Here is a 53,947-nt window from a genome sequence, read left to right on the forward strand (position 1 = left end):
CAACCTCCTGCCAGGACTTAAGAACAGCTAGCAGAGAAAGCATCCAAAGTCAGAGCCATATACATCCTTGAACTTTCCTACTCCTTCAAATGAAGCAAAACTTCATTCTACCATTAACTGGATATTCAGGTAAAAACAAAACTTTATGCACAGAAGCACAGCATTTGATCCATTATTTTCTCCCTTTTCCTCCTTTGGCGCTACTACTAACATGAAGCCAAAAATTCTCCAGTGCACAGTTTTAGGAAAATATTCATTAATGAACCATTTCTTTTTTTTTTCTTAACCTTCATCTGTCATTTTGATAAATTCTATACAAAGCAATATATTACACATAATCACAAACTAAATTAACAGAAAGCCAACACAATGTAAAATGCATGTTTACAAGCATGCTAATTAAACATTGACAACTAATATTGATCTTGATGTAAAAGAAGTAAACAACAGCAAGGCTGAAAACAGTCTACGTTCCTCAATGGTGGCACAGCTACAGAGCTCAAGATAATCCATCAATTTTTATTTTTTTATTTTTTAAATAAGTGCATACATGTGTCTACAGTTCCCTCCTTGTAGTCTAACATATTTTTAGCAAGGAGGAAGCAGAGTTTTAAGCAGATGTCACATTTATAACCTACAGATCTTCATATTTTTTGTTGTTAATAGCTTTACTACAGGGAGAAAGCAAACTATTCCTCAGAATGAATGATGCCTTCCCTGGCATACTGAGCCTGGCTGGGATGGAGTTAATCCTGTACAGCCTGTATGGTGCAGTATTTTGGACTTGTGATTAAACCAGTGTTGTTAACACACCATGATGTTTGCACAGCATCATGGTTTCCTTTTTGTCACTCTCCCCACCTCAGTGAGTAGGCCAGAGATGCGCCATAAGTTGGGAGGCAACATGGTTGGGACAGTAGACCCAAACTGACTAAAGGGACATTCCCTAACATATGATATTGTGCTCAGCAATAAAAGCTCAGGGAAAGGAGGAGGAACAGGTTTGTGGTTATGGCTTTCATCTTCCCAAGTAACCACTATGTGTGCTGAGGCCCTGCTTTCCAGAAAGTGGCTGGACATCTGCCTGCTAATGACAAATAGTGAATAAATTCCTTATTTTACTCTGCTTGCAACACAGCTTTGCTTCTTCATCTCAACCCAGGAGTTCTCAGTTTTTGCTTTTCTGATTCTCTCCCCCATCCCACTGTGGGTGGAGTAAGCTAGTGGCTGGGTGGGTGCTTAGCTGCTGGCTAGGATCAACCCATTACACCTGGGCACACTCAAATACACCATTTTCACAATTACACTCCCTGTGTCTCTTTTTACATTTCAGAATTTCAAATAAAGATGACAGATTGTGACATTTCTATTCCTTTCTATTTAACATACTCATTGCAGCTTAAAGGGCATGGATGAAGATACAATTTTGAATCTGAAAAAAAATAAATATCTCAAGACCGTGAAACATTCATACCACCTACTCTCAGCTACTTAAGAAACAGTCAACACTGTAAAGTCATCATACCCAACAGCCATTTAAGATAGCTGATGAAAATTGTCTAATGCAGATAGTATGAATACTATATACACTATGAAACCTTCAGAATTTAACAGAATTATTAATAAACAACTGACAGACAATATAGATATGTTAAAAGTTATAAAACTGGGCCTAAGACTATGAAGCTGTGATCTAAAGCTTCCCTCTTGTGTTTGATTAATATTGTAGAAAACACTAAAAGTAATTACTAATATATGATCTATACTTAACTGAAAATTACTTAATTTCTTTATTCTCCTTTCACATAAATTATTCTTTAAAGCCAAATTCTTCTCTAGTATATATGTATTTGCCCAAATTGTAGTACAACAACATAAATTTGGTTCATACTGTTCTACAACGTTATGAAATAAACATAGGCATACTTTGAACAATTTTATATTTCCAAATGTATCAATATAGAAGGGGCATAATCTGGCAAAAAGGGCTCTTTTTTGCCGATTTTCTTTGCAACAAGAGAGACTTAAGTTCTGGGAAAAAATATTTTATAATATGCAAGTGAATGAAAATGTTACAGATTTCTGACAGTTTAGAAACAAGGACACTGAGAATTTTAAGAGTATTTCAGTCCAAGATACAAACTGTTTGCCTTCCCTTGTTAAAGCAGGAGTTATCAGTTAGCTACACAGATAGATAATCAGGCACAGAGGCAGCAACCTGTATCATGTACAAAATAGGCTATTAGTGAAAACACACAAGGAAACAAATAGAACGGGGCAGGTGGAATCACCAGATGGACACACACTTCATGTATAACAACTCTACTGCTCTCTGAGAAGCTCAAGTTGAAAAGTTCCTCCTTAACTACAATAGCTTTTCTTTTCCTGTCAACACAAACAAGAATAAAAGGAATATAGTATTAGTATTCATCCTGGTTACAAGACAAATTGTTCATTACATCTGATGACACTGTGATAACCTGTTAACTTACATAGGTTTAATTACTTTGCTATGGTAAGTTAATTAATTTTGTCCCTTTTCTCATTTAGTTTTCCCCATCTTTATTAGATCTCCCATCACAAGTACAAATGATGTGGACATAACTGCCATCTCTATGATGAATACCACTATCTTCAACTCTCTTCAGAAAATTATGTGACCAAATAATTGGGGAAAAAAAAAAATTGTCTTTCTTTTAGCTATTCCGAGCCCTGATTTTAACTAGTATGAAAAAATAGTAACGGAAAGATTTAGTAACTAAGATGTGCATATGAATGGTGAATAAACAATTCAGAGGATTTAACCTCTGTAGCTGTAAACAAATTTAATAATCCTGCTATTGTCAAAATGTACTATTATTATTCAGATGAACATTAGAAGGTATTAAGTTGACTTTGCATGCAAGACATTTATCACTTCATAACATAGGAATCTATTAACTTTTTCCACTGAGACTGGAGTCTTCACCAAGAAAGGTACCAGCACAGTTCTCCTTTCCTGTGAGAAGAGACAGAGAACACAGGGGGAGAAACTTCTGATGGGGTGAAGCACAGTAGCAAGTTACATAAGAGTTTTCACCATCAGCCTACTTATGTTACGCATTTCTCAGTCCACTGTTGAATAAAATACAAGAAGTGTCATTTACTTCTGTCCCTGCCAGTCCGAAAAGGACAAATAACCCATGTATCCTAATTCAAAGCTCACATTTTAATCCACAAAATAGAGAAAAGTTTAAAGAACTCTATGAATTTCCTAAGTGCTATTAATACCTTATTACCTCAAAAAAACTGCTAACAAGACATCTTGTTTGATAAAAGAGACTATTGCAAATTTTAATGCAAAACATAGTAATAAACTCCGATTGGTCTGTTGCGTTACCAGAAAATAGGACTTGAACAGTACAAATATATGGCCTCAGTTTGGGGGCAAAAAACCTCTAGTTTCTTATACAGCTACATTTTATACAGTTCAAGGGAGTCACTGCTAGTGAGAACAACTATGTTAACCAAATCATAGCCAGGGCCTCACAACAGAGAACTGATATTCCCTTATTCCAAAGAAGGGCAAGACTTCCAGTGTGCATGCTACACTAACATGAAAATCACATTTTTGTGTGTGCCAGAACACATAATGTTTTAATTGGAGATCACATATATGAAATACAAAACTCATACCACATATATGAAATGTCAGTGCACACATAACCTGAATGCTATAAAAGTAGACAATAGAGAAACGCCTCAAAAATATAAGTGTACTGTTTCCAATTCATCTGGAAACTGCATATATATTTGTCATCTCAAAGGTAGTATCAGAAGGGCAAGTGAACTCACTTTCTGGTGGAAGCTGAAGAAGTTTGAAGGGATGTACTGAGATATGCAGCAGTCTTCCTGAATATATCCAATGTTAGAAAGTATTTTTCACTCTCATAGCTATCTGAAGAGAAACTGAGCTGTTAGCTGGAACACTGACTGAACATTTTTTCATTCTAGCATGCTCTGGTAAATAAAGGCTACCTGTAACTGAGGTAGGAATAAGCTTCCACAATGAGTACCTCAGGTCACTTTGAAATGTCTCTTCAAGACACACCTCTTGCAAAATAGCATTTGAGTGTCATGGTTTGAGCCCAGAGGGCAACTGAGCACCACGCAGCTGCTCACTCACCCCCTCCCCCTCAGGAATGGGAAGGAGAAAATAAAGCAAAAGGCTTAGGAATAGAGATAAGGATAGGAAGAGATGACTCACCCATTATGGTCACAAGCAAAAGACAGACTCATTAGGGGAAGAAAAAGAACATCAATTTAACTCAAACAGTAACAACAACACTACTTAACAGAGTAAGACAGTGAGAAGTATTATCACAATTTTAAAACATCTTTCCCCCACCCCTGCCTTCTTCCCAGGCTCAGCTTTGCTCCCGATCTCTCCACCTCTTCTCCTCCCAGAGCAGCACAGGGTGGGCAGGGGATGGGAGGGATGCAGACAGTCCCTCACACTCCAACATTCCTCCTCAGGGGAAGGACTCCTTGCATTCTTCCCCTTCTCCAGTGTAGGGTCCCTCTCACAGGAGACAGTCCTCCATGAACTTTCTCCAACATGAGTCCTTCTCATGGGCCGCAGTGGTTCCCATGCTGCTCCGGTGTGGGTCCCTTCTGCATGTTGCAATCCTCCCAGCACCGAACTACAACAGTGGGGGCTTCTTCCCACAGAGTCCTGGCCTTCTTCAGGTGCAGCCACCTGCTCCGGCATGGGGTCGTCCACAGGATGCAGGTCGACATCTGCTCCACCATGGACCTCCATGGGTGGTGGGGGGATGGCCTGTCATCTCTCCATGGGCTGCAGGGGAGTGTCCGCTCTGGCACACCTCCCTCCCTTCCTCCTCATTTCTTCCACTAACCTTGGTGCTTGCATAGGTGTCTCCTTCACAACTTCTCCTCACAACTCCCACTCCTCCTCCCAGATTCCCCTTCTTAAATATGTTATCACAGAGGTGTAGCCACCATCGCTAATTGGCTCAGCCTTGGCACAGAGACAGGTTTGACTTGGAGTCAGAGGAGCTTCAAGAAGCTTCTTACAGGGAGCCACCACTGTAGCCCCCTCCCACACTACCAAAAACCCCACCACACACACAAACCCAACACACTGAGTAAAATTTTCTACCACTTCTGGCAGACTACAAAATTAGAATCATAGATTAATACAGATTGAAAAGCTCTTAGATCATTGAGTTTAAGCCATGTATGATTAGCTGAGGTTCTCTGCTCAAGTTCTGAATATCTTCAAAGATGGAGATTATACAACCTTTCTGGGTAACCAGTTCTAATGTCTGACAACCCTCAATGTAAAATAGTTTTCCTACTATTTAATTGTATTTACCTCATTGCAACTTCTCTCTGATGCCTCTTGTTTTATCACTGTCCACCTACCAGAAGAGTCTGGCTTCATCTTCTCTGTAACTACCCATCAGATAGTTTAGGACAGCAATATCATCTTCCCTTGGCCTTCTGTTCTTCGGGCTAAATAAATCCAGCTCTCAGCCTCTCTTTGTATATAATATATTCTAGCATCCCGATGGCCCTTCTCTGGACTCACCTGTACTGGGAAGCTCAAAACCAAACACAGTATTTCAGATGCAGTTTCACAAGTGCGAAATAGAGGGAATTAATCACTTCCCTCAACCTGCTCTCTATGTCCTTGCTATTACAGCCTAGTATATATGTGGCCTTCTTTACTGAGAGGCTACACCACTTTCACATGCTCAGCTTGTCTATGGGGACACCCAGATCATTTTCTGCAAAGTTTCAGGTCTCCAGACTGCCCTGTTTGTAGTTTGATTGTTGTAGATAACAAACTCATCTTCATTGCATATGTTTTTAAGAGTATCTGGGCTACAACAATATCTCATACTTGAGCACTTCACACTGTCATACCTCTTCACAGCAAACTAGGCTAGTTCTGTTTATTGCTCTGCTCTAGGATAAAATGGAAGCACAAAAGGCCAACTGAACCTTTTAATTAGCCAAGGAAGAACCTGGATTTTCAACCAAGGCCAAGACAGTGCTGGCAGAAAGCAAGGTTACTGTGTATCACCTCATAAATCCTGGATTCTGTTCACACTGTTAGGAAGCTAGGAGAAGACTGCTATGTGTCAACTCCTAAATGCTGAGAAGTTACACCAACCTGAGAAACCTTGTACCACCACCTTACAGCCATAAAACAAGCATTTGTGGCTTTTTTTGAACATACCTATCATTTACCTCCTCTTTTCATTCTTCTGTCCCTTTGACACATGATGTACAGAAAGTAATATTTCTTACTCCTCATTTGGCTCAGAAAAATAATTTCTTTCATGCTATTAAGTGTCTGACCACTAAATTAAGTCACATTGTTTTGTGCAGGAAAAGGTTAGAAGTAGTACTTCATTATGATCAGACACCAAATCTCTGTTTCATTTGCTTTGTACTGCTTACCTCAATACAAACATCATTGTATCTGTAGGCAGAAGTTGGAAGATACATAATATAATATACCGGAAATTTTGTTTTAGAAAATAAATATAAGCTGCAAAGTACTTGATACTGTAATTTCCTGATGTAGCTAAACTGGAGTAAAATGATCATACCAGCCTGGTACCAAAACTGAATGTCTAATTCTCTACTCCTTTGCAGCTTGTGTGTTCCCACACATCTGTAAACAACAGAAGTGAAACACTACCATTTTAGTAGCATATGTTTCCTACTCTTAGCAAAGACAGAAATCTGCCAAATATCCCAAGGAGAGTTTCCCGAGATCTTAATCTCTATTAATTCCAGACATTAGACTTGAAACTGATTTTTAGTGCTAAAACACAACTTTCTGTGACCATAATTGAGCCTCCATGAAGACGTAGTAAAATGATCCTTAAGACAGCACTAGGGAATTATCTCAAGAATAAGCTATGGGCACATCAGCTACTGAAAGACAGCAGAATGGTCACATGGTACTTCTTACCTCTTCTTCTACTAATGGGTTTAAAAAGGAAAAACACATCACTCTTTCTTAATTGCCATTTTATACATAAGTGTATAAGATAATATAAATTCTGCATTAACTATGATATGTTACAGAATCACAGATAGGACAGCAGAAAACCCCTGCATTGAATACTCTGAAATGTATTACAGACTGCTGATATACACACAAGGATTTGAGAAGACAGAGTTCCAGGAGAAAATTCAAGAGTATGCACATATAGAATCATAGACTATCCTGAGTTGGAAGGGACCCAACAAGGATCATTGAGTCCAATTCCTGAAACCACACAGGGCAACCTAAAAGTTAAACCATATACCTAAAAGCATTGTCCAAACTTCTCTAACACCAACAGGCTTGGGGCCATGACCACTGCCCTAGGGATCTTGTTCCAGTGCTTGACCACCCTCTCAGTGAGGAGCTTTTTCCTAAAAGCGAATCTGAACTTCCCCTGATGCAGCTTTAAGCCATTTTCTCACCTATCATTTGTACAAACTGATATGCTACATCTATTTTATGTATTATAAAGCACCTACTTAATGCCAGTTGTTTCTGTTTCAATATCTGCTTTAACTAACAGGGTTCTAGAGATAATCACCCTTCAAGGAAATGAAATACTAATAATATCTATGGCTTTCTTGTTACTTTCACCTTCTGTTAACTTCCTTATCTATTTTAGAACACTGTAAATATATATTTCTATTCCAATGGCAAGAAAAGTTAATAAGATTACAGCAGTGGTTAAGGCACTCATTTCTATGGTGTTGATTTAATAAAAATAATCCATTTTAAGAACTGCACCACTGAAAAGATAATGCAAAACATTTATTTGTGCAGACACTCCAGTACTGCCAGACTGACTCAGACAGTTGCCCTTATGGAGAGAGGTATAGACTTAGGAACCCTATTCACAGCTTCATTAGAATAACAGCAGAACATGACCAAGTGAAACAGAGGAATGTAGAAAGTGATAACAGGGCAGCATCTGAGATGTGATACTCCAGACTGTTGAGTCAGGAGAGTCTTCTGTGTCCCTAACCCACACAGAATTCTGTGGGTCAGTCAGCAGGTGACACGGGGAATAACAAAAGTAGAAGTCACAGCTGACAGCTCTTGGGACATGGCACACTGAGATAAATCTTAACACAGATAAACCTTTCCAATAATCATACTTACCTGTAAGACTGAGGATGTGCAACTGGAAATAGTGCCTTCTGTCAGCTCTTAGTCTGTACATATTTGTAGGGGCATCAGTCTCTTTGAAACCTATTCCCACTTCACAGGGAGGAAACTGAAGATAAAAGTTTGAGGTGCCACTCTAAACTTAAAACTTTTCTTCTTGAAATAGTTACAATATAGACCTAGGATAGGAAAGAACAAGTCAATTTTAGTTAAATCTAAAATTCAGATATTAAGCTTGACACAATATAAGAAACACTGTCACAAAATTCCTTGCTGATCACAGAAACTGGGTAAAATCAACTTTTGTAGGACTTGAGGAGAGGGGAACCCCACAAGATCAGAATCAAAAATAAAAAGCCTTGTAGGTTTAGTTTGGTTGTTGGGCTGTGGGTTGGTTTTTGGGTTTGTTTTTTTTTTTTCCTGGTTGATCAAGCAAGGCTTTTAAAACAGAAATTTACAAAAAAGTAAATTTTTGCTCCACAGACATAGAGTACTGAAAAGTAATCAAAACAAAGTTGCTGTCAGTGCAAGCATTTTTTGATCTTTTCTGTAAAATTCCTATAACCAAAGTACAAGCCATATCAGCCAGAAAGGGTTAACAATTTGATTCTTAGTGTTGCTTGAACAGCCAGAGTACAAGAAGTCCTCCACTAAACAGGTGTCTTCAGTATTCAGTTATTGCTAGCCTGAAAATGCATTCTAGTTTGAACATGAAGGTAAGAGTTAAATGTGGAAAAAGTATTATGTAACACACAAGCACTCTGCCACTGTAGCTCTCCAGTTCAGTAACTGTTTTCAGGAAAGCTACCATGTAACAGCACAAGAATAATAAAACTTTTCTGTTGACATTTCCACAACTACCTGTTGGAACCTCCCTCTAAACTGCTTCATTCTTACATGGTGCAGCAGATTATAGTTGAAGAAAAAGTACTGGAAAATAAGATTAAGATACCATACCATTATTCCCTGATATTTAGTTATATTTGAATGCAATTGATTCACTGGCAGAACAGTTACACAGAAATCTATTTAATGAGCACCTCTATCCTACATATGGTATTCTGCAACAGTAGAATACCATTTTTATTCCTGCTACTACATGAGTGGGGCATATGCATCATACTAGAGTTTAAGAATGTAATATGGTATAAGATTAAGGTTTAAATTAACCCTTGAAAATTTAAGGACAAATACATGCCACTGTTGTGCAGTTTATTCGGCTCAATACCTTCTATTGATGTATTTTGTGTCCAACTTCCTGTTGTGTACAAAGGGCCTGCTTGGCTCTTGCTGTGAAATATACTTAAATATAGTTTCCAGACAAGCAGATCTTAAAAGACCTCTACACCCATTAATTTTGGTGAAGTTAACTGTAATTTCATATTCTAGCTACAGATTTTTACAGTAAAATTTTTGCTCACACTTAGCATATTGCTCGACTATGCTGCACTGAGAGATTTCTAAGCATTCACTATCCTCACCACAGACCTACAGGGTTTGACAGATTAAAATGTGATGCAAGAAAAAGCCACGCACCCTCATAAACACTTTTACATTGAGTAGTTCTTCTGGTATTAAAATAGTGGGTACTGAGGAAAGATGCAGTATATCCCCCTTTATCTTGGTAACTGCAACCTGGAAAATGTAGGTATCCTAGGCTGCACAACCGTATCCTGGGCTGCATCCAGAAAAGTGTGGCCAACAGGTCGAGGGAGGTAGTTCTCCCCCTCTACTCCTCTCTCCTGAGACCCCACCTGCAGTGCTGTGTCCAGCTCTGAGGCCCCCAACATAAGAAGGACATGGACCTGCCCAAGCAGGTCCAGAGGAGGTCACGAAGATGATCAGGGGGCTGGAGCACCTCCCCTGTGAGGACAGGCTGAGATAGTTGGAGTTGTTCAGCCTGGAGAAGCGAAGGCTCCAGGGAGACCTTATAGTGGCCTTCCAGTACTTAAAGGGGGCCTACAGGGAAGATGGGGAGGGACTTTTTATCAGGGAGTGTAGGGATAGGATGAGGGGTTATGGTTTTAAACTGAAAGAGGGTAGATTTAGATTAGATATAAGGAAGAAATTATTTGCTATGAGGGTGCTGAGACACTGGAACAGGTTGCCCAGAGAAGCTGTGGCTGCCCCCTCCCTGGAAGTGTTCAAGGCCAGGTTGGACGGGGCTTTGAGCAACCTGGTCTAGTGGAAGGTGTCCCTGCCCATGGCAGGGGGGCTGGAACTAGATGATCTTTAAGGTCCCTTCCAAGCCAAACCATTCCATGATTCTATGATTCCCCCTAACGACCACCACCCAAAATCTCTTAGGAAAAAAATTAAACCTGTCAAAATATACTCCGAGTAAACTTTAACTAAAATATTTTCTCTCACAAATAACTGGGAAGCAATTTGTAAAATATTGCTTAAAAACGTTTTAATTGCTGTATTTCAATCCTATAAAATGCCTTTTTATAATATGCATTTCAGATTATGTTACTGTAATTCAAGTTTATAACTTTAGGCAATTACAGTAATGTATATAAAGTAGGTATATATTCTATAACCAAAAATTATCATTTGTGTTTAAGACTGTGCTGTGTTAATTACATACACATATGCCACTCCTGTATCTTCAAGCTTTTTTCATTCAAAACATGCATTTCTTCTATGACTATAAAATAGTAGAATAATCAATAAAATAGGAAGTCCTCTATCATTAGTTTATTTTTTAGATTGGTAAAGGAATGTCATGGGGTCAGTATGAGCTGGCATGGATCTGACAGAAGCAAGAGTATCCCTGAGGAATGACAGCATCTCTGCACTGCCCTCTCCTGTGCTGCCAGCTTTCCTGGAGGACTCCTCTCCTTGCTCACAGCAGGAATACACCTGGACGTCTCCATAACACCCAAGATACTATGCTATTAGCTGGGGCACCTCAGTCCTCCTTTAGCTACTGGTTAATGAGAATTAGCTGACAGCTGATGAAATTATATACTGTTCAAGTCCTCTTGTAAGAACTTTACTTTTGCTCTTTCTTCGTTGATAGTTCCATTAATCTATAGTAAATTAATTCCATAGTAAACCATTTGTGTTTAGAAAAGATGCAAAAGTCCTCAAGACTAGAAATTGGTGATAAGAGAGAGAGGCTTTCCACAGGCTTTAAATCATGATTTCCAAAAGTGCCAAAGAGCTATGTATAGAGACTCTTTAAGGTCAAATTTTGTTATTCAGTCCCCGCTCTAATGTCCTACTCAAATGATCCTCCATGAACAAGATTTTGTGAATTTCTCCTGTAAATTAACTCTTCAACACAATGAAGCTATTATAATGCTTTATATCCTTCCATGGGATTTCAGCACACCATATGACTATTGCTAAGTACCTGCAGAGCAGAAATGTAAAACTGCTCACGCTACTTTCAAAGGTGGTAACTGAATTATTATAAATAGTTCATTAAATAGCTTTTAATCAGATTAAAACTATTCAAAAGAATGTCTTTTGTCCATAACTCACTGACTCATATATATTAATTGTTCTCCTTCCTAAAATAATATCAGGTAAAAGTTGCACTTAATTCTTGGACAAAACCCTGAAAGAGTGAGGTGAAGATAAATCACTTAGAAACATCATTTATAAAACCACTCCCAGTGAGGCTTCTTTGTTTATTGAAGGGTTGTTAGAAAATGTATTACTAACTTTAGTTTGATAGACTGTACTTACCACAAATAAATCTAAGCCATTTCTGGACCACCACAATCCATCAAGTTAAATTATTACACGGGAAGAATTTCTTAATTGCCACCACAGTAATTTATTTAAAATGAAAGTGTAAAGAAATCACAAATTCATCATCCTTTTTAATTATTTCTTTTCCGACTTAGTCAAACTGCTTATCTTCAAGGTTTTGTTCCTACTAGTACAACATAAGACTGCTCAGTGAAGTCCACTAAGCATCCAATTTAGTCCCACGCTTTGGTTAGCGATACAGCTGCTGCCCTGACAATTTCAGTCTTCAGAATGTTTACAAGAATCAAATTGAACTGGCAAGGACTAAGTTGTGAAGTCAGAATTTGAGTCATCTCTGATGAGTAATCAGTATTCAAGTGCTAAGCTTGTATTCAAACCACTTTATCTTTCTTCTTTGCAATTACTGAAAACTACTTCAACAATCTGTAGTTTGATGCTTCAGTGAACCAAATGCATTTGTAGGGATATTTCACTTGGCAAGCAATGGAGACATTTTTAGATTTTTATCATCTTGTTAAACTCTCTTCCTAGTCCCCAGAGGTGGTAATTCAATAACTGCAGGATTAATCCAGAAAAAAAAAGCAGTCAGAGGCTAGGACCCACTTGAGAGGTTTTTAATGAATTTAACAAGGGCTAACCAGGCAAGCCAGAGGGGTGTGCAACTTATCAATGACTTATCAAGTTTTCATGGTGCAGTGGTTCTTGCTACTCTAGTTAGACACTATATACACACTTTAGGAAAGAGCTACTCTTGGATTTATAGTAAACAGACCAGATGCTGGTCTTTGTCTTCATATTTTGATTTGCAACAGAAGTTGGAAAAAAAACAAAAACAACCTTCCCTTTTCAAGATGATTAGAAAGGTGATCAAAACACTATAGACTGATGGGATATTCTTCAAATTAGTAAGGAAAACAGTGCACTGCATACTTGGCTTTCAAGTGAGATGGCACTAAGCTTAAGCAAAATTAACACAAGCCTATACAGATTCAAAATCAAGGATCCCTGAATAAAGTTCTCCCACAGCTATAAGACCAACCTTGAAGAAACGTGCACTCCCAGCCTTTGCTTTGCTGAAAAGCATACTATTTCTGCTTCACAGCCTGCCTACCACATGGCAAAGAGGAGTTCAAAGGTTGTAGCTAGGGCAATGTGGTTGCGGGCTCCAACCTAATATACCCCTCTTTATAAAGAAAAAGTCCTCTGGTAATTCAGCACTAAACCCTACCCCACACTCTTTAAGGCAGACTACCTGTATAATTAGCAAGGGCAGAGTGTAATCTGGCAGGCCTGCTGGGGAAAATATGTTCCTGAATGCTCTTGAAGCTGGGTTTAGGTAAGCACCTCTTGCCACAGCAGTTAGTTTCCCATTTTAATTGCATACATTTCACCATAACATTGGTTCCAAACAAATTGTTAAGGCAAGTAACATTCCAGGTATTTAATTGCTAGGGCCAGCCAGTCTGCACTTTAAATATGCACCATGTTTCAGGTAATGCTTATTCTTCCCAATACTGGTCCACAAAGGTACATAATAACAAACTCCTAAGTACTCATTAGTGCTCATTTCCTTCTGCAGTCTACAAACATGAAATCTAATTCAGTAGCACTTTATACTCTCTTTGCATTCATTTTGGCTGGGAATAAATGGTAGTGTTAACTGAAAAAAATCCTCTCATCATCAAAATGAAGTACATTGCCTTAAGAAACATACTCCAAACACATCCGCAATTCTCATCAGCTGAAATTATACATCATTTAATTTCACTAAGTTTTCAGTCATCTCAAAAATACTTAAGCATGAATAACTCAATGAGACAAACTATCTGTGTTCTGAGCACAGAAAATATTAAAACTGTTGTTGTATGTTCATGGTCAACCAAATGAAGCAGCATGTCTGGTGTTGGCTCTAGCCTGGTAGCAAGGTTACTACAACTTCTTTAACCACCCCAAAGAGAAGTTCTGATCAAGTTAAAAGGAAAGATAAGCATCTCAACCTCAAAATCAAAACACTATGTATCTGTACATAATAACCTGTCAATAAAGAGCAGTGCTCTACTCCAGAGCAAATGGCAGCACACCATGAACAACTAGCAGAACTAGTTGCTTCTCTTAGAGAAGCCAGAACATGTACCAATCTCAGTCACACATTCATGTCTGTCCATGAATATCATGCCTATATTCCCCAGAAATAACCACACAAAGACAAAAAACATAGTTAAGATGCTACATTTCACCAGCAGTATTATAACTCAATGACACATTGGTAACTTAACATGGGCATCTAGATGAGGCTGAGAGGCTCAAAGTATAAAAAGCTATGATATAGCTTTCACACAGTTTTAGCTTGAACATCTCGACATAGATTTTTTTCTTCAGACAATATTTAACTATTTAACAAAAGTTGTTTAAAAAATATTACAGTAATGTTCATTTTAACTGAGACTTACATGTAGACATTAAATTAGATGTTAAATCCTTTACATCTAATATTAAGTAAGGATTACTTTCCCTCAAATTCTACCACATTGTGTTTTTACACTCTTTGGATACTCAGCTATGGCAACAAATGCACTATGGCTAGCCTGGTAATTAAAATGCATTATAAAAAATATGAGAAAAATTAAAATGTCAAATGCTTTTTGAACAAGCAGAATGTACTTCTTGAATGCTTTTTAAAGAATGACCTTTTCAGTGATCTCTAAGATGAAGGGCTTCAAATTGAATAAACTCTTAACCTCCCAAGGAAAAGCTGAGATACAAGCAAGTTCTCCTCTTTAGAAGGTAACATGTAACACTTGCCATGATCAGGATTTTCAAAAGAAATTGCCTCTCCAGTTCTCCTTTGGCTCAGCTACATATGAGAAACTATGAGGTATAGAACGGGGAATGCTAACCACATCATTAAGAAACTGCTTTATAAAAATATGCCCTATAAAGTTTCTACTTCCTGGGAAAATTAGAAGAGCAGTACAGCATCCTCATGAACCAAAACAAGCCAGACCTTAAGACTCAAAGACTTGGCAGTATCCTTTTAAAACTAGGATTAAGTTTTGCTAACAGAAAAGGGGTGAAGTAAGCTGTCATTATGTTTTAAATTGCCAATACAATAAATATTTGAGTAATTTATGGAACTTTGGGTTTTTGTGCAACAGTTCCTGACATCATCTAAATTTTTCAAAACAATGTAATTTAATCGTCTGGGAAACTCTACTTGCAATGCCATGTACAGTCTTACACAGGAGGCTGACAGTACTGGTTTGTAAGAAAACTGGAAGCTGTAATAGGATTTCTCCCTTCCCCCTGACAAGCTGTAGACACAAGTTCAAGGTCCATAACTAAGATAAATATACAAGGCTCAGTTGTGCTCACCATGGCATTAATTTTGCAACAGTATAATTCCACATTCACTTAAACGGAGTTCCTCCTGGTTTACACCATCTAAAACCACCACTAGGACCACAGAATAATAGCAGAACTATACTTTTGTTTACAGTCTTAAAAAAAAAAAAAAAAATCAGCTTAATCACAGTCAACATTTGAAATTCTGTTAAAATAACATTCTAAGTCCAAAAATCACATGAAGTGTAAACAACTATAAGCTTAGCATTGACTTCCTTGACTGATGCTTGATTTACATATGTATAATTTATTTTCCTATGATCCTTTAATTTCCAAATATGTTCAGATTCCGATTCATAAAATGATTACATTATTTTCAGTGAAAGGAAACCTTTACAAACCCCGAAGCATTTTGCCTTTCTGCATAATAAAAGCATTTTTGCCTTTTCTTTGGCTCCAGATTTTTAATCAGCATAGTAACTGTATATGACGAATTCCTACTCCACCTTTTTCTTTCGAAGTAGCAAAATCAGTTCTTACAACTGACCAGCAAACAGCCCAGAATAAGGAAGAGATCCCAGTGGAAAAACAACCATTGAGTCACAGAAAGAAAAGCCAAAGGTCCTTATCCGTCATCCAGTTAATTTCCTTGCCCTTCAGCAAGTGAACCTTTTCCAACATATCATTTATAAATATCTAGTGGGTATCTTCTTTGTTAGCAGCCCCATGCTTTTAAGTGCATTCTAAATTTAAAATTTTAAGTGCATTCTAAACTTAAAATATTTGTAAGGTCTTCAATATTGATTAATATTTACTGTCTGATCTGAACATGCTCATATATACAAATACACATACACATCCTAACCAAAGCCTGTAGAAGGCTTCATAATCAAAAAAAAAAAAAAGCCAACAAGTAAGCAGATATTAGAATACACAGCAAAGGTTAAAATGGACAGAAGTAAAATGGATCAAAAAAGTAATAACTCAAGCATTGCTCTTCTAGTTAGACACTGCATACATAGGCAAACTGGAATGAGACAAAGATGGAAATTCCCTAGAAGGAAACCAAGGGCACAATGCTATTTCGCACTTTTTCTCTAAATCTGTTTTCCTGCCTACTAATCCTCCCATTCACAACAGACAGCTGGGTCCTACCCTCCTAGTTTTTAAGAGCTGCAAGACTTCAGAAAAGCTCCACACCTTTAGCAGCACGCATGGAAACGGTGACAACGCGGGGGTGAATTTCACACAAGTAGCAGTAGGGAAGACAGGATCGTCACTCCTCTTACATAAAAGCCTGCTGTTAGAACAAAGCCTAAAGCAACAAAAAGTTAACTTTCCACCAAAACTTTACACAATAAAAATAGTATGCCTTCTTGCAAGAGTTTTACTTTATGCCAGGCCTTAACAGTATGTGGCAATAAACAACAAAACCTGAGCAAGATTAAAGTCAGCCACTGATGTAAAACAGACCCTCTGCTTCTGTGCACACATTAGTCATGGACACAGACCTCATGCTTGAGGTGCAAATTTGACATTGGTTTTGACATTGCTGACCTCCCCACAGAGAGCACTGGAAATCTATGGATATAAAGCACTATAGGGACAAGGTATAATTTCAACAGTATTAGAATCATAGCAGTAAGAGTCAGAAATGATACACATCAATGTGACTGGAAAATCAGTCCTTTTAAGTTCCACTGTAAAACAGAAGTGGAAGGCATCGTATATGGAACAGAAAGAATATGGGGTTGGGATGATTCAACAACATTTTTGAGTTATAATCAGCAATGAAGAAAGTCAGTAACCAGATCCTCCAAAAATGAGGGCAAAAATCTATGTAAGATAGAAATACCTGGATGCCTGAATGGTATTTTTTCCTTTAATTTTGTTTCTCATTTTATTTGAATTTGGCAGGTCCTCCCACTCTCTTGCTAGATTCCTCTACCATCAAAGTCACTCATGAATCCATGAAGGATGTAAAAACAAATTAACTGGAGGATTTACAGAAATTTGCAAAGTAAATTCTGCAAAACGGCATTACTTCTACTTATGAGCACTTTCTCCACCTTCCATAATCAAACAGCTTGCTGGAAGAAATAAGAACAATTAAAGTGAATAAATGTTTATCAATGCTTGTGCCCTTAAACCAGGCTGCACCCAATATAGCCCGAATTTCTTCCTGAAAAGCTGACCACCTACCTGCATTCTGGGGTTAATTAAATATTAAAAAGAAAAAAATCCAACAGGAAAATAAGATTTAAAAGACCTGGATCTGAGAAGTTTTCTCAGCTGAGAATAGTTACTGTCAAGCTATTATACACACTGGCAAGTGGGACTGGCAATGGCAACAGAGAAAAATCAGAAATGGCACAGTCACCATCTTAAGAGGCAATTCTCTGCTCTCTAACACTGTCAAGATTTCTTACTTAAGTCTCACTCAGAATAGCTGTTGCTCCTAACCACATCTTTCTGCATTTTCAAATTTTGATTCACCATTTGATTTGAATTATTAGCTCCACTGCCAGCCTTCTTCATTCATAATTCACACCCTACTGACAAGACTGAAAAAAATTTTAAAAAGAGCTAGAGATTTACCGGTGTTCAGGATATTCAGCTGAGATACAGAAGAGTCAGGTTTGAGAAGCAGGTCCTACAGTTACTTTATTATTTGCAAAGGAAGACAGCTCTGCCAGGAGAGACTTTATGGTCAACACAGATATTTATCACAACCTAGCTAAGGCAACTCCTTGCACAGCTTGGTTATTCCTGCAAAACCAACAACTACCATGTGTAATTTTCTCTGCTTCTCACAAACTTCAAAGTCTACCTTGAGGCTCAGGAAAGACAACTTCTGAATGTTAGCTACAGCAAAGCTGCTTACTTGCCCTTGCATCGGTTTAAACGGGACCAGATTTCACCCCAAGATTGCAATTCTCACTTGCTTTGCTTACATTTAGTAATTGTTAGCAGTGCAACTATATTAACAAACAACACCTCTGCAAGGTTTTAAAATAAACAGATCTGTAGACTTATCCTGAAATAATTTTTCCCAACAAGTCTTTTTAAGAGAAGGCACTCAGCTCCATCTGCTGCCAGATTTAGATCATTTCTCTCTGAGGCTGAGGACTGCACAATACAAAGGGATTTATTTTCCATTTGTTAAACATCTTATATGCATGCAAAAGGCAAAAGTCCGAAGTGCTGCTATGTAAATACCTATCAAAGTGAAAGGCATCCCTCCTCCCCAAAGGTCCATTAACACATCTCATTACTGCCCTTAGCAGCAGCAATACCCATCCTTGGAAGACCTGTCTTCAACTCAGAAGTAATTTATTGTATTTTGACCTTGTTTGCTATGATAATTATAAACATAGAGGCCAAAGGGCACTGAAGCTAGGCTATCTAACAAGATTCAATTAACTATTTCAAACAGCTATGCAAAAATCACTGTGGAAAAAAAAAAAAAAGCCAGTCTACTAAATATTAACATGCTCCCTCACTCTGACCCAGTAATATGATGAAAATCCACCCACTAATTACACTGTTATGAGTTACGAGTAATTTTAGAAATTAGTGCTCTGCACCTGATGAGAAACAAATCCTCTTAATAGAAGAATACCTTCATTTAAAGATAATATCTTTCAATGAATTTAGAAGTTCCCAAATACATATGCATTGTTTGGGCTCATGAAATACTCCTAATGAATAGCCAGAACAGTAAAGATATATGCAAAATGCCATTAAAATAGATTTTTAAATAAGCATTTACAATTATAAAATTCTAAATCAGAGTTTCTGAAAAAAATCTTGCAACATAAGCAAAGCACCCATACTTGCATAAAGAGATTTTAATCACCTGTCTGGGGTGATTAATATCTGTGTAACTAATATATTGCTTACCTCTGTCAATGAAGCAATAAGAACTGGTATCAATAAAACCTTTTTAAAACAAAAGAAAAAAACAAACAAACAAAACCCACCACACCACAAACTTTATACCCTATTACTTTTTACAGGCCTGATTCTGATATTAGTTTTACAATTGTATATTTTTTTATCTTAATGAAGCAAAGCTAGATTTATACTGGAGTAATTCAAAACAGAGCAGGGAATGCCTGCCTATAGACAGAGCTCTATGTACTTTAGTGGGGTTTTGTTCATCTAAGCACAAGTACAAAATGCTTTAGTAGCACGGTAGTTTAGTGGAAAAATAAAGCATTCTGAAACACTTTGGCTATCAGTGGCCTACCTTTTGCTATTTGTTACACTTCTGTTCTCCCTGATCCAGTCACCAGAGGAGACACTGACTTTTCTAACACTCTCTCCTCTTGAACAAGATAAATTGACACATCTGCTTAGTACACAGGACAAATACAGGAGAAACACACTTTTTCCTTTTGCTATGCTGTACAGAATTTTTAATGCAAATCAGTCTGAGATGTATCTATTTTCCCAAAATAGGAGGGGATTTTGTTTGTTTGTTTGGGGTTTGTTTATTTATTTATTTTAATTAAAATAAAAATTAAAACTGCATGGTTTGCATCTACCTTTCCAAAAGTCCTTTGCTGCCCTCATGTGTTTCACATGAAAAGTAACTCTTGAAGTCTACGTAAAATAGCTTCTCCAAGAAAGACAACAGCTTCTCCTGTAATGAAAAAGACATAGCCCATGGAAATAATAACTGAAAGTTTATCTCTTTCTTCTGGTAAAGCTGACTGGTTTAAAATTTAATGATTATATATTAAAAAAATAAAATTTATTCAGTTTGAGATAATCATAATTTCCAAGCAATAGATTTCAAAGCTAGCAGGCCAGCTTATTGAAAGTTGATGATGTTAGCCTGGTGGAAAATCTGAAACGTTTTATTTCGAAACTTACTTTACATTAAAGCTGATTTCACCATCTTTCTGCTGCTTACGCAGCAGAAATCCTTCTCCAGTCACTAGATATCAGCCAAGCACTCAAACTGCTGGTTACCTTCCCCCCCCCGCCCCCCCCCCCAGCCCCATCAGTTACCATCCCAGAGAGGAACTCTACAAAAAAAGCCAGTTCTCAGTAGTCAGTGAGCCCAGGCATTTGAACCAGGGTGACAGGACAGAGAGAGGCACAGCCTCAGCATGTCAAAGTCCACCAGTGGGGCCACCCTGACCCATCCACCTCAGCTGTTAGTTTAATCCTTTGTATTTTACTTGCCAGCTCTATATATACTTACTGATCTAGAAATTAAGATACATGTATCTCTTTTGTTTCATACAGTATAATTTCTCTTTCGAACTCATATTAGCAGGTAAAATGCTGCATGCCACAAAAAAAAAAAAAAAAAAAAAAAATCCACGTACTGGCACAATTTTGTACCTCACCCTTTTGGAAGTGCACACACTGACACAAAGCTTGCTGTTACACAAGTCAGTGATGGCAGCAAAGTTTCACACCCCGTAACTTAAAAATTTCAGCGTGAGGAAAGCCTCATGTTTCCCAAACACAGCACTGCAAGGTTTCCTACTGGTGCCATCAGACAGGACAGCTGTATTTTCACATTGTGGTAACAAGCTGGTGGGGGGAAAGCAACACAGGCAACTAAAACATACAGTAAGTTTTAACATACAAATATTCTATTTACAAACACTGAGTGTGTAAAAACACCTGACTATGGATATTAACAAAAAGGACTGTTAACACACCTGCATAATGGAACGTTTTAGATGCCAAACACTAACCTGCTTGCTTGAGTACCAGCACGACTAGTCTCTAAGGAAACAGATGAGCTATGATAAGCACATGAAGGTTTCTTTCAAATATTTTCTTCCAGCATAACTTAACTGCACAGGACACCAGAGGCTGCAGTGGCCCTGCTCTTCCCTCCCCACCAATGCCTTCCCGTGCTAAACCCCACAAACTGTATTTTTGCTGCCCCAAGGAAGCAACTGCGCCTTCTCTTTCCTACTCACAGTCCCGCTTGCGGGTACTAACTAACTTTCCTCTCAGCCAGGGCCCAGCCTTAACTATTCAATCCCGCAGTTAACTGAACGCTCGGCACCGCTTCTCCCCTCGTCCGCAGCCCTGCGCGCCCCGCAGCGCATCTCCCACACCGAAAAACACTGCCTGAAACATGAGCTGTTTCCAGGTCTGCCGGGTACCGCAAAACCGGCGGCGGGACAGCCCGAGGCGACAGCAGCTGCACACCGCTGAGGGCGGCCACCCTTTCACGCCCCGCCTCGCCTGGCCCCGCCCGGCCCGGCGGGACAGCCCCGCGGGGTGCGGCCCCCCGCGCCGGCCCTGCCTGCCCCCAGGCCCGCAGCAGCAGCAGGAGGCGGGGGGCTGCCGCCGGGCAGAGGCTGGAGGCAAAGGGGGTTTGAGCCCCCTCTCCCCCACGAAAGCGGCCCGGGCCGCCAGCGCCGCGGCGTGGGGGTGCGCCCCCCAGGCCCCACCCCGCCATGACATAGCGGCCAGGGGAGGGGCGGCGGCCGGGGACCCGGCAGAGAGCGGGCCCCGCTGCCCGGGGCGGCATGGCGCGGCCGGCCGCGCGGCCGGTGGGAGTGGTGGTGCTTCTCTGCTGGCTGCTGCAGGCCGGCAGCGCCGCCCTGCTGGGGCCTGTGGGCACCCGGCTTGGGGAGGAGGGCGGCGGCAGCGATCCGGGCCGCCCTCCGTGGGACGGAAGCGGCTGGGAGAAAGAAGCGGCGGCGGCCCTCCGGGTAGGTGTCCCTGCCCACACTGACACAGCGGCCCCGCTGCTGCCGCGCTGGCTGCGGGCTCCGCCGGAGGAGGAGAGGTGGCGGGGCGCCGCTCGGCCGCGGTTCACCGGGTGGCTGGCGGGTGAGAGGTAGAGAAAGGTAGCACGGCAGAGCTCTTCAGCCCGCGGTACCGAAACCCGCTCCGGCACCCTTTGCTGTTCTGTCTTCCTCGGCCTTGCCTGCTCGGCTTCCTCTCAAATTGCTGGGGTTTGGGGCCCGCTGCTTTTGTCCCCTTCCCCGTTTCTGACGCCAGGTGTCAGCCTCGGACCGAGGCGGCGACGGGAGGGGGGTTACGTCCGTTCCCCCGCCTCACGTCCACGGCTGCACGGGCTTGCTGCTGGAGCCCTTTTCCAGGGAAACGGGGCGACCGGGAGAAGTTGGGCGAGGGGTGCCCGAGGGGTCCGGGCGGGTGTCAGTGTACCGGGCGGTTACCGGGGCTGAGGGCCGGCGCCGGCAGTGCGGTGCCAGCCCGGCTCGCTGCTGTCCCGGTGGCGTTGGTGGCTGCCTGTGGCGGTGGGACCGCGGGTGGTGGTGCCCAGCAGACATCCTCTGCTGAGGGGGTGCCCTGAAGTCTTCACAGAAAACGCAGACGTTGGCGTTAAGTTTTTTATATTTCATGTTGAACTTTGTCGGCAGAAGAAGTTGGGGAGTGCCAGATTGTCTTGCTTTTGTAGGTCGAAAACATGTTTTTCAGAGATCTAGGATTCCTGATAATTTAGTTTTTTAAATGTCTTTAGACCATTATACTGTTCTCTCGCTTTATAAGGACATAAAACAAGATAAGATTAACACTTATCTGAAGACATTTTTATGTATCTTTGTACCACAAGGTTTGTTGTGCTCTCAAAGAAGGGCATCAGATGAGTTTGACACAATGTGTTCTCAGATTGCCTATTTTGCCTGTCTCATATCAATTTTTTACCCTCTATGCATTTAACAATTGCTTTTTTGGTATCTTTCTTAGAACTGAAATTAGTCTAATGAGTTTCATATTGGTTTGCTGGGGATCCACAATGAATCTGAGGTGAACTCCTGTCTTGTTATCTTAAGTTCATGCTTACTGTTGCTAACCTTTTCTTTTTCTGCTCTTACAGTTTTGTCACTACTGCTAACTTAATAACGTACACAAATTATTTATTTATTTTCCCTTCAGGAAAGTGCTAAAAGAATTAGATTACTGAATTCACCATCAAAAGATAATACAACTGCTTTCTATGGAATAAATCAGTTCTCTCACCTGTTTCCTGAAGAGTTCAAAGGTACATTTTCTGGCTGCTGCTAATGCCTTTTCTGTTATTTTTCTTATTCTTTCCCAGAATCTTGTGTTTTTCACATTTACAGATTCTTTCAGTTCTGATAGTCAGCTAGTTTACAATGTCTGGTACCAAACTGTAAGTACTTCTGAAGGATACAAAATCCTCTTCGTGTTTCTCTAGTCTTGCAAGGTTGAATTGCCTAGAGCCTGAATATGATTTAGTATATATATTTCCTCCATTCCTCCCTTCCTCCCTTCTTTCTTCTCACTGGGCCTTAAAGCCTTCTTCAGTTGCAACAGTTTTAAAATTGGAAAATACACAAGGTTCTTGAGTACTCTTAAGTTCCTGTTCCCTACCCCAAGACAAAATTGACTGCAATCCGAACAATGCTTGGAGGTCTGTGGCTGTACGATGATAGCTATGACTTTCAGGACCAATATGACATGCTTAATTTTTTTTTCCTAAGAAAATTTGTCTGATACCTAACCTAATTTTCCCTTCTTGCTGTTCAAGTCTGCTGTTATATGTTCTATTCGTTGGGGGATTTCACACCCTTTTTATTTGTAAATAATTAACAGCTTTTTTTAGTAAAAAAACTAGCAATTTGCATGTGTTTCAGAATCTTTACGTTATTCTCCTCTTACCTGACTAAAAGTAATATTTTTCCAGTAAGTAAAATGTCATGAAAATTTTCAAACAAAGCTTGTTTTATGGAATGGTTATTGATCAGCTTTAGTAAATCTTCATGCTTTATACCCACGTTCCTACATGGAATATTTCTGGGTTTTTCTTCTAGAACGGTAGGAATATTTACATTCATTCTGGAGTATAATGATTATTTTTAAATACGTGAATTTCCTATGGATTTGAGAGTGAGATGTAATCTCATGATTGTAACTACAGATCAATGTTACCTCTATGGCTTCTAGTGAAACAGTTGTTTGTGAGGTTTTTTTAGTTAGTAGATTTATAGATATTTGTATTCTGTGTTTAGCTATTTACTTAAGAAGCATACCTCACAAACTTCCCAGATACAGAAAAGTGCCAAAGGGAAGGGAAAAACCTTTGCCAAAGAAGTTTGACTGGAGGGACAAGAAAGTCATTGCAGAAGTGAGAAATCAGCAGACAGTAAGTCCTGGTGTTTTCCTTTCCTGGTTCTCAAGCACTGCTCACAGACAGTTCCAGCAGGTATGTCACAGTGAAGGTTTTGAAAGGGCCCAGCACTGCCTCAAGACTCCTTGGAGCACAGCACAAGTATGGCCAGCTGAACATACACAGTCACGTAGCATTTTATGCAAAGTGGATTAGACTTAAAAACATGGGATGTAAAAGTTGTGCATTTAGAAATTGTGCAATTATAAGCTGCGTTATTATAAGATCTAGTTAACTAAATCTGCAAATATTTTGCACCATGTGTTTTTTGTATTTTTCTGAAGAGACTGAGGTAAGTTCAGTGCCTGATCTCATACCTTATTTCACCTGGATGGGTATAGAGCCTTTGCTGTGGTTTTCCCTCATGATTGAATGCCCTTGGCTGGTCAACACCCATATCTTTACCATTGAACGTCTCAGAGGATGCATTTGTGATAGGAAGATAACCAGACCCCACATGATTACAGTTTATCTCAAAGCAGTTATGGTCACTGGTAAGAAACAAACAAACTGTTAAATCCTCAATGTCTTTCCTTTCTGTGCTTCACATAGTGTAACCTGGACCTTGCCTAGGAATAAATTCTGCTTCCTATTTAAAATGCCTCAGTTTAAAGGGACTAGAACTGCAGTATAGATTCTGTTACTGTCTAAGAATTTTTTTGTTATGTTTACTTTCAGTTTACAGTTTCTTAAACTGTAATCTAATTTATTTCTATAAAATTGTTCAGACTATAGAAAGTCATAGACTTTCTCCTAAAGTGTGTCCTTTTCAAAAACTTACTAACTAATGTAGTTAAAAAATAATTTCATCCTGAGCCTCAATACTTGTTTAAGAAAATAGGTACCTCACAGTAAAAAGCATCCTCAGACCTATCTTAAAAGGCAAAATTAATAAGGAAGGAATCCTTAAAATAAGACAACCACAATGCAGGAATCCTTAAAATAAGACACCCATAATGCATTTCTGGCTTTCAGAGAGCAGTACAGGGGAAAAAAACAGTTCAAAATTTTAAATGGCTGATTACATTTCTGTATTATTGCCTTAAAAATGAAGTTTAAGGGTGATGTAGTAAAGGAAGAGCATTAGAAGACCATTTTGACTTTTTTTTAGTTTTTATATCAGGCTTCAAAAACAAAGCTGACTTTGTCTTTCTCCCGTGTTTCCCTTCTCTTTGTACCAGTGTGGAGGCTGCTGGGCTTTCAGTGTTGTGGGTGGTATAGAGTCTGCCTATGCAATTAAAGGAAATAACCTGGAAGAACTCAGCGTACAGCAGGTTATTGACTGTTCGTACAATAATTATGGCTGCAGCGGAGGATCCACTGTTAGTGCTTTGAGCTGGCTGAACCAGGTTTGAAACTTTTCATGAATCTCAAACCCTTCCTTAGCTTTCATATTAACATTGTATTTTACTGAGAAAAAGTGGTGGGGAAGGTGGAGTATACAGCTCATCTGATTTTTTTTTTTTTTTTAATGTATGTGTGTATATATGCATATACATGTGTGTGTATATATGTACATATGTACGCATATTTATTTAGCCTGGAATCAAGAGAGAGTTTGTTCAAGCGAAATTGAAACTTGATTGGAATTTTATGGTCTATATATGTTCTTGTGAATGTAACAAATCAACCCACAGGTGTTGAAAATAATGTTCCTTGAAAGCTGCAGTATTTCCACTAAATTCAATTGGAACAGCAGACATACAGTACCAGTGTAGGAGGAGCCATTTATCCATGTGTCATTTTGTGGATTTGAGTGTCCAGCTTAGGCACCAGCATCTGGGAAAAAGGAACAACGTTGAGATTTTCTGCTTTCAAATTTCTATGGTTTCAGTTGCAAACACTGTAAAATCATGCATGAGCGTGGAGAAGCTCGAAATAAAATTGACTGGGTTTACCTTTGTTTCACTTGCAACCCAAAACAATGAAAATGCAGATACTTTAGTGTAGCTAACACACTTCATTCATGAAAAATGAGAATGTGTGTTAATAATATATGGAAGCAGAAAAAATATATTTGAAATAAAAAGTACTCCCTAGGACGACAGTTTGAGTTACAAGAAAATAAGAAGAATCCCTTAATTTTTTGAAGTTTAAAAAAAACCCCTGATTGTCCTTTTTAATAAAGTCTGTAATTCTACCCCTGAAGATTCATATAATCCCAGCTCGTAACAGTCTAGATAACTTAAGTTTGCATTTCAAGAAAGAGGGTATTCATCTGGATTCCTCTGAAGCAAGATTTTCTCTTGCTTGGCAACAGAGGGAGTACAAATAAATTAGGCTGGAGAAGGCACTGTCATAAACATACTGTACTGCAGAAGATAAGAAAAGTATAAAAGGTTGATGCAGTAGCTTTGTAACTGAACTTTGAACTGTGGCAGCCATTATAATACATTGTATACTAGCATGAGGATTTGATGGTAATAGCAGAATTGGACTTAATTTCAGTATTTTATGTAATTGTTCTTGGGATGTTTGTGGTTCTTCAACTGTCCCAAGGAGAGGATAATTCTGTGTGTGGATGTCATTTGAAGAGAATGAATAGTCATTCGTTAAGTGAATGCATAGTATCTGTGTCTTGAAATTGATGAGGTTGCTCATAAGGCTAGTTTAAGCCAGAGATACCTTTTAAATCTCATTCATTATTTAAAGACTTCTGAATCCCTTCTGAAGCTTTCTCCACAAACAAGAAACTAGAGATAGTAAATATCTTATTCCCAACATGACATACTTATTTCCAAATCTCACCAAGAACTCTGAATTTTGAGTGAGTTCTGCGGTCATTTTCAATGTGTTTTGAGCTGCATAGTGTTAAAGTCAAATGCATTAAATTTTCATTCATTTATCTTCTTGCAGACTAAAGTAAAACTCGTGAGAGATTCAGAATATGCTTTTAAAGCTCAGACAGGACTGTGCCATTATTTTGGTCACTCAGATTTTGGAGTTTCAATAACAGGATTTTCTGCATATGACTTCAGGTAGCTACTATTGATTCTTTTTATTTGCTGTACTTTTCCTTCTGTGTTCAGTAACTGTGGAGTAAGCTAGAGCCAATCGTGCATTGACCAGCCAAAGGTTATAAGGTTGATTGCATCAGTTCTGTAGCTTTGTACTGGATAAGAATTAATACATAACATTTTTGAGAGTTTAGGCTTGCCACAATGAATCCATTCAACCCTGCCATCACGAAGCCTGTTCATATTAGAAAGCTTAAGTCTGTGTCTTGAAATTAGGTCTTTTAAATTGGCTATGTTTAAACTGGAACATTGAGTCAATTTTTAATATATGCTAAGTGAACATTACACTGCTTAAGTATCAGAAATGGTAAATCCTACCAATAGGAACTGGAATTTGTTGAAAAAATTAGGAAGTATTCAGTTACTTCAGTATTCATCCATTTACATACCCACCTACATCCTCCTCTGGTCCATGACTTTACAAACAGTGTCGCCAACTGAATTTTGTAAAGACAATTGGTAGCTTTTTAGGTTTCTGTACCAAGAAAGTTTCTTTCTAATTTTTATCAGTACAACACAGCTGCATACTGAAGTTAAAGACAAGAAGTATGATTTTGATTAGGGATTGAATTACTGCCAGATATAAGTAACTAAATCAGTTATAGCTTTGCTAGTCTGTATTTGCCAAATTTAGTTATTGTACATATCATGCAGTGATAAAGATTTCCTGTTCCAGTATATTACATAAGTAAAACTGTATGAGAATACTAATGGTAAATGTCTGATAATGGAAATGTCCTGTGTTTTGTTATGTTTGAGATACATATTTTAGTGTATTATTGTATGTGTTATAAGAGGTACTTCTGTATGTTTGAAAAACTAATGGGAAATAATAATATAGACTAATGGTTTGTCCAAAGCTGTTTTTAATTGAGAAGAGTGGTGTATAAATGGTACATAGTGCTCACCATTGCCCCCTGACTCGACCCAGAAACATGCTTCTTTCTAATAGCATCATATCTTTGGATCTGTACATTTCCCATAGTCGGTGTGCCCTATATTTGTATTACTGTCTTGTAGCATATGAAATATATAATCGTTGATGTATGTTATGTGGTGTGTAGAATGCAGAGGAAACAGTTTAGTTATTTGATTTTTAAATTGTACTTAAGTAGATTACCACCTCAAATTGCTTTAGTGTCCTAACTTAAGTCACTTGGCCTTATCACTCACTTCCTTCACAGCGGTCAAGAAGAAGAAATGATGAGGATGCTTGTTAACTGGGGCCCTTTGGCAGTAACAGTAGATGCAGTTAGCTGGCAGGATTATCTTGGTGGGATCATACAATATCACTGCTCCAGTGGAAGAGCAAATCATGCTGTTCTTATCACTGGTTTTGACAGAACAGGTGCGTTTTCATCAACTGAGCTTCAACCCAGTAGGTTTTGTCTTTCTTCTCTTATTTGCAACTTGCCCCCTGTGGGGCAAGTGATTAAAATCCAGGACTGGGTGGTTTTTTGAGAGCTGTTTGGTTTGGTGTCTCATCAGTTCTGGGAGTGCAGCCTGATCCCAGGAGAAGAACTCTTCTTGTCTGTGCTCCTTCAGTTCTGTGGGACTTCACCTCCTTGTAAAGTCAAGAACATGGCTATATGTGTCTTTATGCTAGCAGAGGATATATCCAGTCTGTTCAACGCTGGAATATTAGCTCTCTCCTCTATGTGAACAACAGTAGGTTTCACTATACCATATCACCAAACCATCAGAAACTATGAGATATTAAAATGGTAATTAACTCTGTAGACTGTTCAAAGGTTTTTTTATGCTTCCCAAATCTCATGTTGTCATCTGTTTATGAAAATGTCTTTTCCAGGTAGTATCCCGTACTGGATTGTACAGAACTCTTGGGGGCCTGCTTGGGGAATAGACGGCTATGTTCGTATTAAGATAGGCGGCAATGTCTGTGGTAAGTCTGACAAAAAATAACTAAAGTGGTAAAGGCCATGTACTGGGATATGTTTCTGCATGTAAGTAAAGCGATATAATGGGATCCTCAGCAAGGAAATACAAATCATTGCTATGTTTTAAAAGAGGTTAGATGAGTCCAGGTGGAAGAATAAATAAAGCGGTTGCTAGTTCAACCAAGCCATATAGTTGAATGATTGAAAAACACCATGCAAAGGTAAAGCTATATAAGGCATAACAAATAAAAGTACTATTGTACCTTACCATGTAGAGGTAATGGTATTGTAAAGTACACAGTCATGTGTCATGTTTTTAGGTTAGTGCCATCGCTGTACTTAGTGTAGGTAAAACAGCTGCTGTCCTTGTCTAGTGGATGCAATTATCTCTGGGCTGTTTAGCAAACAAATATGGAAAGTGGATCTGCTTGTGCTTGGGAATTGTGTAACCTGCTTGTAGGACAGAGGCATATACTTCTAGTGCCGGTTCCATCTCCCACCCTTTTACCATTTGCATGTGATTTTTCTTGATATTTGAGGGAGTTTTGTAGTGTTAAATATCCAGTTTCTTCTGAGTTGCTGGATGTGGAGGTAAGGCAGGTGAAGCTCCCGTTTACCAACAAAGATTGCTGAGCCAAATTGCTGGGATTCAACTACTAGATAGTAAATGTTGTGTGTCCATTGAATTTCAGTCTGTTAGATTAACACTGGAGGTCTTCTGTTGGCTTTCCCTTCAGTGTATGTTTCACAGTAGCTCTCGGTCATTGTAAAAGGTGTTAGATGATATAAATCATCTGCAAATAAGAATAGATAACATTCAGTTTGCCTGCACTCAGTAAAGATCAGGACAATGTATCCAGTCATAGCTTTTCCATGTTGCTGAAACTTTTGTTCTTGTTGTATAAAAAAACTATTTGGAAAAAGAAATTTAGAAGTAGCGATAATTAAAGCAAGTCAATTGTAGAGGTGGTCAGGAAGAACAGATGTGTTATTTTCAAAATCTTTTCTCTCAAAAAGCAGGGTCTTTTGCATTTTCTGTACTGTGCTACACAAGAACAATCCAGTAAAGGCCAGTAGTTGCTCTCTTCCCCCCACAGATGTTGTCTTCTGATTTAGAGGGGCTCTGGTACCACTTTTGAGGGTGTAAGAGCCATCACCCTTTGATATCTTTACAGGCTGTAGTCAGACTTTGCTTTTAGTGCTGGAAGGAGTACAACAATACAAAATAGAGCATAAATAAAAGCCTAGTTGGTTCTGTGTTTGTACGTGTATGAGTGTTCAGAAATGAGTCTTGTAATGGAATTTGCGCTCTCTAGTCTCTCGGTGAGCTTTCAGAGCTGCATAGTTTCCTATTGTCTGTACGTTGCCAATGCATATTATTAAAAGGAAAGAGGATATCAAGGTTTAGATTGCTTTTCAGCACCCAGATGGGACCAATGCTGAATCCTCAGATAGGGTATAAAGTTTTGAACATGAAAGTAGAGGAAGGAGAAGACTAGATCTCAACTGTAAACAGTGTCAGTCAAGGAAGACATAAAAGGGTTGCAGCTGATTCCCTGCCTCCTCCCTGGCCCCCAGCAGTTCATCGGCTGTCATGGCATGGAGGGGAGAGGGCAATATATGAATATGAGTTCTGGGAACTTATTTTGGCAAGTCTCCACTTCCAGTATTTATTAAAAAAAATTTCGTTTCATTTGTAGGTATAGCAGATACAGTTTCATCAGTATTTGTTTGACACTTACTGGCCGAAGACCACAAGTATCATTTGGACACACACTGTATATGAAGATTTACTTCAAAACAACATTTTCTAAAATAAGAAATTGCTGCAAGGGCAATTCCTACTTTTAGACAGTACGAGAATGGGTTGGCTGGAGTTTTTAAAAATATTTTTATTTGGAATGTGTGTTGCACATCAAATCTCTCATGCAATAAGAAGACTCAGAATCTCTTACAGAATAAGAAGACGTAGAATCAACTGCAGAACCCAAAAAGAAGTTTCAAAGATGGATTGAAACTGCAAAGTGTGAAGTCTATCCAGGTGTTGAATACTGCTCTGTAAAAAGATCTTACAAGGAAAGAAGTGATGACAAATGACAAGGAATTTGGATCAAATAATCAATAGTATGACAGAGTAAAATTGAAACACTTTGAAGATAAGAAGAACCATGATTAGGTCTGCTTTTATTGGGTAGGGAAGAAGGGCATTTGGATGAAAATATTCTGTTACTCTTTGGTACTTGTCTTGGCTTTTCTAGCACCTCTGACAGACACACACGTTTTGTCTTCCTCCTTTTTGTGAAATCCTACTTTTTCTCTAAAGTTAGAAGAATAAAGGAGGGAAATGGATAGTCAAAGTTGTTTCCCGAGCACCCTGTGTCTCTGAAGTGCTGCAGTCCTTCAGTTTCAGTCTTCAGACCTTTATTGGGTAAATATAAATTCGAAGCTCTTCAGAGCAGGGACCGTGTTTTGGAAAGTGCCTGGAATATCACAGTCTTCTGCCTTCATTTGTTAGGTGGATAGAAAAGTAAGAAATAACTGTATTTAGACAAACGGAGGCAGTTCTGGAGGTTTAACATCCTGTGTCCTGGCAGGATATATGTGTTAGCAAATCAGACTTTCTGTGCTTTTAGAACTGTATCAGTTCCATGCCTTCTCTCTTCTCTACTTCACGACTAACAGTGAAGCCAGTTGCAAAGCATAAATTAAAACCTTATTTGTTATAGAAAAAGTTGTGAGGGTGGCTTTTGATAATACATATTTGCTAGCTTCAGAAAATCAGCAGTCACAGAATATTCCAAATAGAGTGGGTATTAAATTTCCCTAAGTTAATTGAATTCATAGGTGGGACTTGCTGGGAATCAAAAAGGGGCTCCAGCTTTTCTGACCTGTAAAACCGCAGTTGCAGGCAAATGTGACTAGAATTCACAACCAAACATGTAGTTCTAAAATGCTCTGAATCTTCATCTGGAATGCTTTACCTGTGTCTTTTATGAAGCACTACTATGAAGCAATTATGTAATTTTCACACTTAATTACTGTACCATGTTAATAGATCAGTGTGTTATAACCTTTTTATGACAAATGCAATGAGTGTTCATAATCGTCTATTGCAAGTATTGCCATTTTAGTCCTTCTACTTACGCATTAATATTTTAAATGAAAGGAAGACTGAGTGCGATGTCTCGCTACTTCCTGAATTTACTGGCTGAAAACTTTAGATCACCAAAAGGGGAAGCCTTCTGTAGGCTTATAGTCTTCTGTGGTATGGCCTTTCCTTAGCAGTTTACAAACAACAAATAGCACACCGTAACTGGAAAACAATAGCCAAAGTTCCTAATTGATGTTCCACCAGTGTTTTTGAGGTGGTACTACCAGGCATGAGTACCCAAAGCGCTAAGATACAGAGCAACTCACCAGAAATTAAGGCCGACAGCATATGTGTATTTCCAAGGGAAGCGTTTAAAAAGACAAGGAGAGTCCATCTAATGAGAAGATGACACAGCTTTATCAGTATTCTATGGCCAAATTTGCCTCGCTTTTATTATGTATCAATTTATCCTTATTTCAATGATATTTCAAATAAAGAACACTTTAAATGCATGTCATACTGTTGTTTGAACTTTATGCTTGCTTTAGAGGACTTAACAAAAGATGAGCTTTAATACTGCTTTATTGAAAGTGCAAAGTAAGTATTTATTATATCTGCTATTTAACAGTAAGTTAAGGGATTTACATTCACATGTAACACATAGATAGCAACATGATTCTTGATATATGTAAAAGTTCAAGACGCTTGGGTTTCTGTAGATTCAGGACTTATGTTTTTTAATTCTGTCTTAACCCAAAATTCCTTTGAAATTCCACTAGAGCTCAGAAACTAATATTCTTCTGAAGGTGATGAGACTATTAATTTGCTTCTTGAGGACATTATTAATGACCATTAGGCAAACAAATACAAAAATATGTACAAATAAGATATGATCATGATAATTCTGTATAAATTGCTCCCTCTCTCTAGGTGTAGGTTTTAAGAAGCCAGCTAAGAGTTAAATTGGTCATTGAGTTGAACTGGGGTATCATTTTAGTCTTAGTATAGGCTAGCTCAATAAGATTATTTTTTCTACAAACAATTAAGTTGCTTCCACAAGTTGATCATACTATTCACATAGCTGTCATATATAAATACATATTTACACACCCACACTCCGTGAGAATAGCTGTTATATCAGAGGGATAGCACCACTTGAGGTGAAAGTCCTGCAGTTCTTTACAGCAACTGGTCTAGAAAGGCAGGCTAGTCAGAGTCATCGCTGCTAAAATAGGAGCTGTCGCAGTATTCCGCTGTGTAAAGGAATTTATGAATGGTTGGGTTCATCTTTGGTATCCAGTGTCTTGGCACTAGAAACGTTGAAAGATTGAACAGATCCACAAACACCTTGTACCTGTCACTGAAAAAGACAATCAGAACAATTAATACTGCGGTATTGGCATAGAAGGCCATAATTTCAAAATCCGCAGGAATTGTTTCATCTCTCTTATTCATTTAATAAGGTTTCTGCACTAACCCTCCTCCTGAATATTCCAGAGTAAAAATCCAATCCTAACTGTTTCTAGGGCATAGCAGATTAGACTTAAAAAGGAAATATGGTTGCTATAGTCCCATCTTTCTTCTGAAAATGCAGAGCATGTGGGCTATAATCTCCAGACCTCCACTCTTGTAGATAGCAAGTAGAATTTATCTAGGAAGAATGTTAACCTGAAATTAAAGAAGAGTGAGAAGGCTTGCTGAAAAAGACAGTGAACCTTTAATCTTTTAATTCAATCTGTGTGGCTTTTTGTTCCCCCCTCTGTTACAATGGTTGTGATGGGAATCGTTGCCCACAGCCACACATGGCATTCACCAGCTACGTATGGTTTCTCTTTGAAAACAAACCTCAAAGAAGGTCCTCTTAGAGGAAGATGTTCTAAATATCCTTGTGCTTTTTGACATAATGTTGTTCAGGACTGTCAGGACACAGTTACAGCTAAAAGGCTTGAATTATCTAACTAGCTGAATCCTCAAATTTTGTGTAAAAAAAGTTCCCCATTCAGAGAGTTCTGTGCTCAGGCCCCAAACATCCCTTTTAAGTTCCTTTTCTGCTTCATCCAACAGAAAGAAACATGTTTCTGATCGTTGCCTGCACAGCTTGAGAGTATTAGTTACTATCAGCTTTAAGAATATATTCAATCCTAAATTGAAGTAGCTTAGGTTGTATGATTAGAGGTCATGTTAAGCAATAAAGAAACTGTCATCAGCTGCACAGTAGCTGGGAGTCACCTCCAGCCTCTATCACCTCATTAACTCGGGCTAGCTTGCACACAAACTAAACAATGCAGGATTAATATTATTGCTAGATCCTTTGACTGACAATCTATGTGGCACTTTACATGACAGGTCAAGAGTTCTTTTTGCCCCAAAAGGCTTGGAATTTATATATGTCAACCCAATTGTTAAGTAAATGTACAACAGCCAAGAGGAAATGCCAGAGTCCCAAGAGAGAAACAGCAGCCCTCTGGCTTCTGATGAGCTGTCTGAAATCCGTCTCCTGGCATTAGAGTATCTATGAACTGCATTATTGCAGGTAGTGGGGGAAACGCATTATTCTTGCCTCACTGTTGAGCGCAGATACTGGTAGCCTGATGAGCCTCCGGTGCCAGCCTTGCTGCCAATCATTCTGTGCACCATGCAGACATGGTTATCTAAGGAATACAAAAGGACAGGGCATATGTTCAGTGTTAAGATATAACCAAAGGGTCACATCAAGGTGCTTTGCTGAAACATGAAAGATCACACAGAGATCCCTGCAGAGATGCAGAGCTACTAGGTCTTCAGCAATGCAGGAGTTAATTATGCCACTCTTCAGTCAACTAATATAAAATTATTGTTAATACAGAACAAATGCACTAATTATACATTATTATGCTCTGTCAATACAGCATTAATACATTCACTCAGGGAAAGAGCAGAAGGAATGTTTGCGTATGAAGACGTCATGATGGCATTTTGGGAGACATTGGAAAAGATATACCTGTCCCTTAAATAAAATTGTTCACCTAACTTAAAGCATGTCATAGAAGTGATAGCTATACCTATATATCTAATGATCACAGAAAAAGCTGTTCATCTTGGTCAAACTACAAACAAAAAAAGGCATGCCTAAAGGATGAACTCAGAAGCTCAGTTCTAAAACTCTGGGTATAGCTTGGCTAAAAGAGGGTGAAATAACAATTTACTTGCATCTCAAACAGGGAGTGTAACAGTCAAAAAGTGAAACTTACACCTCCATTTGGTCATGAGGACATCAATATCCATAAGGGAGGTAAGAAGCTGGAAGGGAACCTGAAAACGAGGCTCCTCCCTTGGAAAATGAAAGAGAAGACAATGAGACCTCTTACGATATTTTGTATTTTTCAAAGCAGCGCTTCACCAATGCATAATAGTGACTTAGCTTATATTTTTCCTAAATTACTACTGAAATGTCAGTAGATATTCTGACAAACGCTTCTGCCGTGTAAGTCTCAACCTGTGCCTTTTCCCTCATACTTGGAAAAATACTCTAAATCTTTCTAGGACACTTCGTTGAACAGTTCGAACAAGGCATTTGCTATTTTCAATCTGATGACCAGCATCTGGTCAGACACGAACCAGCTGCCTAGATAGGCCATGTAACCTCCATCCTTGAAAATGTTCAAAACTCAACTGGACATAGCCCTGAGCAGCCCAATCTGACCTTCAGTTGGATCTAACTAATCTGGGTTTTTGTGGAGGATTGGACTACTTTACATTCCAAGGCCTATTCCAGCCTAAATAAACTGTGCTGCTGTCCCTAACCTTCACCTTTCCTCCTGCCAGTAATCTTTAAAGATATATTTTCTAACAACATTACCTGTAGAAGTAGATCATTAAGGCACCTTTCAGTGCTTTATAAGACAGTCGTCTTTCTCCTGCAAAATACAAGTGTCCTTAGTTTGTTACTGATTCTTCTGCAAATTTAATGCTATTATGTGATTATATATATCATGTATAAAAAATTAAAAGTGCATATTGACATATATTAATACAATGTACCTTTACTAAGCAGGTGTTCATGGCGTTTTTCATCAAATAACGAAAGTAATACATCTTTCTGTTTTTGGAATTCAGATAAGTCGTCATCTTTTTCTTCTGATTCTGGCTTGGCCTTTGGTATTTAAAACAAAAACAGGTTTAGAATTCAATAGGGAAAATGGAGCACTTGAATGACCAACGATGTAACTTCTATTTTCATCATAAATACTCTGTAAATTTACATCGTAAATAGAAGAACTGTTTTTTCACACAAGATAGACGAGTCACTGAGTCACTGTCCTTTAAAAAAACACAATTACCACAAAATGTACATTTAAATAGATGTCAACACAATTCAGATAAATGAACGTTCAAACAAACTGTCAGCTTATCACTTTTCTTTTGGTCTAGAGGCCTTAAAACCACTTAGACTTTATTTGTTTGAAGCCTGATTATTTTATTATTTCTTTTCAAGGCAAAAAGAAGACATCCTTGCACAGCTATGGGTAAGAAAATTATAAATAAAAAGGTTTAGATAAGTTAAAAAGTTGTAAACAGATATCTCAGGAAATTGATTAATTCTTATGGTGTTTTTTCTATTAAAAATGTGCTTAAAGCTACAGGTCTTACAATATTCAGGGATTTCCTTGTGTTTATTTGCCAGTGTAATTCAAATGATCACATAGCAGCAAATTACCACATACTGTTAAATTGAAATGGGCTGTTTGCAGTGACACTCCATATTCACAGCTCAGGGGCCTAAACTGTGTTTTCTCTGAACTGTACATGCAAGTACTAACTAAAGGGGAAGTTGCAGTTTCAGTAAAATCCATTTCAACCCTTCCATTGATACTATCCCTTTCCTTTCACAATCAAAATCATCCATGTATCACATGTTTTAAACCATCTTAGATGTCAAATTACAAATTTATCCAGGTTTCCTGAAAAATTTGCAATTTTTTCTGCTTCTTGCAGACAGAGGATGCTGAAGATTAAGTGAAGTGAGACAGAAACTGCGAGTGGGCCAAAAGTCAAATTCATGTCAGGATGTCGTTTTGCCAGCTGTCTTTGCTTATAGCTAGATCACTATGTACCTGCACGAAGGCAAATTCCTCTTCTAGACCTTTTAAAACATTCACTTCAAATTGTCCCCAGAAATCAAATCCTTCTGCGTCAAGTCCCGGAGTTCTTTCCAGCCATGCCTTTAATAATAATAACAATAATGTGTTCAAACATTAACAATGCAAGTGCATTACTCTAGAAATACAAGTTATAGCAACATAAATTATACTGCTACAGTTGTTCTGGTTTAATATCCTGTAGAGGTGCTTATTGCTGGAGTAAGCATGTCCATGTAGATGATTTATACCTGCATAATGATGCTGTGCAAACACACCCACAGGTTCCAGGTTAAATGACCAGTGTTGGAAGACAAAAGCTTTCTCATTCTAAGAGTATCTTTAAAACCAGCTCCCTTGCAGATACAGGAAAGAAATCTTATTCCATATATATAGGATAATTGGAAAGATAAATCCCAGAAGGAAGATATAGGACGAGTTTTTGTCATGTCAGACAAGCTGAATACCTGAATACTTATCAAGCAGTCTGTCATTAAATTACACCACAATATGTGATGATACAAGACAGAAATTTCCTTGGCAGTTAGCAAAGCTTTCTCTCTGATTTCCTTTTAATAACAGGAATGAAATTAGAAGGGGGAAAAAAATTACGAATCTTTATGGTCAAACTCCCTTTAGAGATCACTTAATTTAGCTCCTTCTCATCTGAAAGATACAAGAGCTTTAAGTCTTAACAAATGAAGAAAAGCTAGAGAAAATTCTTTTACACTGTATCAGGTGTCATTCGACAAATGGATAGGGCTAATTACAATGGATGCTTTTATTGAGGTTTATACTGCATTATTCTTTAGAAAGTTATGTTAATTTTGTGTATGAAAACGACAAGGGAGTTAAAGAAATTATCATGAGTCATTCATAACTCTGAGACAAAGTCATTAAATCAAGGAAAGTGATAATGAAACCTTTGTTAAACATCTTTTCTCCTTTCCATTTTGGGTTGTCATTTTTCCTTTTATTTTTTAACTTCTCTAATAGCCATCACTAACAGTGGAAATATTTTTTAAGTTTTCTTCTAAAAAGGGTTTATAATCATGAAAAACAATGTGAATGAAACAGTACGTTTATATTCTAGACTCATACTTCCACAATGCAATTCACTAGTTTAACAGTCAGACTTTTCAGACAGGGCAATGCTGTGAAAAATCAGTTGATTTACTAATGACTAACTCTTTCATACAAAATTTGGGAAGAATCCAAAGCACAACTGACTGGAAAATTGTCAGCATGCTTGCTTCTCTCAAAGAAGAAAAGTTTGTCACTGACACCAATGAAGGACATTCCTGGGATATGGGGGAAAGTGAAGCATTATTACCTCCACGAGTTGCAGTAGCGTTGGTTCTTGCTCTGATTTAAGCAGTAGTTCATAATCCTGTCCCTTGAAGTTATCACGATAATGCCTTCTGTTATAGGGGACTCTCAGACTTTGGGGAACACCAATTTTGTTCTCTAGCAAGCGAAACTGAAGGCTCTGAAAACCTGAGGCTGGGCTTAGGTAGTATCTTTGGGAACACAAGAAAAGAAGATATAAAAATGCAGGATATTATTTTACAGTGATGGGGTTCTCAATAAAATAAAAAAATACATATTTCACAGTTGAAGAATATCAAATAGATATCTGAGCATTTTTATATGATTGCAATTAAGAAAACCAAGCTATTTTAATGCAACTACTATGTATGTATAACATATTCTAATTTTCCAGCTATATATTGTTTGTGTATACACAGATATAGACACACACTTATGTTTGTACTGTGTTTAAAATTGCAGCTTTGTGTGTGTGATGTACAGGAGGAAACATCAGTGAATATCCTTTCCAGACAGAATAAGCAGCTTCACCCCAAATAGCTATTACAAAAATTTCCACGTTATTAAACTGCCAATTAATGCATTTTAAAGAGCCTTGTTATACAGAATAATTGCTATGTATACAATAGAATAATATTCAGAAAACCATTCAGTGGGTTTCATTTGAGGGATTCAATAATGGGATTCTTTCAGAGTTAAAAAAACGTGACCATGCTGAAAAAAATTATTAATACAAGTAATCTGAAATCCCAGATTGCTAGATAATTGTAATGCACTTTGAATTGCAAATATAAGATTTGGCAGAAATAGACCATTGATTTGATCTTATGTTTGCTTATCAAATGACAGTACATTGTTAAAAAGCAGAATCAAGAATGCATCAAAACAGATGGATTTCCTCTGCTTTAGTATAACGCTAGATGATACAGATGTTTCAGACTTCCAAGAGAAGCAAACCTGTAGTTTCATGTGCTTTTTAATTAGGGAACATTAAAGGATAGAAAAGAAAGGGTACTAAAAGAATGCAGAAGTGGATGGGATGCTAGACGGCACTGAGGTCACAAGCCAGACAGGTCAGTGACACAACCAGAACAAGAAGAGGAAGGCAGACAGTGGATAAAGCTTTCACACATGGCAGTGTAGTGAAAGGACCTACCTGAAGTCAGGGAAGAAACAGAAATGCCATGGGAGAAGTGAGGCAAGCCAAGGGATCCCAAAGAAAGCCTGGGCAAAAGGCAGAAGAGCTACCAACCACCCAGCCCAGCAATACATTGGGCAGCTAGTGGAGAACAGAAGTTATTGGGGAAAAAGAAGAGACAGTAATGCTTCCTTCAGCCACTTGAAGCCCCCAGCACTGCAGACCCGCTGAAAACACAAAGCAAGGAAACACAAGACAAACCAAGACAGCTGAAATATCTGTTTGATCATCTGCGGAGAGTGCATTTCTCTCACCCAAGCACTTCTATCATTTGCCACAGAACACAGCTGCAACTGTGCAGTGATAAGCTTCAAGTAAATTGTTAACGGAACCGTGAGCTATTTCTATTGTTTTAACCTTTTACTCTGAAACCATTCAGCAGCACCACACATAAACACCAACAATTAAGTTGTACTTCTTTGCAGAACATGCTGGACTCATACTCACGCCCAACTTCTTAATTGACCCTTGCACTCTAATATCAGGGTTGCCTCTCTAAGGTATGCTCTCACCTTGCTGAATGATGCATGTACTACAAGATGCCAGGGCACCTGCAAAATTCACCATCAGTTCTAAGGATGGGAATTACCAGCTCATGGATTACTGTGGAGGAACAGTAAGTATTTACCTGAAATCAAAGAAGTCCAATGCAGTCATAGTTTCCAAAACTGAGAACTGTTCCACAAGTAATTTCAGAATCATTGAAATTCTGTTCATTCGAGTAATAACCTTCAGCATGTTCCTCTCATCTCTTACCTGTAGGAAAAATAAATATCATAACCAGACAGAATGGTGTTCTCTTTATATCCTACCTATTTTTTTCAGGTCTTTTCACTGTTGAACATCACTATAGTTCCCAAGTCCTTTCCACGTGAAATCCATAGCAGCAGAATCTCATACTGAATAGAGCGCCCTGTTTTTAACTGAAACTATAATTTTCAAAGATTGAAACTGTTTTTCTCTGATTGATTATACAACTAGGGTAAATATATAGGGGGTTTTTTTTCTATATCTTTGACTGAAATAGAAGTCATCACCAGAAATTAAACTCTAGACCAAAATCATTTATATCATGATCATTTCCAGTGATTACAATTATAACTTTAATGATATATGATATAATATGATAATTATATTATGATTTCTATTATAATCACTTCTATAATCATTTCTATTATTATGAAGGAAAAAGGCAGATGTGGAAAGTATTTCAAAGCTGAGAAGCAGAATAATTTGAGAGATCATCAGGAGAGCACATCTAAAAAGTTGTTCAGCAGAGATGTGCATTAGCAAGCAGAGGAAAACAGAGAAGACTGCATCTGATGGGAAACAGAAAATATTAAATGGAAAACACAGAAACTCTCTTCTGGCTGATTTGAACACTTTGCCTGCAGAGGAGTCTGCTAAAATTCCTGTTAGTTTCAATGAGATTAAACTTCTCTCTAAGACCTGGGCATGCAACCAGGAAATAATCAAACTACAAAAATGAAAGATGATAACCATTTCCTTAATTACCTGGCTGTGTACGTAACCATAACATTGACATTTCAAATTCTGATTATAAGCAATGTTTCATTTTTCACAAAAATAAATAATGAAAAATTATTCTGCTTAAGAACCGATTTTGATCAGTTATAATTTGATATAATGTTCAACGAAAAAGCCAACAAAATTACAAATGTGGAGGACAACAGAGAACATTTTCACTGGGCATTATGATAAAAAGGTTCCTTCTTTCAGTCTGGTCTAGTTTCAAATTTTCTTTGTATACACATGTTCATGATGTTATTCAAGGTATTTCAAATTACATGCATTCAGCCTTTTTCTGTGGATGTAGTATCAGGTCAGGAGCTTTCCTTTGTTGTCTATTATTACGAAGTGTGTGTAGCTTTGGGCAAATGTTTAGAGATGTTCATATTTCTGTTATATATGTAATTTTCAGAAATTCTCGTACAATTGTACACTGTGATTTTGATTATTGCTTTCATGTTGCATTTAATAATACACAACTACCAAAAAGAGCTTTCCTTTCATATAGCAGATATTGGATGGAAGGATATAGTATGTAAACTTCAAAAAACTGAACAAAGGCAGAAGTGACTTTTCAACATAAAAGAACCTGTGAGGCCTCTGGTTTTCAGTTTTGCTTCTGAGCATGCTTTTTCTGCAGTAGAATACTCCCAAGTTAAGTTTCTGCAGTTATCCAGTACTAGTAGGAGAGTATGAGAATATTTTGGCCAATGAAACTGGTCTTGGAGAATGATCTATGCAAAAGGCGTTTTCAGGAGGAAATATGATTTTGCTGACCAAATGTTTGTACTATCAAGATATAAGAGTCACTCAGCCAAATTTCATTGGGGTTTTTTGGATGCTGTTTTTAAAAAAAGAGCACATGTTGCCTTAGTAAACCCAAACATACCAGGCTGGAAGGCAGGAGGCAAAAGGAAAAGAGTGCTGCATTTTCCCAAAATTAATATTTGCTTTAAACTTACGTGGCCATTTTGAAAGATCACCCGCACAGAGTCCATTTCCCACAGAATCTGCTTAAACCAAAGTTCATAAGCTGCAACAAGGCAGGCATCATTAGAATTTCAACATCATTAGAACTTCAACATTACTTTGCTTTTTCTTCATAGGATTGAAGAAGAAAAATTCTTACATTTTGATTTAAAATGAATGGCCTACATTTACACTGCTGGTGTGCAAAAAGATGCTTATACACAAATGTATTACCTGTTACAATATGCTGTCCGTTACCTAAACTATTACACTAAATAATCTAGTGTCAAGAATGTTGACAGAATTTTTTTAAGCATGTTTTACACATCAAATATTTGATGTGCAGAATGTTCATTACAAAAGGAGGAAAGAGAAAATCTAGATCTGATACTCCAATAAAAGCTAACTTCAGAGCTGCTTACAGTCTTTATGTCATCTACATTTTTCCTGTCAATAACAGGAAAATATCATTAGGCCAGTGCCTGCAAAACATATGGATACTACCAGTTAGGAAGCACCTAAACAGAATGCTTGCTTCTAGTCAGCCTCTGAATGGTTAAAACTGAATTGAAGCTTCAGAGAAGGCACAGGCCAACATACAAAATTTGCCTACAATAAACTGCATAGCAGCCTATTACTCAGACAGGGAAAGAATTTAACCACCTTAATTTCTCCAGAAACAGAACCATCCAAATCTTGGTTTACCAAATGCAAAGGTTATACTTATGGCTTCATAAGGATAGAGTTGATTACAGCCTTACAAATGATATAGGGATATATAGAAATATAAATAAATAAAAGACAGAGCAATTGTAGTGGTTGTGTCTAAAATGAAAACAAATTGTGTATTGACTCTTTCAGTACTGAATAACTCCCTGTGGCAAAAATGCCAGTCAAACACCACTGAACTCCTCCCAAACACTTACCTTGATGCGTCACAATAAAAAGATGTTCGTCATGGATTTTCTTTCCTTTCTTCTCACTCTGAAGTTCTTGAGCATTCAATATTTTGTTCAGCTTAAAAATAAAGATGAGACTGTTCTGTAAGCTCTCAATTCTGCTGTTAGAAATGGTAATCCTACTGTGTAGAACTAATATTTAAGGATAATATTTAAAATATATATATAAAGGCCTCATATTCCAGGTGGCATGAAAATTTACTCTAAATGGTCTCAGCTGTCACTTTTACTTTTTAATTTTAATAAAATCTTGCCTAAAATGAACCATTTAGGCACCCCAAGTAATAAAGTTTGGAAAATAATTTTAAAGATCTTTTTAATTATAAAAAAAAAAGAGAAAACAAAATATCCAGCATGTTTTCCAGATTTTACAACTATACTGTTGTGTTCCATGAAAACAGAGTTCCTATAGTAGAATTCTGTGTAATCATGCAACAACATTTGCACAAGGGTTCTCATTTGAGGCTGTACTAGTTATTTCAGTTCTGACATTACTAATTTTTTTACTGAGTCAAATTTACAATCTAATCATAGCTGTTTTAAAAGAAATCTTTGCAAGATTCTATATTGTATATCAACAAATCAGTCTTCTGTTCACAAGCACAGACTAATTCCACTCACTTCAGTTCATGCTGTCACCAAAAAAAAAAAGTCAGGATTCTTATATTACTTGTGGCATTTTATTTTTACTTATTTCTTAACTACTTCTAGTTGTTGCAGCTTTTTGTTTGGGGTTTTTTTTGTGTTGCCCTTAGTCATCAGCCCACTCCTTAGATTTCTGCAATATATTTTTCCAGCCAAATATTCTGCGCTTTCACGCAATAATTCAGGGAAGTTGCACATGGCCTGCTGACGTGGAAAAATTGCCAAGTGGTAATTGTCAGACCAAAGAAAGCCTTTTGTGGTGCACCACTTCAGAGTTTAAGTTTACCAATATAAATAATTCCCCACCAAAACCCCCCAAATATCTAGCTTCCCTGAACTTTGGGAAGCCATCCCACACTCCACCGGCACCATCCCAGCTGAGGCGGGCACCTGTGCCCATGACTACACGTGGAGAGCTCAGGTAGATAAAGGGCACTTGGAGACCTGTCTTAGTGACTGGCTGACTGCTGTGAGAATCATCCATCACAGGTCCTGGCTCAAGCCTTAAGAATGACCAGGGCAGTAAACATGAAATCCTTAAACTTACTTGTAGGTAGTCTCCATAGACAAGTCCACCTTTGCTGGCTTTATTTATCCCTTCTTGTGATTTGTCATCTTTTTCATCTTCCAAAGATAGCTTGTTAAAATTAAATCTAAGAAGAATATATAAACTATTTAATTGAAGAACTGTGAATGTATCTGTCTTTTTTCTAACAGATGCATCTACAATTCAAACAATGCTTTGTTTTGAGAAACTGAACCACTAAAGCAGGCTTTTGAGAAAAACAGTACACCTGAAATAACCTTTTGTCACAGTAACAGCTGGTAGCATTGCATCTAGTTCATTAAATAACAAGTGCTCGGACAAGTCCTTATACAGTCTCTTTTCCTTTAGTGATAGCTACAGTTGTCTATTTGTTGATAATCATTAATTCCTCTCTGAGCTTTCATATTTTACATTAACATTATATCATTTAACCGACATTATGAAGCAAAACCCAAGGATGAGGGACTTACAGGTAATTGTTCCCCGCGAAGGGGCACCCGCTCATGCTTCCAGGATCCAAACTCGCTGAGCTGCACACCAGGGGATATACTCCGTTAGTGTTTCCAAATCTGCTGCAGCTGCCTTATATGTAACCTTACCTCACCGCCGAGGCCAACCCCCAAATTCTCCTCCTTAGTCCTCAGCCCATCCCCACTATTCAATAAGTACAGAAACTATCGTGGCACAAAGGTCAATAAGTTCATGTGTTGTTGGCTCTCCAGGTTGGTTTTTTTTTCAGTCAGTCAAAACAGGAATGGCTGTCACGCTTGCATTGTCCTGTGGCACACACTTTTTGTGCTTTTTAATGCAAGGTTTCTGCCAGCTGCTTCTTTGGAGGTAAAGGCTGGTGTAAGGGGTAAGTCAATGAGAGTTCTCTGTGTGAGAAAAAGTCAATATTTAGTTCAGGAATTGTTAAAGTAGGTTTTTAACTTGCAGCCCCTTGTATCAAGATATCAAAATACTTTCAAGTTCAAAAAAATGAAACATGGAAAGGGAAGGGGAAGGGAAGGAGAACATATTTCTATGTCAGCCTGAATAATGCTTTTAAGAGATTTTAAGTAATACACATACTTTCAAAAAAGGCACACAGATTAAGGAAATTAACTAAAAATAATTATGTACATCTCATGCTATTTTTCCAGTGGTTTAATTCATGACAATTTTGTAATTTTATTTCCTCGCACAAAAGTTTCACTCTCGTTTATTGACAAATGTTACTCAATTCTGTTTAATCATCAGCTTAACACACAATGAAGTAACATGTAGTGTGCACTTTTTTCCTGCCTGCCAGCCTCTTCTGAAAAAAAAGTTAATGCTCAGTTTTACTGCAAACAAAGCTACAAGGCCCCTGTGACCCTAGACCATTTGCTCTCTGCAAGACTTACTCTGCTTAGGGGTGTCTGAGTTGTGGTTTCAGCTGTTCTAGTCACTTGAGTAGTTGGCTCACAAAAAATGTCATACACAGTACGTGGCGATGGGATGTACACGCTGTTCAGCCGGATGCCGTTATGTCAGTGTATACAAATATTAACTTAAAACTAAGCTGAGCCACAACAAAAGTAGGACTCCACTGAAGCAACCCATCAAGCAAGGTCAAGGTGTTCTTCCTTCATGATGTAAAACCTGACAGAAGAAAATAATCCTCTCACCACACACATCTATACCTCTGCTCAGGGTGCAGGCAAGTAGAGATGAAAGTGAAGACTGTGCATGGGTACATACATCAGAAATTAAATGTTGAAAACTCTGCCTTTCACCATCCCATTTGCACTCAAACAGCTTGATATACAAATGTAATAATCTCTCACATTCACAGATCTTAAATTCATGGACAAGGAAGGTTTATCTCGTCATTTCTATAAATCTTCACCTGAAACATCCAGACTGAGCCTCCACAGTGAAATCAAACTTTCTATTACCTTTTCTCATGGCACAAGGAAAGAAAGAGCGTGAACCTCGTAAAAATAAGGACAGTTGAAAAATATTGAACTCAACCTCACCAAAGGAATTGGTGTCTGTTTTCTTGTGCAGTTTTAGTTTCTTCTGTGGGACACAGAGAATTATAAACCTCTAGAGCAATGGTCTCCAATTTGCAACCTTTACATTGCCTACCCAGTAGGCAAAGGACTTTGAAGTATCAGAGCCCTTTTAAACTCTGTGCTTAAAAAAACATTAACTCCCTATTTGGGAAGTAATACTACCCTTAATCAGTCCAGGGTTACCAAACTCACTCAAAATCTAGCTGAGGATACTATCTGAACCAAGCACTATACGAACTCCTCTTCTGATTCAGCAACATACAAGCTTCAGTCAATCAAATAAATCAGCCAGACTACAGCGATTTAGAAAGTTATTTCCAGTATTTCCAACATGTTCAAACTCTCTGTTTAGGGACTTCATAGCTGATTGGTCCCAAAGCACCTCCACCCTAAAACCCACCAGCCTAGTAAGACTTCTGAAACCTGCCAATCCAAATGAAACATATGCACTACTCATCGCTCTTGCTTGATGAGTGTGTTCGCTTTCTCCTGTTAAACCCTCTTGCACTGGTGTATTCTGAAAGCTTGGCTATCCCCAGGACCCTCCTGCTGAGAGAACATTCCCAAGTGTCCCCGAGTCCTTTATCACCAATATCTGCCTTTTCATCAGTTCCTCTTGTATTTCACTAGCAACTAAGAACCTTATGATATACATGAGAGGATTCAAAAATATGATTCTCAAAATCATCAGAAAACTGCAAAGACATAGGAAAAAAGAAACACAAGCAGTTTGTTTCAAGCCCACACTTGGGCAACAAATACATTGCTCTAACCATGTCTGTACAACATCTTGCTTTAATTTAAAATAAGAAACAAAAATATTTTTTGCAGTGCTGTCAATACATGAAACACTGTTATCAAAATATTCACTCAGATCCTAGAAAACCCCCAACAATTTAACAATTCCTTTCCATGACAGAGATAATGAAAAGTAAACTGTTACTTTCATACACAATGCAGAATGAAGATGGTAAGCTCAAGTTCTGTATTTTTATGAGAAGCAAAAACCAAATATGTTTAAGAAAAAAAGACTACCTAGTAAGTTTGTTTAAAAATGTTTTTAGTATCTAAAATATAAACTCTATACTTTGTATATACTCTATATATACTTTGTAGAGTGAAGACTGTATTCTTGCAAATCCATGTTTACCCGGCAAAGTATATGAACTCTCTGATTTTACACACAAACCAGAAATTATTTGCTCTCTCTTTTCTATCTCTCATAGGCAACCCCAAGTGAAATAAATGTTCAATCTAAAATATGTGTAAATTCAATCATTCTGATCTGATGTTGCAGTAATTTAACAGTCCATGTTTCACTTCGAAAATTAGAAATGTTGGAAGTGGCTTCATGTTAATTTCTTGAGCAAAAGCCTTACCTCTCCCCTGCCCTGCCTCAAAAGCAAGCAAACAAAATGAAACCACTGTATTCATGGTTTATAGAGAGAAGCAAAAACAAGTATGGGACTTAAAGTTGGTAACTCCGACCTGCATCATGTATATAGCCAGGGCAAGCTCTGTAGACTGACCATTTCCTGAAGAGCTGGGTAATATTATGGATAATATTATCCTTGCAACTATTCATTTAAGGAAATTTAATCTTGTGCTAGCTGAATTCTGTGCTTCAGTCATTCCAACAGACATAAAACTATCCAAGATCAGTGGAAAAAAAGGTCTTAATGAGGACTTGAAAACCCCTGAAATAAAACCATAGACAATGCAGAACTATCATTCATTCATCTTACTAGCTGTCTTCATCTGATCTCAGTAAGGCTTCACAAGTGTGTAATGAACTTGGTACTAAAAAAATTTTTTAAAAAGTTATTTGTACTACCCGATTATGAAATTGTTAGCAGCATAGATGATAGCACAGATTAAAAGAGCCCTCAGGTATGGATCAACTCAAGAGCCCTAAACTCTGGTGTGGCTGCAGACACCCTTAGAAATAAATGTGCTTCTGCAATGCTGCTCAAATTTGGGCTCACTGTAAGGACCTGATTTTACTTTGAACGGTTTGAGTGGCCTTTATGCCCTGACACAGATTTTACAGCTGCTTTGACATCTCTTTATATTAGTATAATCACAAATGAGTCTTGATGAAAAAAAAGCTCTTCCATGTGAATATATCTGAAAGCAAAATATAACATTAGTTTTAATTGACAGTAGTACCTTTTTCTCAGAAAGCACCATCATTTTCCTTTTTCATGCTGAACACTCAGAACCACATAGAAGCAGATGTAACCACCACACAACTTGCTGTTCATGCTGTGGATGACTAAGCAAGGCTATGAAAACCAAGAGTGTGTGTGTGTCCTTGAGCTTTTATTTAGTTATTTGTTTACTTACTTTTAAAGCATGAAAGTCAGACAGAAAGACTTCTGTTCATCCCAGAAAGATATCAGAGAACTCTAACCTTCAGCAGTCAGTGAAAATATTCTGTTTTGTGACTGGGCTAAATACAAGACAAACAGTTAAACACAGCAGAAAAAACCCTCCACAGCTTCCCAGAACTGTACTTTGTGGCCTTCAAATGAACTGTCATGGCATTTATGACCAAGCATGGGAATCGTTAAGCACCCTTTTTAATCGACCCTCGTCCCCTTTCTGTTTACCTCCCCTTCCTCAAGTAGACATGGCATGGCTGGGCTAGCTTTGCTTATCTCAGCTGCAACAGGGTTGCAGAGCAGAGACAAACTGAACGTACTTAGACTGAGAGAAGTGATTCATATGAACAAAAAGGGAACCACTCTCTAGCCTGGCTAAGAGGAGATTTGATGTAAGGCAGAGGTGGCCTGTAGCGTATTTTCTAGATACAGCTGGAGCCAAAAGACTGTATGTTCTCACTGTGTGGGGCTCTATGTCTAAAACATTAGTATGATGAGGACAGGAAAAGAAGAATTACCTCCTATGTATTGTCATGAATCCAAGAACACTCTTCTCTCCTACAAAATTAGAAGCGAACTGTTCACCTAAGCCAAATCTCAAGTTATCCTACACGAAATCACTTATGGAGAAGAAAAAGTGCACACACAAATCATTTGGGCAGTGCCACCCATTCTTCTGCTCAGACCCTCATTCTGATTACAAAATCATCACAGATCAATTTGTTTTTCCGATGTTCATTAACTTGAACAAAGAGCTTGGAGACCTGCTACAAACAAGTGACGTATGAAGCTTCCCAACACTGTTGTCCCAGAATTACCTGGGACTTGTCTACCTGAACCTGTGCAAAGCATTTGACACTGTCCCGCACAACATCCTTGTCTCCAATTTAGAGACATGGATTTGATGGATGCACTACTTGGTGGATAAGGAATTGGCTGGATGGTTGCACTCAAAGAGTTGCTGTCAAAAGTTCGATGTCAGAGTGGAGAGCTGTAATGAGTGGTGTTCCTCAGGGGTCGGTATTGGGACTGGCGCTGTTTAACATCTTTGTTGGCAACATGAACAGTGGGATTGAGTGCACCCTCAGCAAGTTTACCAACAACACCAAGCTGTGTGGTGCAGTCTTGATACTGGAGGGAAGGGATGTGCCATCCAGAGGCACCTGGACAGGCTTGAGAGGTGGGCCTGTGCAAACCTCATGAAGTTCAACAAGGCCAAGTGCAAAGTCCTGCACATGGGTCAGGGCAATCCCAAGCACAAATACAGGCTGGGTGATGAGTGGATTGAGAGCAGCTCTGCGCAGAATGACGTGGGGGTATTAGTGAACGGAAAACTATGAGCCAGCAATGTGCACTCACAGCCCAGAAAGCCAACCATATCCTGGGCTGCATCAAGAGAAGTGTGGCCAGCAGGTCAAGGGAGGTAGTTCTCCCCCTCTACTCCATTCTCCTGAGACCCCACCTGCAGTGCTGTGTCCAGCTCTGAGGCCCCCAACATAAGGACATGGGCCTGCTTGAGCGGGTCCAGAGGAGGCCACAAAGATCATCAGGGGGCTGGAGCACCTCCCCTGTGAGGACAGGCTGAGAGAATTGGGGTTGTTCAGCATGGAGAAGGCTCCAGGGAGACCTTATAGTGGCCTTCCAGTACTTAAAGGGGGTCTACAGGGAAGATGGGGAGGGACTTTTTATCAGGGAGTGTAGGGATAGGATGAGGGGTTATGGTTTTAAACTGAAAGAGGGTAGATTTAGATTAGATATAAGGAAGAAATTCTTTATTGTAAGGGTAGTGAGACACTGCAACAGGTTGTCTAGAGAGGTTGTGGCTGCCCCCTCCCTGGAACTGTTCAAGGTCAGGTTGGACGGGGCTTTGAGCAACTTGGTCTAGTGGAAGGTGTCCCTGCCCATGGCAGAGGGGTTGGAACTAGATGATGTTTAAGGTCCCTTCCAACCCAAACCATTCTATGATTCTATGAATTAGAGTAGGAATTATCCAGCACAGATGGCTTTTACCTACATAACAGTGGCTGCAGTGAATTGGATAAAAGATCCAAGCAGGTCACACCATGGTGAAGAGTTTCTAATAGAAAGTAGCAGATGTCTTGGGAAGAGCTATTAGAACAAAACAAACATTCATTAAAAAAAAAAAAAACCAAAACAAAAAAAAAAAAAACCAAAACAAAACCCAAAGGCAAGCTTACAGTGAGATAATTTCCCCAAGTATATTCATCTAACTTTTCAATGTTGATGGTCCAGGACTTCCTAAGATACCTGTATCCTTCCTTGCACTTCATAATCCTTCTGTGAATCCACAGCTTGCAGCAATGAGTTCTATAATTGAAGCGCGTATCATGTGAAATAATATTTCCCTGTGCTAGTTTCAAACTTCCTTCCAAGTAATCGAGTAATTTTAATTTCTGTTTGGTACTGTCATGGTTTATGAGCTTGTGAGAAATAACTATACTGTACCTTTATAGTCCCAGTCACCCTTTTCTGCACTTGTGCAGATTCTGTTGTGACCTTTTTGAGATGAAGCATTAAAAAGGCAAACACATTTTTCATGTGTAGATGTGAGCATTGTTAGTTCCATAAAATTATACTGATGAAAGGACTTGTCTCTTGGACAACAAACCAACAACTATAATAGTGAAACGCAGTACAGCAGCTACTGGTAGGTTTTTGTTGACAAAGTGCAACTCAAATTGCACAGGTGAAGCACCCAGTAGCCTAAGTCTACCTCACAGTGCTGATTGTTAAACAAGCACTGAACAAAAAAATCACTTTCCCAGCCAGTTTAGTAATATAACAAGAGACAGACAGGTGGATAAGGACACATAAAAGGAAGGTGAAGAGGAAAAGATAAATTTGGCACCAAAACATGACTGTTTTGTGATTTTTCAAAACTGGACTTGCTATTTAGTTAGCATTTGAAATTAACAGTCAGTTTTAAGAAAAATAAAATTTAGTGACTCAAGGCTAAAACAAACAAGTTTAAAGTTGATGCAATATTAATAATCCAATCAGACATTTGTACTTGGGGGAGGAACAGAGCTCAAGGTCTTGCAAACTACAAACAAAGAGAAGAGATAGTGCTGCAAGGATTTTTTTTTTGTTAAATATTGTATTTGTTCTACTTCTTAAACACAAAGAACTGTGTCGTCACTTCTCCACATACCTTTAACTTCCATTTATGTTTCACATGTCCCAGCACAATCCCCCCACTTCCGTCTATCATTTGTGGCTCAGCAGAATACAGCAGAATTTCTTTCACATTGCACAGTGTCTGACCCTCTTGATGCTGGTACCAAATCTTCTGCCCCAAGCTGTGTTTAAAAAGGAACTCTTCTTAGTTTACCACCAGTTCCTCCTACACGTGTATTTTCTAAATATACAGCATTCATGATGACTGTGCTTTCATGGGTTATCTGCAAGCTGTACTCCGGCAGTAAAGCAGCCTGCTCTCTGAAGTGTCCCAGAGGAACAATTTATTTTCCTCATGTTCTGACTGATAATTATTTCCCAAGTATGGAGAAAACGTTTCTTCACTGCTACTGCCAAAACTTCTTTTTTTATCAGTGAAATGTATCAATATCAGCCAAACTATAAACTTAGGAAAAATAACATATCTTGAATACATGCCACAGTGTTGTCCCAAGGCAAACCTACCCTCTTTTAATGCCTTGCAACCACACATTGCAAGGTGCAATTCTTCAGAAGGCAGTTGTTGTTTCTTCCCTCCCAAACATCTGAATCCTGGTTACCAGTTGGGTACAATGAAGTCAAAATCTGGAGCCATAATCTACTCCTATGCCTTCACATGGTTCAATTCATGCTGCTGTTTACTCCATGGTACAGCTGGCTAGCAAGTGCAAAGGGCTGGTTCAGGACAAACGCTGATAACAATTTGCTAATCTGATGCTATTCAGTGTTATCATTAATGGCTTGGATGATGGAATAGGTTGTACACTTCTTTAACTGACAAATGAGAACAGTCTAGAAGGTATAATGGCATGCTGACAGATGGGGGCTAGAATACAAAATTGTCTTAATGCACTGAAATAAATAATGTGTAGCTTCAGTAATGTAGAGAATAGTACTCTTGACCTTCAGTTGTGATAACCAAACTAGCAAAAAAGGAATTTTTTAGAAATTATCTGTATGTTTCAGTTATTAAAAAATAACATGTTAAGGAACAAAAGGCAAAACTGTGAAAAGTGCAAATTTTATACGGAAAATTTTAAATGGAAGCTTTCTATATGGCATGGAAACCCTCCTTTCCATTCAGTATCAGAAAGAATTTGTCTGTTGTATTATGTCCTGGGCACCACTCTTCGAGAAAGATGAAGACCACTTGGAAAGGACTCAGAAGAGAATGGCAAGTACAATGAATGCTTGATGTAGAAAATATGGCCTATTAAGAGAGATGGAAAGAATTATACTTCACCTGTATAACTAGAAGATTGTTTTCTCTCTGCAGCCCGTAAGAGTTCCTATAAGACATTTTGCTGCAACTAGGCTATAAAGAAACAATTTTATCAGAAACACATTATCTATTTGTCTCAGCAAATAGCTATGTAGTTATGTTGGGGTGCAGCATTTTTTTTTTTTAAAGTTAGCACCATAAAAGAAGAACTGAGCAGCAATGAGGACTGACTTCAAATAACATTTTGAGTACAAAATTTACAATACATATGAATACAAAGAATCATGACCACCTCTATCATTGGTTGGTTTTCCTACCCTTTACTGCATTAAGTATTAGGGAATGGGCTGTTTAGATAACCAGATACACACTTCAAGGTGTGAGCGGACAAACCAAGCTC

General features: G+C 38.4%; 2 protein-coding genes across 4 annotated transcripts; one reads left to right on the top strand and one right to left on the bottom strand.

The window, feature by feature from the left end:
• Positions 1 to 21,715: 21,715 nt before the first annotated feature.
• On the top strand, positions 21,716 to 32,922 carry CTSO (cathepsin O). Of its 2 annotated transcripts, none has more exons than XM_074822961.1 (8): positions 21,716 to 21,957; positions 23,150 to 23,255; positions 24,247 to 24,380; positions 25,586 to 25,753; positions 27,261 to 27,382; positions 28,606 to 28,769; positions 29,232 to 29,324; positions 31,020 to 32,922. In XM_074822961.1, the coding sequence occupies exons 1-8, from the start codon at positions 21,772 to 21,774 to the stop codon at positions 31,052 to 31,054; spliced, it is 1,008 nt and encodes a 335-aa protein (XP_074679062.1). In that variant the 5' UTR covers positions 21,716 to 21,771; the 3' UTR covers positions 31,055 to 32,922. The 2 variants fall into 2 exon arrangements, with proteins under 2 accessions (XP_074679062.1, XP_074679063.1); XM_074822962.1 differs by lacking the exon at positions 21,716 to 21,957 and adding an exon at positions 21,984 to 22,666.
• Positions 32,923 to 32,974: 52 nt separating this feature from the next.
• TDO2 (tryptophan 2,3-dioxygenase) lies at positions 32,975 to 46,306 on the bottom strand. 2 transcript variants are annotated; one of them, XM_074822959.1, is made up of 13 exons: positions 46,090 to 46,306; positions 45,175 to 45,579; positions 44,705 to 44,810; positions 43,480 to 43,570; positions 42,547 to 42,617; positions 40,683 to 40,810; positions 38,861 to 39,047; positions 37,504 to 37,611; positions 36,431 to 36,542; positions 36,249 to 36,306; positions 35,641 to 35,720; positions 34,976 to 35,061; positions 33,633 to 33,770 (listed from the first exon to the last, which is right to left on the bottom strand). In XM_074822959.1, exons 2-13 carry the CDS (start codon positions 45,207 to 45,209, stop codon positions 33,768 to 33,770), a joined length of 1,065 nt encoding a protein of 354 aa, XP_074679060.1. In that variant the 5' UTR covers positions 45,210 to 45,579; positions 46,090 to 46,306; the 3' UTR covers positions 33,633 to 33,767. The 2 variants fall into 2 exon arrangements, with proteins under 2 accessions (XP_074679059.1, XP_074679060.1); XM_074822958.1 differs by lacking the exon at positions 46,090 to 46,306 and having other exon boundaries at positions 32,975 to 33,770; positions 34,971 to 35,061; positions 45,175 to 45,552.
• Positions 46,307 to 53,947: the final 7,641 nt, after the last annotated feature.

This window comes from Strix aluco, chromosome 4 (assembly GCF_031877795.1).
Source record: "Strix aluco isolate bStrAlu1 chromosome 4, bStrAlu1.hap1, whole genome shotgun sequence".
NCBI lineage: Eukaryota > Metazoa > Chordata > Aves > Strigiformes > Strigidae > Strix > Strix aluco.

Bases quoted from the DNA above. Each gene is read 5' to 3' on its own strand.
- CTSO (XM_074822961.1), top strand. From the start codon at position 21,772: ATGGCGCGGCCGGCCGCGCGGCCGGTGGGAGTGGTGGTGCTTCTCTGC. The intron at 23,256-24,246 runs GTACATTTTCTG...TTCTGTGTTTAG, and splicing joins GTTTCCTGAAGAGTTCAAAG to CTATTTACTTAAGAAGCATA. The intron at 27,383-28,605 runs GTAGCTACTATT...CTTCCTTCACAG, and splicing joins TTTTCTGCATATGACTTCAG to CGGTCAAGAAGAAGAAATGA.
- TDO2 (XM_074822958.1), bottom strand. From the start codon at position 45,209: ATGAGCGGGTGCCCCTTCGCGGGGAACAATTACCT. The intron at 40,811-42,546 runs GTAAGTTTAAAG...TTTTTCCTACAG, and splicing joins TGATCTTTCAAAATGGCCAC to GTAAGAGATGAGAGGAACAT. The intron at 35,721-36,248 runs GTAATGTTGTTA...TCATTTTCCAAG, and splicing joins TTAATGATCTACTTCTACAG to GGAGGAGCCTCGTTTTCAGG.